General features: G+C 36.1%; 2 protein-coding genes across 4 annotated transcripts; one reads left to right on the plus strand and one right to left on the minus strand.

Moving 5' to 3' along the window:
* The first annotated feature begins 3,586 nt into the window (after positions 1–3,586).
* On the plus strand, positions 3,587–7,964 carry LOC131151935 (protein phosphatase 2C 77-like). 3 transcript variants are annotated; one of them, XM_058103441.1, is made up of 5 exons: positions 3,778–4,026; positions 4,517–5,826; positions 5,954–6,271; positions 6,371–6,476; positions 7,216–7,964. In XM_058103441.1, exons 2-5 carry the CDS (start codon positions 4,924–4,926, stop codon positions 7,551–7,553), a joined length of 1,665 nt encoding a protein of 554 aa, XP_057959424.1. In that variant the 5' UTR covers positions 3,778–4,026; positions 4,517–4,923; the 3' UTR covers positions 7,554–7,964. The 3 variants fall into 3 exon arrangements, with proteins under 3 accessions (XP_057959422.1, XP_057959424.1, XP_057959423.1); XM_058103440.1 differs by having other exon boundaries at positions 3,869–4,152; XM_058103439.1 differs by having other exon boundaries at positions 3,587–5,826.
* An 11,434-nt stretch (positions 7,965–19,398) lies between these two features.
* On the minus strand, positions 19,399–46,040 carry LOC131150704 (aminopeptidase M1). Its single transcript, XM_058101590.1, has 19 exons — positions 45,714–46,040; positions 45,475–45,620; positions 36,582–36,684; positions 35,451–35,637; positions 35,266–35,359; positions 34,950–35,103; positions 34,678–34,782; positions 34,475–34,591; positions 34,258–34,371; positions 31,948–32,130; positions 31,494–31,812; positions 31,298–31,419; positions 31,120–31,217; positions 29,870–30,047; positions 29,670–29,784; positions 29,518–29,585; positions 29,339–29,413; positions 19,893–19,970; positions 19,399–19,770 (listed from the first exon to the last, which is right to left on the minus strand). Exons 1-19 carry the CDS (start codon positions 45,927–45,929, stop codon positions 19,585–19,587), a joined length of 2,658 nt encoding a protein of 885 aa, XP_057957573.1. The 5' UTR covers positions 45,930–46,040; the 3' UTR covers positions 19,399–19,584.
* Between the last annotated feature and the right edge of the window lie 26,049 nt (positions 46,041–72,089).

Here is a 72,089-nt window from a genome sequence, read left to right on the forward strand (position 1 = left end):
ACCATTCTCACTAAATAAATTTTTAATTAATTACTTACCTTATTAATTAATCCATTACCTAACTAATTATTTTATTATTTTATTATTTTATTATTTTTCTTAATCATTATTATTATCATTGTTATTAATTTTAAACTATATTTAGTATTTATTTTATTTTATTTTATTTTTGAACAAGAATTAAATTTAAATTTTAAAAACTCATGTGGGCCCCACATGGTCTTGTGGGCCCCATGTAGTCTTGTGGGCCCCACACAATTTCGAGACCCAAATGGATCGTACGTAATTCCAATAACTCTTATACGATTTTATGCATCCTGCATAGTTTTGAGACTTGTGAAAACCTTCATACGGTTTCGGGACTCATGTGGGCCCCACACAGTCTTGTGGGCCCCGCATAGGATACCTATATTATTATTATTTTATCATATATTTCTTCAAATTATATCAGTTAAAACATTGTTTTATGTACTCATTTACGTATATAAACAGTGTCTTGTGGCTCCGGGACTCATGTGGACCCCACATAGTCTTGTGGGCCCCACATATGATACCTATATTATTATCATCTTATTATGTATTTCTACAAATTATGTCTGTCAAAACACTATTTTATGTATATATACTTATTTACGTATACAAACAGTATCTATCCTGTTTATCCTATGAAATTCCATTTTGACCAGGCCGACCTCCAGGGAGCGACTGAGCCGCAATGGTCTCTGAGCACTCGCTAAGACAAGGTCTTTCTTAGGCATCAAACATGGAATCAAGGATCCTACAGAAAAACACTTCTGTATTGATATTAACTTAATGACTATTTTTATTATTTTATTATTATTGTACTTTAATCATATATATATATATATATATATATATATATATTTTTGGGTCATCACATGAGACACCTCTTAGTAAGGAAGAACACAGGTTATATCGGTGTGTGGCATTTGAGTGTTATCATGATACACTAACATGCATGGATCAATAGTGAAAACAATCAAAACAGTTCCAGTATTTTCACAAACCAAGCAATACAATCTAGTGTCGTCACACCCTTCGGCTCGAAGCCAGACTGTTTGGTGGTATTTCACACCCTCCGATAAAAACCGGTGATCTGGTGATATTTAACACCCTTCAGCAAACGCCGATGCCCCCAGTAACCTGGCATAGCATCAGCGTTGAACCGGTGTAGATATGGTGTTCGCACACCCTTCGACTCGAAAGCCAGCCAATCTAGTGGTATTGCGCACTCTTCGACAAAAGCCGAATTTTCAAACCTGGAACTATTCAGAACCCCGTTCCTATTTCACCAAAATACAACATATACATGCTCATATTACCAAACAAACCACACCCATTTGGCAATTTAAATCATGGTTTTCCAAACAAATACAGTTTAAACAAGTCAAGGCACGGTCATCCCAATAACACAGTATAAATCAACATATACCCACAGTTTTCAACAAAACCAGGGATGCAGCCCGTCGCCCCCTTTTTCCCAAAATTGTAATAATGAAAAACCCATAGTTTTTTCTGTTATATCCCCCTAAATGAGTAGCCAAAACACACACAGGACCGTGGACCACAGTTTCACCAAGTCTGATTTCAAAAATAACCAATATAAACATAGTTCCCCTTACCTTTTCCCCGAATTACAAATCCCGAACTCCAAGGCCCCTAAACAGCGAATCGAGTTCCAAAACCTACAAACCACGGTACAAAATATGCTCACAAGACCGTTATCTACAAAGCTACCGCATCAGAATTGAAAACCGAGTCTTACCTCGATTTTCGCTGAAACCGAAAAATCTCCAAAACGAGATTCCAATCTGTAGAAGTTGTAGAGAATCCTTCCATGATCCTCGTGGTAACTTCAGATTTCCAATTCCATCAACGATCGGTGAAGAAATCTAAAGAAAGAGAGAGAGTAGGGAGAGTTTTAGAGAGAGAGAGAGATTTTCTAAGTTACTTAGTGAAGAAGTAATGAAAATTTCCCTTTATAGCCCTTTGACCCGGCCCAATTTTGTCGACGAAATGGTGCCTTCGTCGACGAATCAGTGGCCTCATCGACGAATCTGGCATCTTCAGTTTTTCCGAGACTCCTCGGCTTCTCCTCGTCAACGAGTTTCTGAATTTCGTCAACAAGAAGAACAAAGGCTTCGTTGACGAAATATGGCTTTGTTAACAAAATCTACCAAATTCTAAATTTTGCCTCTCTCTTATTTATTTAACCCATTTATCACGGTTTGGGTTCTTACATTATGAATTGCTTCTCATTAACATACAAAAATAAGTCTTGGCTAGATAAAGTGGTTTATTGAACCTAAATTAACAATCAAAAAAGGGTATACACTACACCAATTCATACCCACTAAAATCATGCTTTGCTTCATTTGAATTGCAAGGAAAGACCAAGGTCTTACACCATTGCTAAGGTGATGAAATCAAGAAGTATATATCCTTCAAATCTAGAAATTATATGTTAACAACTACATGTCTAGAAAATTATATGTAAGCTTGCTCATTACTTAGAATAATACATAATGCTATGAGCAAGCCATCTTATATCTAAGCAAGCCCCCTACACTTGGTAGAAAACCCTTTTTTTAATACTAATTTTGCACCTTGAAAGTTGAGGTTTTCAACTTTTGAACCTCTTCAAGGTTTGGAGTGGAGATGAATTGAAAGCCAAAAGGATACTTGATTGAGTTTTTGTTCAAACTTAGTGGGAATGTAAGGAACTCATTATTAATGATTGGTATAAAAATATTTAGAAGAATGAAAGTCCCTACAATATACATTAAAATTGCTTCATGTTTTATGTACTGAAGCAAAAATAATCAATATTTGCATATTTTGCTCAAACTTATATGTCAATTGATCTATCTCCTTGATAAACTAATTTTAGTAAAATTTAAAAATTTTCATAAGATGAGCCAAATAGAATCTAATTGGTTAAATTATGTTTTTTATACGATTAAATATGAAAGTACAAGTTATTGAGACTTAATTGTTGAATTTTGATAAATAACATAAGTACTTTTTCAAATAAGTTAGAACATAAATTTTGTCTCCTAAAAAAGATTCCAATAATTAAATATTTATAACTTTATGTTAAAAGCCTTGAATTCGAATATTAAGAAGGGTAAGAAAGAGTATGGAACAATAGATGTGTTATCTCCCAGTGTCTAATCCGAGCCTAGCACATGTGGACATTTAATCAATCAAAAAATATTTTTTAAAAAAATTTTATATTAGTTTTATACTTTTACAAAGATACCAACATAATTAATTGTCTAGCGCAAGCCCAGATCATCCAATCGATTAAAAAAAAGAACATAATATTTTTAATTTAATCATTTTTATTAGTTTTATACTTACCTAGCACAAATGTGATATATGTAGTTAATATGTAATTCTATTACCTAGTGTCAAAAGAGAGAGAGGTACAGATAAGGATGAATAACAAAAGTGGTGTTTTGATTATCTTATTGAAGTATATTATCATTTTTTGTGGCTTGTATAAATGAAGTGAACATCAAGTTGTATGATAAAGTAATGATTAAGCTCTGTGCAAAGCATTGACTAGCTCTTAATCTAAACTTAATTGGGGCATGGTGTGGTGTTGCCACAAATCATTCAGCTAATTAGCCTTCACATGAGCAAGTTTGGACTCTGATAATCAGACAGTTTAACTTATTTGTTTTTTTTTTGTTTTTAATTCTTGGGTAACATGCTCGGAGAATGAAAGGGATGAGGGAGCATATGGGAAATGGGTGGAGGTGTTTTAAGATGCTCTTCTAGATTTGACATTTGTTTCTCTCTCTCTCTCTCTCTCTCTGATTATGTTATTTTTGTTTTTTTGTAGAGTCGTGGAATCATTTTCTATTTTTCTTTCTCTTTCTTCTTCACTCCACCTCTTGCTCTTCCGAGCCTCGCGTTGGATGACTAGAAATATAAAAAGGGCATCAAAGAAAACAGAAGTTTACATTCATCAGGTTTCAGCTGTAGTATTTTTGAACGGTAAGCAACCCATTTCTTCTTTCGTAAAATTTTTTTCAATCCTTTTCAGCTTCCCCTGTTTTCAGATGTGGGAAGTCTTTGGAGAGAGACAGCCAGCGTAGACTCCCCAGTTGAGACAACAAAAGGGTCATTCTCTTTTCCACCTTCTTTCTTCTGTGTTTCTTGATTATTTGAGAGTTGTAGTTACTTCAGAGAGAGAGAGAGAGAGAGCTAAAAGGGGTTTCAAGAGGCTGGGATAGGTTGCCTCTGATCCACGGAAGTCAAGTGTTATGTGAAAAGAGGTTCATCTTGGAGGGGTTTCCTTGTGACTCTTGGGGCTATGACTTTCCTGGGTTTTTTCTCATGACCGCCCTTTTCTTTTCTGTTTCTCTTTCATGTGTTTGGGGATAAGGGGGTTGGCTTTCATTCTGATTTCTTTGTATTAGTTTCTTTTCTTCCTGAATTTGAAGGTTTTTATTTTTTTTAAATGGCTGTTTCTCTCGCACTGTAGTTGATAATTGATGGAAATGGGTGGAGAAGAGTCCAACCGGAGGAGAGGGAGTTGATACTTGATAGGGCCTGCTAGACGGTTCTGACTTCTGACCAATCTAGTTAGGGGTAAAAATTTTCCTCAAAACGGAAATTTGAATCCGTTGCTGTTCATCAGATCTGCCCACCCATTTCCTTTTCACTGCCTTTTAGTTTAGCTCATCTTGGTGGTGTAATTATCCGCAATTATTGGCTGGTTATTGGGGTTGTTAGGCATGGAAAATGGCCAGTGGAAACCTACCACTTGCGTTCCAAGATCATTCCTGATGATAGAAGAAGGTGATGGATGGATTAGTTGAAAAATGACAGGTTGTTTAACTTTTGAGGGGGCTGAGAGTTACTTCTCTTCCTACCCAGATAAGGATTTTGATGGAGCAGATGTCTCCGGCGGTTGCAGTGCCATTTAGCCTAGGTAATTCGAACTGTGAAAAAAACCCAACTTTAGCTAACTGTATGGATATTACTAGACTTAAGCTCATGGCGGATGCTACAGATTTGTTGTCAGACTCTGCAGCTAAGGTTTCTGCGGAGTCCATTCCCTGTGGAGATGAGGATTGTAGTTGTGGGGATTTGCATAATGAGGTTGGTATTATAGGGGTGTCAGTGCCGGAGAAAAACTGCAGGGGAGGAACTGCTTTGTTGGGTATGATAGCTGAGGACGAAAGCAGTTGGGTTGCTAGTGATACCATAATCCTGGAAAATGGGGAAGATGATTCATTGTCAGTGGAGGGTGATAAAATCCCTGATAGCCCTTGTTCTCTATCTGTTGCAAGTGAGACTAGTAGCCTATGTGCTGAGGATTTTTTGGCTTTTGAGGCTAACTCTGTGATTGAAAGACAAAGTTCTGTTGACATTGAGAATAGCATTTGCAGTGGTGAGATTGTTGCAAAAGCCACTGATCTGGGGGAGTCAAATGTTGAGCAAGAGACCCTGAATGATCCCCCTGCTGCAGCAACAATCCTTGAGGAAGTGGTTCAAGATGGGCCTGATCCAAAATCATCTGCAGTTGTGCTTCAGTTGCCTTTGGAGAAAGGGTTGAGTGGAGCTATTGGCCGCAGTGTTTTTGAGGTGGATTATGTGCCCCTTTGGGGATTTACATCTGTGTGTGGAAGGAGACCAGAAATGGAAGATGCAGTTGCTACTGTACCACAGTTGATGAAAATTCCCATTCGAATGTTAATTGGTGACCGGGTACTCGATGGCTCTAGCAAGTGTCTAAGTCACCTAACTGCTCATTTCGTTGGAGTTTATGATGGCCATGGTGGTTCTCAGGTACCATTTTCTTCCTTCTGTTTTATATAATATTTGTTTCTCCAATTTGATTTTATTTTTATGTTTTATCTATTTTTTTGTTTCTATAAGTAAACATCTGTCATTTGTTTTGGCTTTTTTCCTTAAGGTTGCAAACTATTGTCGACATCGCATGCATTCCGCGTTGGCTGAGGAGATGGAGGTTGTTAAGGAAGATCTGAGGGTTGGAGGTACAAAGGATAATTGCCACGAGCATTGGCAAAAAGCATTCACCAATTGTTTTCTTAAGGTTGACTCGGAGGTTGGGGGAATAGGCAGTCTTGAACCTGTTGCACCAGAAACTGTTGGTTCTACTGCTGTTGTTGCCATTATCTGTTCATCTCATATCATAGTGGCGAACTGTGGAGACTCAAGAGCAGTTCTTTGTCGTGGGAAAGAACCAATGGCATTGTCGGTGGATCATAAAGTAAGGGTGCTGTAGTTATATTTTACATAGTTCACAATTGATTGTGAGAAATTGACATTGTTCTTTTCTTTCTTAACTTTCAATTATAAATCATCTCAGCCTGATAGGGAAGATGAATATGCAAGGATTGAAAGAGCTGGAGGCAAAGTCATACAATGGAACGGGCATCGTGTTTTTGGTGTTCTAGCAATGTCAAGGTCTATTGGTACATGTTTCTTCACTATACTACTTTTTCCATTTCATGTTTTCAAGATCAGATGTGGTTCAATGTCAGTTAGTGGTCTCTCTAATTAGTAATTACAACGATAGAAGCTATTTTGCCCGAGTGATATTGTTAACATGAAGCAACTTTGTAGTTGATCTATTTTCATCATAAAGGATACAAGGACGCATGGACTACTTTCACTTGGGGGAAGGATTCAAAGGTGAAAAGCAGATTTTTCAGAGTCAACAAAAACAGATTATAACATTTTGGAAGGGAAATATTTTGCTCAGGAAAACATTAGGCAATTAAATCAATAGCGTTTGGATGACAATTGCCTATACTAATTTGTGGTTCAGTAAGCCTTAGTGGGTCTATAGTACATCTTTCTTATCTTTTGAAAACAAAAGGCATTTTTTTAAATCGGAAAAAAATAATGGCATTTTTAGATTTCATAAAATGGCTTCTTTTCCATTGTTTATTGGTGGATTATGCCCTGATCTTATGTTGTTTACAAAGTTGCATATGAACTTGTTCTCAAGTTCAGTTTTTGTTTTATGAGATTAGGTCAATGAGAACCAACAAACATGCCATTTTGATTATCATAGCATCTGATTTGTTGGGTCTGTGCATTCATGTCATTATAAATTGTACCAAGAAAATGATGAACGTGGACCTAGTTCCCACTAAAAAACCATGCAAGTGTTTGTACTCCTCTAACCATCCTTGCTTGTGGATGCAGGTGACAGGTATTTAAAACCTTGGATTATTCCAGACCCAGAAGTGATGTTCATTCCCAGAGCAAAAGAAGATGAATGCTTAGTTCTAGCTAGCGACGGCTTATGGGATGTCATGACAAATGAGGAGGTATGTGATTTGGCCCGAAAGCGGATACTTCTTTGGCACAAAAAGAATGGTGTCACGCTTCCCTTGGAAAGGGGTGACAGAATTGATCCTGCAGCTCAAGCGGCCGCAGAGTGCCTTTCAAACCGCGCCCTTCAAAAAGGGAGCAAGGATAACATCACTGTGATAGTGGTGGATTTGAAAGCTCAAAGGAAGTTTAAGAGTAGAACATCATGATAATTTCAACCCTGCATTCAACTTCTTGATTCAACTGTATAATATAAAACTTTACGTGGTTTGACATATAGCCTATAACCCATCTGTTTTTCACCTGGGCTTTGTGGCTTTAAGGGAGTAGCAGTATGTGTCCCATATAAAATGCACCATCCTCGTAACCTCCATTGTTCTAGGAATGTAAATCTTAGCTGCTTGTAGTAGTAGGGGTTTAGGGAGCCCCGATTCCCATATGCTTTGATCAGCAATGGGATTGGGCCAATTGTATTTGTTATGCCTCTTAGCGAAAATGCTCCATGAGGTATGTTCCTTCATATTATTTTCACCATGTGATGCCTTGAAGAAAGAAATTAGCACATTTGGGAGATAGGTAATGAATTGATGTTAATGATATTATTGATGGATGATTTTTTTTTTTAAGGTTTATTTTAGTGCTTTTATGGCAGATTGGCAATTGGGGAGGCATGATTTGGTGGTTTTTTGGGTTTGCTTGTTCTGTTTTGTTGCGTCTTTTGGGGGAAGAAGGGATTCAGCGGTGGTGGGTTGTCTGCTTGTGTATTTGAGTGCATTAAATTTTTTTCATTTAATACTAAACTATGCCTCTTTACTATATTAGGAATATGAATTATGAGTATCGGAAATGGCCGAATGGATAAGGTGGTAGATTTTGGACCGGGGATGCATTGTTTCTTCTTAAATAATCCTTTCTATTGTGAAAAAAGCAAAAACAAAATAAAACTTGGATTAAACACTCGGAGAACAATTTCCTAAAATAATCTAGGAGTGGAAAATTCATAAACGTAATTGGGTTTGCTCTCGATATTTCCCCTTTTTTACTTTTTTTTGTTTCGCAACATAAAATAAAGTTTTCTAAGCTCGATTTCTTTGAAAGCATGGTCTAGTTTATGAAACTCAACTTTTGAATTTTTGTAAAGGAATGAATGGAAAATCAAAAGTATAATTGGAGTATTATCGTATATTTGATTTTGATATATTTAAATATATTACCTACCTAGAAGAGATCAGAGCGCAACATTATGAGGATAGTTATTGCTCAAGTCAACTGCCCAATCGGAGCAATTGACGCCCACGTTATAATAAGCAAAACAATTCACGCCAATGAATTAAGAATTGGAGCGATTCATATTAACTCGTCAATAAATGACATTACACCCTTAGGTCAACTTCCGTCACTATAAGTAGGGATTTGGAGAAGAGGTTAAGGTATTTCATCCTAACACACTATACTGTTGCATAAAAACCTCTCAAACTCATCCCTTTCTTAGGCATCGGAGAGGTCCCCCAGAGTACACCCTGGGTCTTCCAAGCCACTTTTATTTGTCTATTTTCAGGTGGTCATGATCCATGATCGATTTGTGAAGATTGTTCAATTTTCAGTTGTAATAGTTGGCGCCGTATGTGAGAACTTCTTGAGAAGTTTTCTCTTTTAATCCTTGATCATTATTACATCAAATAATTGAAGGTCGATGCATTGGCTCGATTGAGATCGTCTAAAATGTTGTCGTTCGACACCTAGACGTACTCAACGCCGTCTGATCCATCACCGATCGGGACCCTACCCAGCACAATCTCTTCATTTGCGGCCTTGGATGGAACACTGCCATCAAGAACCTCCGCAATCTCTTCTCCACTACGATGACCTCAAAGAAGCCGTAGCAATCCTTGGCAAGGTCACCAGGAAAAGTAAAGGGTACGGGTTTATTACGTTCAAGCACGTCAATGGCGCTTTGCTCGCGTTGAGGAAGCCAAGTAAGAAAATTAACGAACGAATAACCGAAACCTAGCTTGCAAGATTGGGAAATTTCGGATCTAATGTGAATCCGACTATAATTGATGTTTCTATGCGCAAGATGTAGCCAACGTGCCTATTCTCAAGGTATGATTTTTTTTCTCCATCATAAAATAATAATTCTAAAAAAACAAAAAATAAATGCCACAGTTTCAACGCTTAAAGAGCTCCGCCTTAATGGCTAATAATAATTAATAGGATGTTCAAGTTATTTAATTGATTGAACAATGACCTATGCACCAAATGCATAATGGGGTCATGACAGTTGCACTGTCAGTCAAATAAACAAAGTCAAGTTTTGAAATTCTAATGGGTTGGCTGAATGCACCATGGGGTCAGCAATAATGACTCATGCACATTCATGTGCGCTGAATAGTGGTCTGAACTATGAATTTGAAATTGCAATTGGAAATTTGAATTGAAATTGCAACGCACACTAAAATTGCACAATTGTAACAACTGCAATCGGCAAAACCCCAAACAGCAAAATTGAGCTCCTTAGTGACATTCTGTCGAGCACCTGGAGCCCAATCAACTGAATAATCCACACCATAATCAAAACAAACAGTAACAAAATCATCGTCATCAATGGTAGACATCTTGCAGATCTCAATTTCAAACTTCAATCGGCCACTGCATTCACAACCCCATGTCCAAAAAATTCAACATGGGACTCACGGATCAATTGGGATACCATCGAATAATTTGAGTTTATAGACCCCACAGATGACATAGATGACACGAAAATAGTTTGCAAAATTTATAACACTGCACGCTCATCTGCAATTCCCTTTACCGCAAATGATCGAACACTTAGTGCATATCTAAACCCTTTGAAACAAATCCATCCCGAATCGATTTCGAATCCTAACTGATATTGAAAACACTAGAACTCACATCTTTAACCCCAATGAAATCAAAACTACAAGAACTTGTCGAATTGAACAACCATCCCAGCATCATAAATTACCAAAATGTTACTAAAGATATAGCCCAAAAGATGAGTAAAGCTCATTAGGTAAAGAAGAATCAGTCCAACTGATGAGCAACGCTCATGAGGTCAGAAGATTGCCCAAAAAATGAGCACGACTCATTAGGTAATGAAGAATCAACCCAACTGACGAGCAATGCTCGTGAGGCCAAAAGACTGCCCAAAAAATGAGCACAGCTCATTAGGAAAAGAAGAATCGGCCCAACTGGTGAGCAATGCTCGTAAGGCCAGAAGACTGTCCAAAAAATGAACATAATTCATTAGGCAAGGAAGAATCAGCCCAACTGACAATCAACGCTTATAAGGCCAAAAAACTGTCCAAAAGATGAGCACAACTCATTAGGCAAAGAAGAATCGGTCCAACTAATGACAAAGCTCGTGAGGTCAGAAAACTGCCCAAAAAATGAGCACAACTCATTAGACAAAGAAGAATCGGCCAAACTGACAAGCAATGCTCATGAGGCCTAGAAACGATCCAAAATATAAGCATGGCTCATTAGGGTAGAAACGGAAAAAATTAAGAGCACGATTCATTAAGCCACAAGCAACCTAAAATGCCTTAAAAAGAGTTGCTCGACGAAAAAAAAACTACAACAATAACAACTTTCGAACTTTAGAAGCCAGCTTCAAAAATTCGAACCTAAGGGGGGGCAACTGATATACCCCAAATATATCACCTACCTAGAAGAGACCAGAGCGCAGCATTATGAGGGCAGTTACCACCCAAGTCAACCGCCCGACCAGAGCAATTGACGCCCACCTTATAATAAGCAGAACGATTCACGCCAATGAAGTAAGAACCAGAGTGATTCACATCCGCACCTTAACTCGCCAATAAATGGCATTACACCCTTGGGTCAACCTCTGTCACTATAAATAAGGATTTGGAGAAGAGGCTAAGGTATCTCATCCTAATACACTTTACTGTTGCATAAAAACTTCTCAAACCCATCCCTTACTTAGGCATCGGAGAGGTCCCCCGAAATACACCCCGGATCCTCCAAGCTACTTTTATTTGTCTCTTTTTAGGTAGTCATGATCAAGGATCAATTTGTGAAGATTGTTCAATTTTCGGCTGCAACAGATTTCTTTGTTGATTTCGATTAGAGCCTATTGTAATGAAGGCTACTTCGAAAATTTTCTCAAAGGCAAAGAACTGTGTTTACAAACTTTTTTTTATACAAGCCTAGTCAAATAATGTAACGACCTACTTAATTTACTATATAATAACACACATAATACAGTCAACCCGAACCCCTTGGTAACGGGGTACACCTGACATACACAGTGGAAATCTAATCAACAGTAAATATAAATTACATCCATCAAACCATAATAAACATAATACCAGAGTCAACCTCATTCCATAATATTGTATTTATATACAATCTCCAAATCACAAAATATATACATATCTAGGAACTAACAACATAAATCTTCCTATTCCTAGATCAAAACTTACCCTTCTAATGGGGTAGTATCAAACTAACTTAACGACGGCCTCTGTGACGACTTGCTATTTAACTGGGTTTTTTTTTTTTACTACGATATCCAACATGCTCTGATACCATATGGAGGTAACCCAATCATCAACCTAAGCAGTGAGAAACAGAAAATCAATTAAACATATCCATATATAATTATATACAATACAATACCAAAGTGTTAACATGTTTCCCAAAATATACACATATCACTGTTTCCCAAAATACCCTCAACTATACTAGGATATATAAAAATCCTCCACAAACATACTCACTATCTACTGACAGGGCAGTACTGTGGCCCCTCTATCTGCGAGCCTGATCTGCTCGCCTACCTGGATCACCTGAAAAATGATTTAATACTGGGATGAGTCAACGCTCAGTAAGACGAAATATACTATTACTAGTGTGGCATATGAGTTACAATATTATGAAAATATGTTTCTACATAATCATGTATAATTGGATATGTAATTACAGTACAAGTAATAAAATCCACCACTCTTACCATGTTGCTTAACATAACAGTATTGTAGGCTACTATTCAAAATACTTCTATTATACATAAGTATGTTCTCTATTTCTGTAAATCTATATATACGTAATAGTAACTGAAAACTTTCCCTGTGGATAATTGTGTGTCATGATTTAACCCCTCATGACAGGGTTGTGCGGCCCGTAGGCGGGATCTACACTGGCTGGCCGACTAGCGTAAATCACTATACTCCATCGATCTGATCTGCCCACCTCAACCCATATCTAATGGGGAGCTTGTCCACGTCAAGGGCCTAGGTGATCGACCTACTACCACGTATTATCTAAATAGGTGGTTGCACTTATAACATAAATATCTGTAACAACGGTACCATGCTCTGTAACTATATAGTCCAACAAGGTCTAATACTATATAATATATTTCTATATACAACTATCTGATTTACCATGATTCTGAAATAACTGTAATAACCATGATACTGAATAAACTGTAACTGTAATTCATACATCATGATATTGAGAACTGTATAATCATAACACTGAAAATTGCATAATCGTAGTACTGAAATTCATATAATCATGGTACTAAGATTCGTATAATCATGGTACTAAAATTCGTATAATCATGGTACTAAAATTCGTATAATCATGATATTAAAATTCGTATAATCATGGTACTAAAAACTATAAAACATACTTCTGTACTATTTTCATATTCTCAACCCACACAAAGATTTTTAAACATATTACATATAAATGATAAACTATATAACTTCTATCATGAATAATCATCTGTTAAATACATATAGTTTATACTGAACATAGTGAAATTGCCTAACATAGCATATTTCTCTTACCTGACTACTGGAAAGCCCCTAACGTATATTGGCCTAACACCCACAGGGCCTCCTACACAACACCCTGAAAATAACATTTGTTAGAACAGAATATCAATATTTCTCTGCCTATATCATTTCCTATAACTGTCATAAGGCCAAAAACGGACTAAAAGGCCTTACCTTGAATTTGGGATGAAATTCAACTTCGTGGTGGCTTCGAATCGTCGATCTGGCGACTGGCGGGGCCAGAATCGAAGAGAGAAGGGAGAGAGACCATAGGAGAGAGAAAGGAGAGAGAGAGAGAGAGAGAGAGAGAGAGAGAGAGGCGCTGAAATGTGATAAAAAATTGAGTTTTCACTACTTATAGGGCTAGATTCATCGGCGAGACACGTCACCTCGTCAACGAGTCCTTCAGTAAATTCGTCGACGAACCTTACCCTTCGTCGACGAAATTCAGAGTAGCCCAAATCCTTCTCTCGGTATTTTCTCGTCGACGAGGTCCTGAAAACCTTCGTTGACGAATCCCTGTATTCATCGACGAAACCTGGAAATTCTTGAAATTATTATTACCTCTAAAATACAATGCCAAGCGTTCGTCGACGAAGCCTACTGTCTTCTTCTGTTTCTGTTTCCATTTCTCTCCCTCATTATTATTTAAATACTATTATTCTTCGGGTCACTACAGCCTCGCTCCGTCAGTCTTTCTGGGTTTCCTGAAAATTATTTAAGCTGGGGTAAGACACCTCTCAGTAAAGGAAAAGAAACTAAATACAATTGTGTGGCAACATGAATATTTAGTGCTATAATACATATACAGTACGTTTCGTATGCTAGAAAACATACATCATAACATACTGAATAATCATATACTTTCATAGTTTCTAATAGTTCATACTAATCATGAAATGTCTGATATAACTGATAATACTGAAATTTACCCATGATATATAACTAGTCATTGTCATGTATTACCCCTCATGACGAGTTGTGCAATCCAAAGACGGAACCCGATAATGGTTGGTCGACCACTGCCGAGTCAAAAATGTCTCTAAGTACGATGGGCCCGCCACACTCTGGTCCGGATTGCCAGATGGACATCTACAACTCTACACTAAAAGCCACATCGACTTTCTATCTCCCACCCCCTCAACTTGCAAGGGCGGTTAGCAGAAGTCTGAACATAATAATCTGATTTGTATAGCTACGGTACCGTGCTCCTGTAACTAAACTGAACTATCATTCAGGTTCTGATAACATATAATACATGATAATATATTATTTAACGTAAATAGATTGATAGCATTTTCTGTAATAACATAAATACATACGTACATACGGCCTTGCGCCGATTTCTTTCATATCTACCGTCTTGCGCCGAACATTTCATAAATACGGTCTTGCATCGAAATCATGCATAATACACGGCCTTGCGCCAGCTATCAATCATGGTCTTGCGCCTAACATTTCATACTTATCATTCTAAAGAAATAATTCATTTATCATGTATTTTAAAATCATAATGTACTGCATTATTTCGTAATTTCTGAAAATATACCTTATTCATAAAATTGTCATAACATAATAATTTTCATGTAAAATAATATTCATGTCACACAATGCTGAATAAAACCATACATTATATTCTAAAATCATATTTTCTAACATTTCATAATATATATGCATTTCAACATAATAGCAGTATTTTCCCAAATATGCATTTTTACTAATTTTCTCATATATATAATACATGCTTCCTGAAAATTAATTTGTTGCTAAACAATAATAATTTGCATGGAAAATGACTGCTTTATTTTATTCTCTTACCTGATTTCTGAAAGGAAACCCCCTAAAACTCACTGGTCTTGCACTCGTAGGGTTCCCCGCTCAATACCCTGAAAATGATAACTCTCAGAACTAAACTTTAGTATTTTTCCATGAATAACATTTCCTATAACTATGGAAAGACTAAATTCTTAATAAATAGTCTTACCTTGAATTAGTGATGAATTTCAAACTAAACCCACCGATGATCTACTCCAACAAATATGTAGAGAACTTTTCCAGGAGTATCATGGTGGCTTCAGATCGTCAAACCGGCATAAATTCGGCCCAGAAACTTAGAGAAAAGGTTGGAGAGATAAAGGGAGGAGAGAGAGAGAGAGAGAGAGAGAGAGAGGGGGGTTTGTGCGTCAATTTCAGCCTAAAAATGAAGTTTGAGTTATTTATACACTGGTTTTCGTCGACAAGCCACGTCACCTCGTCGACGAGATCAATTCTGTAGTGATTATATTAGACTTTGCTACTATTTATAATATATTTTGAGTAAAATCATAAGTTAGTCCCCGTATTATTAAATAAAATCTATTTTAGTCCATATACTTTTAATTATTACAATTAAGGACTTTTACTTAGGGATTTCATGCAATTTATTTTGTCATCCTAATTAAATCTAAAAATTACAAGATTCAATTTCAATGAATCTTTATAAAATTACTTGCATATAGTGTCAAATTGATATTATGTATCGTTCATCACTATTATTTATAATAAGTTTATCAATAAAATAATCTTATAAAAAAAATTTGTCATGAAGTAATTATAACTTTTAATTATATAATTCAAAAATAATATATATTTTTTATCATAACGAATAGTATTTGGGCTATAAATATAAGTCGATTTATCTCCACAAATGAAAGGGCGTTCTATTAATTTTTATTGTCAAATGCATAACTATTAAATTAATTATCAACTTTAATGAATAAAATTAATAAATATATGTATTTAATTGTACAAATTTAAACTTTAGGAACTAAAAAATAATTTAATTAAGTACAAGAATTAACTTATTGTTTTATTTTAATTTTTAATATTTTATTAAACTAGTTGAATGACATTTATTTCATGTGACAAATATAGTCATAAATATCAAATAGTCATATATATAAGAACTTTATACTATTTACTCTAACCTAGTATTGTGCTTTTGCCCACGAATCCACGTTGAATTCACATAACACATCAATAAGAATGGAATTATAGGGTCCCCACGGGTATGGCTCGGTGGAAAGGCATCAGCACGTAAGAAGGAGCATCAGGTGTTCAATTCCAAGTAGATACATTCACGAAGCTTGCGGTACCTGTGGATGGTGAGAGTTTACTCTGTGAGCCAGCGGGGACTGTGGATGGTGAGAGTTCGCTCTGTGAGCCAGCGGGGGACCGTGGATGGTGAGAGTTATCTGTGAGCCAGCGGGGACCATAGATGGTAATGGAGATATGTCATAGGGGTCGGGTTGGCCGAACGTCCAACTAATACACGGAAGCCGTGTCCGCATTCCGGACTTTACCCTGATCAGCGAGACTTGGGGGCGGAGGACGCTGATCCGTAGGTTTGATGCCGTACCAAGGGGTCCGAAGGGCTCGTTGGTAGTTAGAGTTCCTATGTAATCAAAAACAAAAAGAATGGAATTATAGGATTCTGTAAAAGCAAAACTTTATCAAACAAGGAAATATGTGTGCACATTACAAACAAGATGCCAATGTAAACAGAGTTGACGTCAAGAGAGGATTCAATCGTAACACATCCTCGTGCCTAAATGCACATGATAATAAAAAAGAGACACGTTTATAGTTTAATAGTTACATAAAGAAAGTCTTCTCTCAAATGTCTCAATGTTTGACCTAAGTTATGTAATATTATTACTTTTTTTTTAAGGGTAAAAAAGACTGGACCTCTCCTGAGTTTGACAAAGAGACATTAACCTCCTTAAGGTCCTTGCCTCTCCTAAGATTTACCAAAAAGACACAAATCTCCTTTTGTATTTTGTTTTAAAAAAAATAATAAAGGAGAGATATGTTTCTTTTTTTACCAAACCTCATGGGAGATCTTATGACATTTTTAAAATCTCAGATGAGGTCAATGAAATTTTTGAAATCTCAGAAAATGTACCTATCCTTTTACCAAAGTTCAGGAAAGGTGGGTGTCTTTTGCCCCTCATTATACACGTATCAACAATGTATAAAATAATCATGCAACTCAGGCAACTTTAATGAATGAGTAATTTTCTACATGAAGTCTATTGGAGAGTGAAGATACAGTGGGTTATAAATGAATATCATGCCCATTACTAATGGTACTACTCCCTATTAAACATGTTTCCATACACATACATCCACTCATCCTTCTACATCTTCTCCTTATTCTTCTTCTTTTGTGACTAATAGAATTTAACAACAAACAAGCAAAGTAAAACGAGTAAGAAAAATTAGTCGCATAGATGACGAAACCCTACTGTATGAGCTAAAAAAATATCTTTTAAAAAACTCGAACTAGAATCCATATCGTCATTTGTACTCGTTGAGAAGCTTCAAATTCACTAAAGCATCAGCTAGCCACTTGATTTGTTTCCCTGAACATATGCTGGAGTTTTCATTCCCAATCTCTTTGGACAAATGCAGATTATATACTCAACCAGGACCACGTACGGGTGATTAAGTCATTCTTCCCTTGAATGCATTGAATTGCTTCAACTAAAGTTTGACTCATAATTTTCTCAAAGCTTTTCTCCCAAGCCAACAACAATTCTTGTTTTAGGCCCCATAACTCAGTTGTCATGTTTGTAGTAACACCAATGTGACTTAAAAAATCACATAACCAATGTCCAAACAAACCCTTTCAAGAGACCTCCTCCTCCTGTTCCTGCTTTGCTAGGATTACCCAAGGAACTCTCATCAACATTCAACTTCACTCAACCCTCCAATTGGGTTTTGGAGAAGCTAACAGATCCCTACAGGGTCTTCTATGGACTAAATGTAAATTCTGCGAATGGTTTAAGTTTGTGATGAACTGATTTGTAGATGCAATCTAATTTTTTGTCAGCTTTAAACGATTATCTATCACTTCCTTTTTTATCTATTGCACCAAATCACTCTAACCACAAACAAAAAAGTTTTGCCCCGACCTTTAACTCAACAAATGATGGACATCCAGTATTGCCAGTTCATGTTGAAGAGTAAGCCAAATCAAGTCTACTTTATCATGTTTGCATTTGCTTGTAACTATTGACCATCAATGCACAAGTTACTCCCAAGATTGTATAGTCAATCTATGAGGCTCATCAATTAACATACTCATTCTTGCATACATTGCTGGAACTAGGAAAATATTAAGGAAAGAAAATAGAAAAAAAAAAAAAAAAACACTTTTTCATATTTATTATTAAGAAAAATGAGAAAGAAAATAAAATATATATCAAATTAATGAACAAAATTTTAATTTTATACATTCTTAATATTAAATTTTTTTTAATTTTTAATCATATTATTATAATTTTTCATTTTTAGTGTTATTTGATATAGAGAGAAAATATAGTAAAAAATAAATTTCCTTCTTATATTTCTTTCCTTTCCTTCATCCAAATTAGCCCTCAAAATTTTGGTGTCTAAGATTTTACTGTTAATTAATGTGCGAATTTCCAAGTTTTGAATTTTAAAGACAGATGTTTGAATTTAACCTGCTATAGAGATTACGAGTTAATTCAATTTGGGCATTAGTAGCTCATCGTTCTGATCTTTAAGCTGTTCAATATGCATTGGTTGCTCAACTATGATCATATGTATTATGTAAATTGAGGCTCTTATTGGTTTAAATATTTATTCCTACTAATAAAACAATAAATAAGATGAAAATATAATAAAAATTACATAAGAATATAATAATTAAAATATTCAATGAATAAAAATATATCTTGCTTCATCCGATATAAAGATCAGTAAACATTCCATAAATTTAGGAATAGTTTATACTTGCATATCCTATACTATAGATTCATCAAAAAAAAAAAAAAAAAAAACATTACATGCTTGGTGATGACAACATTTCTAATGAAAACTAAAAAATATATATATATTGACCATTTCATTCACAAAAAATAAACATTCTGCCAACATTCTTAACAATATAAATTGGTGCATCAGGCAGGGAAAAAAATTAGGTGAATAGAATGGAGCTTGTGACTTAATTTTTCTATGTTTTACATTGAAATATTTATTCATTTCCCTCCCCACCATTCCATTCCGCAACCCAAACATTGCATAGAATCATGCTCTGAGCTAACAAAAGGTGAGATCATGGCATACACTACATTAAATTTCAAATATCAAATTTAACGGTAAATTTAAATGAAAATGTAAATTCGTGTGGCATTCTGAGATTGCAAAGGCAAGTGTATAAGTAAAAATGCATCAATTACCAGCATGGTACTCAGAATAGAACACTTTGTTATAAAAAAAGAAGCCACTCCAATATCACCAAAATGCACATGATAAGAACATGATGGCTGCAAATGTTGCACGTTTATTAAGTTCCTGTTTTGGTCGGTTTGATATTTTTGGGTATTTAACACCAAAACTTTCCCTAGAATTTCTTGTGCACCAACTCTTTTACCACATCTGCGAGGTTAGCCTCCTTCTGAATGCTCTGAATCCAGTTAGCATTGATGTTAACACGCTCAATGCTTTGCTTCAAGGTCCTGGCAATGGCAGTTTTGTCCCGGTTCACAAAGAACTCCTCTACCTCGTTTGCTTTCTCTTGAGAAGAAAACTGGCGAAAAAGACATTTGCAACATTAGCATAGATTCCTAGATGCCAACTTAGGCACATACTCTGTTTTTGGGAAGGAACATCAGTGCATGTGGAAGGTAGAGAGAGAGAGAGAGGTCATACTGGTGAGACAATTGCGCCAACAAAGCGGGTAAGTAGAAACCCTGACCCATACATTTTTGCAATACGATCCCAGTTATCCTGTTTCCCAGTCATTAAATAAAATAATTACAGAACAATTAAAAGCATATATTGTCACTCACTTATATTCTTTCCATTCAAAGAAAAACTTGTCTGTAAATAGAAACCATGATGGTTATACAACACCATGGAAGAGTTCCCTAACAGAGAGCAAGTGCAATATATGTTATCAAAGAATTCCATCCTATAGTATGTCATAGGAATAATAGGATAGACATACTAGAAGAATGAATATAAATAAATACACACCAAAAGCCGCAAAAACTATGCACTATTGTTAAGTTTTCAGAACACACGTTGGGGAACACCTATTCTCTGTTTTGACCTCCTAATTACACCAACACTATTTAGCCTAGTGAAGAGCAACAATGATTAAAATAGTAAGCGGCATCTTGAGTTCTCATTTTGCAATTCCAACAAATTCAGTTTCTTTATTTATTTTTTTTTATTTTTTCCCAGGCAATAAATTTAGCATTAAAATATGCTTGTGTAAATTGCTGAATATATTTCAAGATAAGAAATGAAATTAACTCTCAAAGCAAGGAGTTCTACGAATTCATCTGTGATAGGAAGTAACAAGAGTTCATGGTAAATTAACATCCTTTCTTTCCCTTTTTTGCTTTTCCTCAACTTTGAGAAGCCATTATTTCCATGGTTCTAAATTGAGCTCCCCCCAATTTTTTCCCATTATTATTTTGAATTTACCTAAATATCTTTTATCCTCTCCACTAATTTTTATTTCCTATATTTCCATTCCTTTTAATTTTCTCCTCTGTTTTTCAACTTCTGAATGCATCATTTCCATTTAACAATAAATCTAATTTGCTCCATCGAATACACTGCATGCGGTTGTGGAGGGTCTCCACCAACTGTAAATTAAGGACAAAAACCTCTCCGTCAAACTCTCCCTCCTCTCCACATTCCACTGGCAACTGAAGCCCCACGACACAACTCAGGATGTTTCTCACAAATAACATGAAATTTGCAAGACCATATGCACCCCTCACCAAAAATGTTTTGAAACTCGTGGATAACATCTTTGCACCGGCAAGATGAGCTTTCAAGCTTTTTCTTTAGGTTTTTGGATTAGCTTTATATATGATCCAAGAAAGATGATCTTTCTTAATGTTAGAATTGAATTTCTTTATGTTCTTTGAATATTCTGCTCTTAATGAGTTCGACTTTAAATTTTTTATATTTTTTACTTTAATACCGCACATAGTTGAGTTTATAAATCAATCTATACATCCTTATTCAAGATTCAGCCTGAGTCTAAAATCCATAGAATTTTTTTAATGTTATTAATAAATCCAGACCGAACTCCTGCCTTGCACCAGAGCGTGCCAGTTACAGCGAGCTTGTTATCCAACAAAAATTACCTTAGCTCAACTTGCTAATTTTGTTTAGTAATGATACTAAATTTTTCATTGATTTTAAACTACCATTGACGACAACAAAACCAAGCCTTAAGTTCCACTAGGTGGGGTTGGCTACATGAATCCTTTTCCGCCAATTTATACGATCATGAACAATTTCTTTTGACAAATTCAGGACTATTAAATCCTATCTCATTCTAAGTTATTTTAGGTCTACCCCTATCCCTCATACTACCCTTCACAACAACTAACTCACTCTTCCTCACTGGCACGCTATGTGGCCTATGTTGCAAGTGTCCAAATCATTTAAGTCGTCCCTCTCTTATCTTATCTTTTACAGGAGTTACTAGGGGTGAGCATAATTCGGTGAATACCGAATTAACCGACCGAAATTAGTCGGTTCGGTTCGGGTAAAAAACTTGGTTCGGTCGGTTCGATTGGGATTTTACAAAAATTCGGTTAATCGGTTTCAGTTCGGTTAACAAAAAAAAATAATTCGGTTAACCGATTAACCGAATTATTAATTAATTAAATTTTAAGTATAAATTATGAATATTATTGTTTTTTATTATGAACATGGATAAACCTTGTGGAAATTAATGTTGTCGTCGAAGGTGAAGGGGATGACGACGCCGACAATAAATTTTTTCAGCGAAAATTTTTTCATCTTTTTTATTTTCAACGTTTCAATAATAACAAAAACATCGCCTTCTTTTTTATTTCCACTTTATTTGAGAAGACCTAGAATAAATAAATAAATAAAAATTATTGCACCTCAAAATAAATAAGCCTATGTGATAGAGTAAATGCATTGACACAATTATTAAAATAAATTAGTTCTGAAATTTTTATTTAATGTATAATTGAATAAATTCGGTTAAAATTGGTTAAAATCGGTTAACATTATTTAACCAAATTTTTCAATTAATTCGGTTAATTACCCAAATTTGGCGCCGAACCGACCATTTGCTCACCCCTAGGAGCTACGCCTTACTTACTGCATGTTCATCTTTTAATTATCTTTCAATGTTATACCATTCATTCATCTAAGCATTCTCACGGCAGCTTTCACTTTTTGGATTTAAACTGCTATTGACTTGACAGAAAATTCATATTTTTTTCACTTTTTTAATCATATGTTTGATTATTCAATTAATGAAACAAAATACATTACAGTCCATTAGTCTATTAATTAGGCACATAAGACATACAAATAATACAATAAATTAAACAAGTTCAATTATTTTATGAGTGATAAAAATCTACTAAATTTAGAGCAACTTATATAGTATATAAGCTTTAAAATCATGATATAACCATTAAATTTTTTAACAAAATAGTATTCATATCAAACTGTTAATTTATGCATCTTTTGTGAATATTAGAAAAATTAAGTTAACTTTTGTATCATTATCATCCTCATTATAACCTTCCCCCCCCCCCCCCAAAAAACTTCACATAACTTATCGAGAATGACTTTTGAAATGGAAAATGAGAAAAATGATAAGAAAAAGTAATAAAAAAATAAAAAATATTTGTTTTGCTGTAACAATCCTATAGTGGTTATGTAGTAGCAGTTATGTAATGATAGTAGTCTATAACAGCTCCTATAACAGTGTTTTTTTATTTCCACCAATTTAGCAGTGTAGTGGTATCGAGAACCCAAAACCGTCACAATTGCAATTTTGCGTACTCGTGTGGAGGAGATAAGCAGGAAGGACTTAGAAGCTCAACAAATATTGGATAAGATGAGTTCATTTGGATGTGAATTTAAAAATTAAATTTTTTAAAAGAAGGTTAGGAATTAGCAAACAAATTCGGTGAATTATTTCAAAGAGAGGCTTTCTTAACTAATTTTTTTTAATAATTGTCCATTATTTTTCTTCTGTTATTGAGGATTTCTTGTCCTCTTGGTTGTAATCCCTTCCCCTTAATACAATTTTTTATTATTATTGAAAGAAGTAAACAATGACAAAAACTAAAAGCCAACAAGAACTACTAGGTGGGGTTGGCAAATGAATCCTTTTCCACCAATTTATAGGATTGTGAACAATTTCTTCCCACAATTTGAGAGTTAATAAATCCTTACCATCTCATTCCAAGTTATTTTAGGTATATCCTTACACTCCTCCTGCCATCTAACTCCTCCTCACTGGTACAATATTTGGCGTATGTTGCAAATACACAAACAAACCGCCCGACCCTTATCTTCTACAACAACTATGCCTAATCCCTAATATATCTTTTAATGTTATATCACTTATCCACTTTAGCATTCTCATTTCAACAACATTTACTTTTTGGATATGTTGCCTCTAAGTTGCCCAACATTCTGATCCATATTCCTTCTTATAGCTTCCCTATAAAACTTTCCTTTTAATTTTAAGGATATTATGTGGTCACACAACACACCAGAAGCACTTGTATGTTGTACCTAACTTCAATTCTATGTATTACATCTTTTTTTATTATAAATTAAGAAAAAATAAATAAAAATTAGAAATGAATAATTTTTTTAGACAACAAAACTTAATTAATGCAAAGAAGAGAAAAAAAAAATTATAGCAAAAAATAGGACAAGACATCCTCCTCTGCTAAAACAAAAGGAAAAAGGAATTAAAGAATTTACATCAATGCTGCCTTCTAATCCCTCTAGATATTAGACAGTGAATGCTCTTAAAAACCCCAAAAGAGTGAGCCCAACAGGAAGCCAATAATGTAGCTTTCTCCCAAATCAAATGTGTGGGAATCATCTGGTCTCTAAATATCCTGGCATTCCTTTCAAGCCAAAGAGTCCACAAAATAACAAAAACAACACAAATCCAAAACCTTTTCTTTTTCCCCTACCTTCCAAAGCCCCAGAACTGTTTTTTTTTTAATAAGTAAAGGAAACTTTATTGAAGAGGCATCAAGGGGATGCCAGCCGATGGTACACTAAATCAAGCACCCTAAAGGGTGTCACACAAATCAAAGATGACATCATTATGATTAATGACAGTCCTACTATGTCAGCTATTTATTGCAGTAAACCAGTGTTCTTTGATGCTTCGGATTGTTGAGGTTGAATTTTTGAACACTCACTTATTCCTCTCTTTCCAGATGCACCAGAAAATTCCTAGGGAATGAGAAGCATAGCCTCTCTTATCCTTTGTTGTCTGAATCCCTTTCCAGGCCCAGAGTTCCCCTCCCACAGAGTTAGTGATTACCCAACTTTGTCCGATTAGAGCCAGCACCATATTCCAGAGATTCTTGTCCAAGTGCAATGGAGGAGGATTTGCTCAACTGATTCTGCATCACATGCAAACGGGACATCTGCTGGCAACTTACAGACCCCTTCTTTGCAAATTATCCATAGTTAAAATCTTACCATGGTTGCCTCCCATGCAAGGAAGGCAACTTGTGTGGGGGCCACTGTCTTCCAAATCTGAGTCCAAGGGAAATAAAGTTGTTTGACTCCAAAGGGAATAGCTTCTTCTATAAGGATCTAACAGTAGGCCCCCTTCACATCTAAGGTCCAAATAGGAAAATCAGTGTTATTATGGTGTTGGAAGCTGTAAAGAAGACGTACCCAATCATCCACATTTCTAAGGGGGCAGATGTTCCAAAAGAGCCCCTGATCTGAGGGTTGAAGGTGTTGACCGACACGGGCATTTTTATCACATGCCAAGTTATAGATGGCTGGAAATAAGACACTAAGAACTTCTTGATTGCACAAGTCATGCCAAAAATAAATGTTGTCCCCACTCCCCACTTGAAACCTGATACAAGAAGCAAAATCATCCAGCCTTTTCTGATGAAATTCCACGCCCCTACACCATATGGTCCTCTATTAGCTTGGGAGATCCATTTGTTATGTTCGAGCCCGAATTTCACAGCAATGATTCCCCACTAAAGGTGGTCTTTCTCAATCACGAATCTCCATAACCATTTCCCTAACAGGGCTTTACTGAAAATATGGAGGGACTTCAAACCAAAGCCTCCTAAATGAAAGGGTTGTTACACCATGCCCCATTTGACAAGGTGAAATTTAAATTCATCCCCAAAGCTCCCCCAAAGAAAACTTCTTTGAATCCCTTCAAGTCTCTTGGCAACTGAAGTCAAAAAGGAGAGACATGAAGTAACAAGGAGATTTGTCAAGGTGCTTTTGATGAGAGTGAGTCTACCACCTTTCGATATGATATCATAAACAACCCTCGAAGCCACCCAATCCTTACCACAGTGGGAAAACAAATTATTCCACAACACTCTCACCACCTCACAGTGCAAAAATAAATGAGAATTAGTCTTCCTCTCCCTCCCACACATCAGACCAACATCAGGACTGAGAGCTTTATAAGGCCTCCTAATATGAAGCAAGTTATTTGTATTAACCCTGTTAAGGGCCAAAGTCCATATAAAAGCTCAAATCTTAAACAGAAGAACCCACCCAAATATCTTCCCAAAAATGAACCCATCCCCAACACTAATAGAAAAACGAGTGAGGAAAGAAATAACCAAAAACCTGTGAAACAAATTTTCAAGGGCATGCATGAGAACCAAAGCCACTCCCTTAATATCCCTCCCATTCCTCTTTATTATTTTGTGCCACAAAGAATCAGACTCTAAAGGGAATATCCATAACCATTTGCCTATCAAGGAGATACTTTAGAAACCAAACTACCGATGCCCAACCCTCCCTCTGATTTTTGTTCTCTTAACCACCACCCAACTAACTAGATGATCCTTCTTATCTTTCCTAATACCTAACACAAAAAATCTCTCATAAGCTTCTCTAAACTCCCGGCTACTTACGTAGGAATTTTAAAAGAGAAAGATGGTAAACAGGAATATTTGAGAGACAAGCAATGATAAGAGTAACCCTACCACCCAAGGACATCTAAGCCTTCTTCCACCCTTTCAAGTATCTTTCCTACCCTCTCAAGCACCAGAACCTAGAAAGTGGTAGACAAAGGATTACCCCCAAGAGGAGGCCAATATATAATATGAGCCAAGACAACAAATCGCAACCTGCAAAAGTCTAAAGCCCTCCAACTCCCTACTGCTCAAATTAATTCCAGCCAAATCACTTTTAAACAAACTAATTTCAATCTTGAAAAAGAAATCTTCTCAAAAAAATTGAGCAGCATGGGCATCTTACATAATTTGTTACAATGCAAAACAAAGCTTTTGAAAATGCTTTGGTATGAAAAATCAAATAATATCATTTTTATTTTTAGAGGAAAATAATGATTTAAAAATATCTCAAACTTCTTCTATCTAGAACATGATGAGAAAAAAATAATAAGCTTACTTAAATTTAAATGACTGTTGAACAATCATTTACCAACACATGCTTGCTAAATCAAAAAAAAATACATAAATAAAGCAAAATTTAGACTTAAATTTTATGGACCTACATAATTCAAGGCTAGTTGAAAAGGAAACTAATTATAGACTAATTGAATTTAAATAAAGTCTTCTAACCTCCAACATAAATTCAACCATGCTAATGTTAGTTGATGAGTTTTTTAAAGATTAAATGATTTTTAATTGCATGATTTGGAGATTCATATTATTCTAATTTTTTTTTGGTTTTTATGGGTATGTTTTTAATCAACATTACCTGAATGTGGAACAGGCCAATTTGTTAGAATGGGATCCTACGACAACACATGCTCCAATCCCTAGAATGGAATCAAATTTCAAGAATAGAATCGCATTCTTGCATTTGGTTTGCATAATCAAGAGCAGAATCATATTCTGGCCGTAATACAATTCTTGCAAATGAGGAATTGTGATTCCAGTCCAAATGGGCTGGGATCAATCTTCATTCCTTGGAATCAAACTCATTTTATAATAAAAAACTCCAAAAACAAGAACAAATACTAAAACTACTAATTATTATTACTACTATATTAAAAACAATAACTAATAATACTTGCAATAACAATAATTATTATTATTATAAAAATAATAATAGCAGGAAGAACATTATTAATAATAATAAATGCCAAATTTAAAATTATTATTATTTTAAGGATAATAACTATTACAAAAATAATAAAAATAATAACTAACAATATTTACAATAAAAATAATATTTATTATAGCAAAATAATAATAACAAAAAGAACAATAATAACAAAAAAAATCAAAAATAATAAATATTATTTTGAGGATAATAATTATTATAAAAATAATTAAAAATAGTAATAACAACAACAAAAAATAATAATTGCACTAATAATAATCACCGTTATGAAAATAATAAAAAATAATAATCAAACAAAAACAATAACAAATAATATTATTATAAAAACAAAAACTAGTAATATATACAATAACAATAATAACAACTAAAAATATATTTATTACAATTAAAATAATAATACAAGAATGCAAAAATAATAATTATCATTTTAAGGACAATAATTATTATAAAAATAGTAAAATAATAATAACTAATAATAATTACAATGACAATAATATTTATTATTAAAAGAATAAGAATAATATAAAATAAAAATAATGATTATTAATTTAGGATAACTATTATAAAATAATAAAATTAACAACTAAAAATAATTACAATGGCAATAATATTTATTACTTTAAAAATAGTAATAACAAAAAGAACAATAATAATAAGAATAAAAAATAATTATCATTATTATTTAAGATGATAATTAGTATAAAAAACAAAAAAAAAATAATAACAACAATAATAGACAAGAATAACACAAATGAAAATCACTATTATAAAATAAAAATAATAACACAATTAAATAATTATGTATTAGGAGTTTTTATTTAAAAAAAATGGTTTATTTTCCATTTCATTATAGGAGTTATTGAAGAATATCAAATGTTTGAAAGAATTTGAAATTGGATTCCTATAGTCATTCCATGTTACTAACCAAACAAAGTAATTGCATTTCAAAAGCAATTTTATTCCTCCCTTGATTCTTTTTCTGCTTCAATTTCATTCCGCAGGGGTAAAAGGTATGCTTATGTGTATATATATATATATATATATATATATGCGTGGAATAAAGGCACTTATATGTTATGAGAGGACATATAGATTTTTTTTAAATTCTTCGATGAAGCAGAGTAAGAATTGACTAAAAAGATGATTATTATGAATAATGATCTGCTTTTACTAATAAAAATATTTTTCCTACATTAAAATTTCACACACACTATTTAAAGCATTCCTCAACAAAAATGTTTCATTTAGAATGTTCATACCAATTCAATAAAGGCATGAAAAATCAATTAGGACTACAATATGGAGTTACAGTGTAGTACACTTCAAATTTTATGTAATTAAATTCAATAAAATTTAACACAATTATTAAAATTGTATTTTTATTGTTTTAAACTTTATATTTATTTGATACATGTGCTAGTTATCCCCATACATAGCACAGAGTCCTTGGGTAGTTATAGTTAATGTGAATTATGAGACGACCAATACACCAACTTTAACTTCCCTACCTCAGCTAAATCCATATATCCTCCTCACAAAGGCGAAATGCCCCAAGCCCCTCCTCTATAATCAAAAGCTCCCTGCTCCCACCCCCTAAAAAAAAGAAAGACAACCAACCCACAAAAATCTTATTCTCAGTAATCTGCTACTAGCAGGATGGTACAAACTTTCACCAGCCTAGCTGAGAACCCCAACCCCTTTTTTCTCCTCTCTGCACTTCCTCAGCAACTCTTATCTACTTAGATTTATCCATAACCCATGTACTCTACTTGTGTTGCTGTCCTTCATCCAAAATTCTAACCTCTCAAGCAAATATACCACTACATCCTCTTCTTTTCTTCCATTGAACCCCCACCCCACCTCAACCCCTACTCCCCCAAAAAATAAAAAAATTTCTCCTTCCATCCATGCTCCATTATAGACACTATTTTTCTAGCCATTCGAGGATGATCAGGAAATTGACAACATATGCATGCAAAAAAAATCGGCATTTTCATCCATAGTATCTGGTTGAAGAATACCTTCAGCCATGTCCAAGCTATCTCTCGTCCTTCCATACTAACAGCAAGTCCAATAACTGCATCTTGACTTCGAACCTAAATGAGTAAGAAATGAAATCAGCATATTCAAGCATTAAGAGATTATGGCTCATCAAGTCAAATGAAAAATTTTAACCCTAACGAGTGAAGACTTAAGATACCTCAGAGGACAACAAAAAGTTGAGAACTTCAAGGATAATGTCAGGATCCCGACAAGATGCTAAGGAACCTAAAAAAATGTCAGAAGATAACCAATGTCAAAAAATAGAATTGAATATTTTGCATTATTTTTCTTGAAATAAACTGCTCTTACTTAGAATGCGAGTTTTTTCCTGGCTCAGATCAGTCTCTCTATAAACCCTCAGAAGAGCCTCATAGCCAGTTCTGTTTGATGTGCTAACATTCCGCATTACAGCTACATATGCTGCCTGCAGTAATAGTACAGGAGGCAATTTAATTGGGTTGTAGCAGAAAGTAAAAAAGAATTAAGTTTACCCTTTCCATTTCATCAACCTTTCTCAAATCTGGAGGGAGCAAGGGTGCATTTCTGTCTTCTAAAAATGCATAAAAACGCCTACTTGCTTCATCTTGTGTTGCACCATGGCCAAACATAATGAGGGCAGTCAAAAGCTCTCCTCTCAACATGGCATCTAAGTGACCCTCACCTTGTACAGGATCCCAACCAAGTTTCCTGTTTAAAGAAAAATAAAGTTAACACCTAAAAATACAACTTCAAGAATTATATAATATATTAGAATTTTAAAAATAAGACTTCCAAAATTATATAATATGTTAGAATTTTAAAAACAAATTGGCAGGAACTAATCTTGCTTTTGGACATCTGAGAGCAACTACCCCTTTGAGTAAACTTTCTGATGGATATACCCCTACAGTTCACATCCAGTAGAAGTCCAACATCATTTTTAAAAAAAATCATTACCTTTGTGTTGAAGACTTACCCTTTCATACTATACTAACTAGGATCATAGTTCATTCACCAAATATGTATCTGTAGAAAAATTTCATAATATGTAAAGCTTGCAGCTGTACATCCATCAATAATATTTCGTGAAACATATGTTTCAACTTTCAACTAGCCCACTAATGGAACACATAACCTTACTAGTGCCCTTCATTCAAGCCATATCAAGTTAATATGTATTCATAGCCACATCCAATCCATATATTTATGTTTGTAGTCAAAAGAACAAAGCAAAACTCTAATTTGGAAAGCTATGTGATACAACTCTAGATCTCCAAATAACCCAATATTTTGCAAGCTTGATTGTAATGGGAGGAAGGGGTAATCCAAAAGTAAGCTTTACTTACAAGGGGCCATCTAAAAAGTCCAGGAGGATCTAAAAAGCTGGTGAAGGTCCTTTAAAAACCATTTTTTGACAAGGTGTGATTAAGCTGTCCTATGAACACCACAAAGTTTGTTTTACCAATACCATTATACCACCCTTACATTGTTTAACTGGGATGTGTAAAGATTTCCTAAAACTCAACAAAAAGGAATAATGTTAGAAGTGTGAAAACTCCATGCTTTGACTTCTAATAGTAAGCCAACATTACAAGGCGGACAAAAAAGGGAGAGGCCACCCTTTGAGAGAATGAGATAAGCAAGAATAACAGGCCCCAAAAGAACACCAGACAGCACTTCTCCTTAATGCTTTAAGGCTCAAGGCTTTAAGGTCAGTTTAACACTGCCATAAAGGCTGAGATTAATGTAATCCATCAATTTACATGCAAAAGATTCTTACTCTGCAGGATATTGGAAAAGGCTCATAAAGAACTGTTTAATATAATCCAATAAATCAGGAGTAGCATCTGCTGCAATCCTTGCAACTTTATTACTTACCTGTGGAAATAAAGACAGGAATTACAAACCTAAGGCACATGTGGAGTCAAATATATGAAGACTATAGAGATGAATATTACACTAATCAAGTTCGAAAGCACTGTATAATCAAGTTCCTCCCTGTAAGCACCCATCAATTTAAGCAAAGAGGTCAAAGGCAGTTGACGAGCCATACACAGGGCAAATGAATCGTCCAAAATTCCTGTAGAAAACAAAAACTTGACATTGAGCACCGTTTCTAAATAAAAGTGACTACAAATAAAGACATCCAATTACCAAATCTGTCAGTTGCAGACAAGTACATGCTCTCTATCACATATCTAAGCCTAGCTGCAAGATCGTCATCATATTTCACCCTGTAGAAACCTGTTTGGTCGACATTAAGTTTAATCCAAGCACATAGTGCACCAGTTTTAATAGTTTTCCCTCCATCTCTTGTCTCTGTAATTGAACAACCTAGCAATTCCTTTATATCAACAGTTTCTGACTTAGTTTGTAACAAGAAATTCTGGCGAGCATCATAAGAGCCACAACTTAAAGTTATTGGTACAATCCACTGTCCATCTCCAGCAGAACCATTTGATAAGAATTGCGACTGCCATTGATAACATATTTGTTAGAACCTACTCCTAAATTCATGAAAATGAAAACTCACACAGAACAGCTGACTAGTTACTCAGGTTACGCAATGTAACTATTTTAAATTTAATTGATCAACAAAAAGCAAAACCTGCTCAAACTTCAATTTTTGATCCTCGATCTTGACAGACACAACTGGGTAGCCTTTCTGCTTCGTCCATGAATTCATTAGCTTGTTCACAGGTTCACCAGATTCCTCCTCAAGGACAGCCCATAAGTCTTCTGTCTTTGCATTCGAGCAAGCATATCTTTTTATGTATGAAGCAAGGGCCCTCTAATTCATGCACAATGCACAGGTAACAAATCAGGTTTGCTTTCAATTAAACACATTTAATTAAGACAAAATGAAATTTGAGAAAAGGAAAGAAACAAAATTAAGAGATTAAATAATATTGTCTGTGCATCTGCAACACCCAGTGCACTGGGCTCACACACCATTGGGGATCTGGGGCATGATGTACATTTTGAACCTATGACATTCAGGTTTGAATGTAACACTCTTGCCAATACAGTCAAGGCTCATCCTCAAACTAAGTAATCTCAGAAACAAAAATTAAATGAATTGCCTAAAAAGAATACTTCCCATTCTCTCCAAGTCGTTTAGCTGATATCCTACGGTCCTACCTTCACTATCATAATTCTATATCAAACTAACTGTCTAGACACACAAAATTACCATTATTACTATTGGCAAAGTTATCCTCAGGCCAAAAGATTATGTGATCATAACCTCTTCTAACAAGGTTATTCTTGAATAAGAGAACTATGCATTTTGTGGTGAATGAACCATAGTAATGATAGTTTTCTTCATCTTCCCATCTCAAAGGAAAAGACAACATGGATTAAACAAATACTTTATGAAATTCGTAGTATTAAATTACAGTCAAATGACTCAAATATTTTTGGATTTCAGAAGGGTTTGAAACGAAAACAACATTCTATTTCTTTTCTTGCAAAATTTTGGCTAAATTTTGGAAATTTTTAAATTTTAAGAGAAACAAGCAAAACTTGAGGGTTTTTATTTTGTTTCTAAATTATTCACAGTAATCTATTTTAATATTTGGCAAAGTTTCATTCATAGTTTCCACAATTTACTATATAATCCTAGTGTTTCTCCAAATCAAAATCAAAATCTTAATCAAAATTTCTGTAAATTGAGATCCTCAAAATTTCCATTAAAATCAAAATTTTAATCCTTGATGAAAGCCATGCTAGCAAAAATATTGACATCTCGGCACTTAAGTCATACCACAATGCACCATGATGCAAGATGAATTAAATGTAAGTTACTTTCACCACCACTGCCCTCTCCAACCCATCCAAAAAAAAAATTTCAATACCCAATACTATGGTGCAATGCTTTACATGCTATAGAGTATAGACGTCTTTGGTTCTAATTGGGGAATCACTGGCCATATGATGGACGGAATAGGCAAATTTTGAAAGCAAAAAGGTCATTATGTGAAATTCCACATTAATGTATACACCCTATTTTGACCTTAAACTTTCTTTTCCCCTAAAAAATGGACAACTTGAAATGATGATAATTCCAGAAAGGAGGGACAAAATCATCAAATTTTATGTTTTGAGGAGACTGAATCACTGAAGAGGGAAACAATCAAATGAAATCATATAAGGTGCCTGAAAGTGAGATGGGAGAAGCATTGACAGTGTCTAAGTCAAAGTGTGTACTTCTCATTTCATTTCTATTGACTTGTAGAAGTATTGTTTTGGTACATGGCTTTTATTTTCTTTTCCAAAGAAATTGACAAAATTTTTAGAATGTGAAATCTTTTTTGGGGATGCGGTAGCAACTCCTCCAAACACTCCTTACTATTATTCTCTTTTTCTTGTCATCAGGCTTGGATCATGTGCCCGAATTGGCATAATTGACAAAAGTTTTACACAAATTCAGTATCAAAATTTTCATCATTTCAACAAACATAACATAATTGATACAAAAGAAAAAGCCCTGGCAATTTCTGATCATCTCAGATGAGAATACTTGGAAATTTCATATTTTTCTCATCTCAGATAAATGGAAAATTCACGCCAATCAAGCAGAATCCAGTCCAAAGACCAAGTCAAATTTCATTCCATTTTAACTGGCGAATGTCAAAAAAAATAGCAACGTAAACCATGAATTAGGTTTTTCAGTTTGCATCATCATATCATTTCATTCATCCCATTAGTAATTAAGGGGTGGACAGGGATCTGTTTCTAATGTTAAAAGTAAGCCAAAACAGCAAAAATTCACAACACTGTGATTCTTCTAGTATGATGCAAACACAAAGAAAGCAATTCTGGGCAATACATTTAGATTCAATAATTAAGACCCAAACCATTCATTAATCAATAATCATTCAAGGAGCAACGACAAAAAACCAACCAAATGACGTACCTGAAAACTTTCAGGACCAAGATAGCTTTGTAGCATCCGGATAACAGATGCACCTTTTCTATAACTTATTGAATCAAATATTTCATCAACCTCAGCAGCGTGGTTTATTTCCACCTGGAAAGAAAATGTGCTTAAATGAAGTCTGCAGACAAGCAACAATACTAAACCGCTGAGATAGCAACAAAAAATTTAATAAATTTTGAGCACAACTATTTACCTCAATGGGATGTGATTCTGAAAGCCCATCCAGCCGAAGGCCCTCAGTACTTTCATCAAGAAATTGAGTCCAAATTTTCCATTCTGGAAACAAGCTGTCAGTTGCCAAATAGCTAACCTGATTGCACAAATAAATTACACATGGTTAATCATTTTAGATTGCATTATGGTCCCACAAACAGATGGATAATTGCAGTGAGATACCCATGTTGCAAATCCCTCATTCAGCCATAAATGTGTCCACCATTCCATTGTTACAAGATTGCCAAACCACTGATGAGCCAATTCATGGGCTACAACATTTGTAACCTTAACAAAAGCAAATTAACACGATTAGACATCTTATGGACATGCAAAAAAGAGAGGGAAAAGGAAGAATTAAAAAACAACAGAACAGAACAAAGCAAAACAAAAAACATAAGCCATTATAAGAACTTAACAGAATTCTGAGAGTAAGATCATTTTTTGCACATTACCCTCTGCTTATTAGCAGCTGCAGAATGCTGCTCATCATAGAGCAAAGCTGTTTCACGGTATGTTACTAAACCATAATTCTCCATGGCCCCAGCAGCAAAATCAGGGATTGCTATCATATCCAACTTCGGTAGTGCATATGGCACAGCAAAATATCTGAAGAACATCAAAATGACGAAATGCTTACCATGGTAAAATCATTGAAATAGGAAAAATACTGACCACATAACCAGTAAGCATAAATATAGGTTTGGTTTTTGACAAAGATTGTCATCAATAATCAGTCACTCAAAGTCAAATCGAGATCATAAAACATACTTTTTGTACAGGTCTAGTGTCTTGACAGCAACTTGCAAAGCAAACTTCCCTTGATTTGCTTTACCAACTTGACAATATACCCGAACTTTAATTCCTGAGGCGGATGAGAAAGTAGATCTTGAAATAACAAGGATTATGATACCATTAAAAAAAAGAAAAAAATTGAAGGTGCTGAATGATTGTACCATCAGATGTATGATCTTCCACATAATCAAACAAACCGATGACAACTGCCACCAAATACGTAGACATGATTGGTGTTTCTTGGAAGAAAACCGTCTTGAGTTGACCATCCAGTTTTTCTTCAATTATTGGCATGTTTGAAAGAGCTATGAGTTCAGATGGCACGTCCACTGTGATCTTGAATGTAGCCTAAAAACCAAGTGATAGTTCATAAAAGCTCAAACAAAAGCATTAATTTGCCATCAATTGAACACAAACTTTCAGACTTATGTGACAAACCAATAGCAAACAATATATTAACTTCACATGTGATAGTTAATGGATAGAATTTCCTCAACCTGAAATAAATAGCACTTCTTGATGCATCTTTTCTTTAAATTGATACTGTAAGAAAGGATAAATAAAGAAGAAAAAAGAGGTTTTATGATGTTTCTTTCTTCAAGAATGTTGTTTCATTAATAAAGTGAAAATTATATATTGCAGGTTGGCTTATAACCCTTGCTTACTTGCAAGCTTTTAAGTTTCAATTTATATAATTAAAGACATCTTTTTTACCAGAGATTTCAAGACCAAAAAAAAAAGAGGTTTTATGATGTTTCTTTCTTCAAGAAAGTTTTTTAATTAATTTCCCGAACCCTGCATACGCGGGAGCAAAATTGCAACGGGCTGGAAAAAAAATTTTTTTTTCAGGTTGGCTTAAACCCTTGCTTACTCCCAAGCTTTTAAGTTTTAAAATATAGTTGGACGCCTTTTTTTTTTCATCCAAAGATTTCAAGACAATAATAAAAAAGAGAAGAAAGAAAAGCTGTATGATATCTCTTTCTTAAAGAATGTTGTGTCAATAATGATGTGAAAATTAGTGACAACCATATATCTTGCCAATTGGCTTGTAACCCTTGCTTACTCACAAGCTTTCAATTTTAGAAGTTTACAAAAAAAAAAAATTCAGAGATTTTTATAACCACAAAAAATAATTTATTCATTATTTCTCCACAAGTGCATTGCATAATGTTTTAAGAAGCAAAGGTTTAGCTTCAGGCAAACAGCCTAACAAGGAAGATGCAAGATTCTAATATGGAAAACAAAAGGAAAGGTGGGGAAAAGGAGGGGAAAGGTGGAGGGTGGCATAAAACCTTAACAGCTGGCTCATCCCAGCATGGAAAGCACCGCCTGGCATCAACTGGTTCAAACTGTGTTACTGCCATGTTCTTCTTCTCCCCATTAAGCTCATAGGTACTGAACAAAATAATCCCAACTTAAACGAAGTTTCCCAAAAATTTAAACAAGTCAGGAATTATAGGCTTGCATCAAAATAACTAAAACAGCTATATTATACATCCATAAAACATTCCACAATATTAAGTACTTATGTTCTTGCATCTCCAAGAATTGAAAAGAAGAATATTATTGGAAAAACAAAAACACCCAACTGTTCTATATTTTACAAGCACCCAATCAGTGCATCACACAAAAGACAAAAAAGCAACTCAATATTCAATTACATAGAAAAATTTAGGTGGAAGAGGAATGAGAGTAAAAATAACAGTAAGTGTCATAATTCATGCTGCTAAAATACACCTCAGCTAAGCCACGCCTCTGCATTAGTTCAGTTGCAGGAATGTTTAGATTTTGGGAGTCTCAAGTAACAAAAAGCTTACAGTTGGATACTTTAAATTATTTACTTTTTTCCACAAGTACCAGTGACACAAGCTAAGCTTGTTGAAAGCCTTATGCTTGCCTATGGGCACTTGTGGAAATTTGGTGGGTAGTCATCATGTGAATAGTAGTGTACGATTAGGATCATTTGGAACCACTTATGCAGAAGTGATTTTCAGAAAAAATGCTGAATTTAACAAGTGTTGATAATAAGTGTTGAATTGAAAAAGTGCTGAAAGTCATAAGTGGTATATGGTTGCATTTAAAAATAAGTGCTGATTTTTAAGTGGCATTTGGATAACCACTTATATTTTTAAGTGCAATATATATCTATATTATTAATATTATTGTAAGTTCTTAGTATAATGCATACATTAATAACACATAATAAATAATACATAATTTTTGGTTTATGTTAATGATAATAATATTAATTAAATTAATATTTTAAATTAGTATTTTCCTAATTAACATAATTCATCATTTTTATTTTTTGATTAACAATAATATATTATTAGTAATTTATATTTAAAATATTATTCGTTTCATATTTTTTTAATAATGAAAAATTCATGCTTTAAGAAAAGAGGGGCTTTCTCAAATGTCCTTCCATGGTGAAATCTTTTCCCTCTTCGATAAATCTAAAAATCAAAAAGATCTCTTCCAGCAAATATGAAAATAAAGAGAACTTCCCCACTCCCCCAATCTCTAATATGGAAATCAAAAGAAATGCCCTCCCCCCTCTATGCAAATGAAACCCCCTCCCAGAGCAAATCCCTGAACTTTCCTCCATGTTCAGCCACTTGTGACAAAACTTACAAATCAAACCTTGCGGACAACCATTTGGATCTATTTTTGGGCTTCAAGCCAACGATAGAGCTATTGGTGCAACAATGGAGTAGCAATGCTGTCGCAGAGAGAGCATGAGAGGGAAAGCGACGAGTGATCAAGAGAGACGGGGAGAAAGAAAAGAATAAATTACCATCTTACCCATAAATTGTCATAATTTACAGCCAAGCCACCGCCTCTCTACAGTGCCCACTTATTAGTGGGGGGGGGGGAAAAGCAATTTGAGATAGCTTCCCCAAAATTCACTTAAAAACCACTTTAAAAAGTGATTGTACAATACCCGCTTTTGTAATAAGCACTTATTAGAATTCAAACCAAACACCACTTTTTTATTCAAGTGCTTATTTAAAGTGATAAGTGCTATAAGCATTTTTTTAAAGTGCTCCCAAAAAGGGGCTTACTTTTTAAGTTGAGTAGTGCCTTAGGCATGATTCCTTAAGTAATACTGATGTTTCCTTCTGCCAAAGTGAGATTTTTACATAAAAAGCTCTATTAAGAGTTATTGGTTCAGTGATCATCGAAAAACTCACTAACTATTGTAAACATGCTTAGCCTACTTGCTTCTCTTGCTAAACACATGCTGCATGTGAAGGTGTAATAAGATTAATATCGCTACATTGCTCCATTGTTTACCATATGACATTCATGTTTACTTGATCCTTAGTGCTTATTGCATACTTTTGTGTTCGATGCCTATGAATAGGTTCATGTGGTGAATTTTTGGTTAACTTAACCGACCAATTAAAGCTTGTGTGACACAACTAGTGTCATACGGTCCTTCACAGAGCGTGAAGTGTTTATCTTGTGACAGTATGAGAGCTTAGTTAATTGATTTGTAGCTCGATTGTCTTTGAATTGTGTGATTATGTCAAGCATCCATATCATGCACTAATACAAAGTGACTCAATGCACTAGAGTCTTCAGTTGAGAATGTCAACAATGTGGCCATAAAGGTGGCTCAACTTATACAATGTGTTGGCGTACTAGAGTGTTCACTAAAGCAATAGAAGGTTCCATTAATGAATTGTTGAAAGATTTCCATGATACAGAGGAAGCTTTACAACATAAGATGGCAAAGCTTACCGACAAGGCCCTCTCATTACCAATTCTAGGAGGGTATCAAAATGAGTGGTGGTTCCCGTGATGTAGTAGTTGGAGAACGGGAGCTCGTATGAGAGTTGGTTTGACTGCCATAACTATGGCAGAATATTTTCGAGATGTTAATGAACAAGAAGTACTTCTATTTATCAAAAATATCTTCCGTTTCATCCAAGTAGGATCTGAGATATCCGCCTTATTGGGTAGAAGCCTTCCGCTGTGGGTTATCAACCCACCCTTAGTACCAAAATGGGTTCTTTACAAGAAAGAATAATTTCTACCAAGGACGGATCTTCATTGTTTCTACCTGGAACAATACTTTAATTTAATTTGTGCCGGCAGGGAGGAAGCGAAAGCACCCAAGGCGTCCCCTCAGGTCACAAGGCTCCCTACTTTGCAAGGGTAGGAGGAGGGTTATCACAGTGCCACAGCCTTACCCCTTCTTTTATGTAGAGGGGTTTTTTCCTTGGACACAAAACCCATGATCAACCCATAAGACCTTAAGCACACCACAACAATGGATATCAGCTACATGTCTGAGATAGATAAGTTATTCTACTTCATTGATGTGGCATTTGGTTTATTGCATCCAAGATGGCCCCCAGCTTTGTGATTCCTACCTAGGAATCTTGATACTTGAAATACAAGGTTCTCAGGATTACAAGATTCCCAAGAATATAAGAATCCCACATTTGATTTAGAAGCATATTAGTGATAGATTCTTGGGCTGGTTTATTCCTGGGAATAATAATAAAACAATTGAATAAGTGATACTTCCCCAAAAAAAAATTCCTTGTACATAGTATTTTTTAGCACAAAATTGATAAAAATAAAATAATAAAAAATTTACCTAATTCATTGAAAACACAATATCAAAAAGCAATAATTAAAATGACACTATAAATTACAACATAACTCAAAGGATAATTTCCAATAGTGCAACTATTTTTTTTAAATAATAATAATGATAAAAATAACAACAACAATAACAACAACAGCAACAATAATAAATATGTTGTTGATGCATATGTGTGTCAAGCTATGTTATTTAACAATTTGCAGGTCATTTTATCAATATGGAATTTCATGATTTTAAAATATAACTAGGTATTTTTGGATTTTAAAATATAATTAGAATCTTTTTTGTCACTTCAAAAGTTTAGGAGATTACCTAGGTTGGGAATCCAGCCACCTTTTACAAATGGGAGCAGGAATGCTTGAGGCCAAAAATATGAACCCTGATCTCCAGTCTCCACATCCACAAACCATAGCAACCATTTGCAACCAAGAAAGAAAAAAACTTGAGGGACCCCAAATGGCCTCAAAAGGCCTTCTTCAACACTCAAGTCAGAGTCTGAGTTGAGTATATTCAATTGTAGATAGAGATGAGTGTATTAGACACTCCCAAAGAATCCTAGAGAGTCCCCTTCACCTCAACCTTGGCTTGGCCTACCCTTTATATAGGTGATATTCCCTTAGTATAAATGCTCTCCATTTTTAATTGGGGATTATGAGGGGTTACACCTCTCCATGACCCACTTTACTTCCCTTGAAATTATATTTCCCCCTTTATTTGGGGTGACCTTTGGTCTTCGTACGACCCCCGCCCCCCCAACTTTCGCTCTTGGCTTCGCATGGTGCATTTTTACCCCTAAGATGTCCTCCACTCCTGACCCTCCAAAGGCACTTGCTGGCGTGAGGGTATTTACTTATGACTTAACTCATGAGATTTTCCCTCTTCCTATACTTGTTAAGACATTAGTCCGAGAGCTCTTTCTTTCTCTTTTTTTTCTTTTCATAGTATTTTTATTTTTGGTTTCTCGAATGCTAGGACTGTGGTGGCCTTTGAGTTTAAGGTATTTCTAAGGTAAAGACCTGCCGATCAAGGGCATTTCCCAAGATTACCATGTTGCATGTCACTTGCATCTTTAGACCGAGGTGGCCTACGTTTTCATGGGCATTTCCCAAGGTTGCCATCTTCTACCTTAACAACAGACCTGATCATCAAAGCCTTATGCCAAGGTTGCCACCTCTAACTAAGGCACCCTTCTCTTTCATGGCAATTTCCTACAGTTTCACCTCGGGAGGTTGCCTGCTCTCCGAGGCAATTTGCGAAGGTTGATTTTGGCTTCTAGATCATTTAACCAAATAAGTCCATCTAACCAATTGTACTTGGCATTTCTGCCAAGTGGGCCTATTTGGGATTTGGTACTTGGCCATTTTCCAATTGGGCTTGTTTTGGCCTTTTCTCCAAGAGTGCCTATTTGGCTTGTTGAACTTGGTCTTCTTGCAAAGTTTCTGTGGGCTTATTTGACCTTTATACCTGGCTGCTACACAGGTGGGCCAGCCTTTTGTAACTAACCATTCTGCCTTCGTGTGGCTTATTCAACCTTTTGTTCCTGGCATTCTGCCAATATTTTTTCACATGGGCTTATTTAGCATTTTGTACCTGACCATTATACCAACTTTCATCAGGTGCGCCTATTTGGACTTTTGGGCTTTTTCCGACACTTGGGCTAAGAGAAAATCAAAACAATATCTCTTGGAAGGTAGTTCTTTTGTAATTTATACTCGTATTGTTTTTTCTTTGGTGCATTTTTGCTTCTCTATACTCTAGATCTCTTGGGAGAATTCTTTGTCCTCTAAATCATGTATTATGTTTCTCATTTTTTTAACAATAGTTTCTTTTTTATGCCAAAAATAAAAATTAATACACAACCCAACTTCACATTTCTTTATTTTCATTCTTAAAAAAAAAAACAAAACAAAACAAAGCTGCTCTCCATCTATTCACCTTTGTTTTTTCTATTCTGTTTTTTCCTCTCTTCTTTTACAAGGAGGTGCTCTCCACCTCTTTACATTTCACTTTGTTTTTTTTTTTTCTCAGCCAAGGTGCTCTCCACCCTGTTTTTCTTCTTTTAAAAGAAATAAATAAAATCAAAGTGCTATCCACTTCTTCACCTTCCACGGTGCTCTTTCATCTCTTCACATTTCTTTTTTCATTTTTTTTAAGCCACGGTGCTTTTTTTTTTAAGAACTGATTGGCTACCTAAGAGACAAAGTTCCAGCAACATGCATGAGAAGTACTGTTCCTGTTCCTCGTCCCCCACCTATTCCGTTTGATACTATACTTACTCTTTATCACATGCCTAAGGGATTCAATTTCCAAAGGGGACCCTCCAAAGCCACTTACCTATAAGAGAGATGCTCTTAGATGCCATATTCCCAATACCCAAGCCACCATCCAACTTAGGTTTGCAAACCAAATCCCAGCTAACAAGACGTTTGCGCCTACCCTCCCTGGGGAACAACCAAAGGAAATTACGAATCAACCTCTCTAAGGACTTGGCAAATCTCGAGGGAACTCTAAATGAAGAGATATAATAAATCGATTATCCAAGAGAGAAGCACTGATGAGAGTGGCACAACCCCAAGGGAAAAAAAGCCCTATTCCAACCCTCCAATCTCCTAGCCACCTTTTCCAGGATCAGAGAATGCTTCTAAGTTTGGATTATCTCCAAGAGGGACGCCAAGATAAGTAAGAGACCATTGAAAAGATTCATAACTTGAACTCAATTTGAAAGTCTAAATAGTCCTCTAGCCATGTTAATGCTAGCTAAATCACTCTTGGACAAGTTCATCTTAAGACCTACGATCTTTCCAAAGATTTTGAGCAACAAAATAGCTTTCTTGAACTTCACTAAACTGTCCTCAAGGAGAAGCATAGTGTCATCAACAAACTAAAGATCCGAAATCTCCATTTCCTCCCTCCTCACACAAAAGCCTCGAATCACACCCAAACCTACTAAAGGAATCAACAGATAGGGTGAACAAGAAAAGGGATAAAGGATCCCCTTGTCTAAGAGCTCTAGAAGCCTCGAAACAATCTCTCGCTTGACCATTGACGATAATAGACAAATAGGGCAAAGCGAAACAACCCTTAATCCACTTTCTTCATAGATCCCCAAAGCCTTTTTTGCTCATCACCTTATTTTAAAAACCCCAAATGATCCTACCATAGGCTTCCTCAAAGTCTATTTTAAAAACAATCCCTTTCTGCCTCTCCTCTTCGCATCCTCTACCACCTCTTTGGCCACCAAAATTGCATCTAAGATGTCTGTCATGGATAAAAGTGGATTGAGCCAAGTTGATAATTTCCCCTAAGACAATTTTGAATCTACTATCAAGGACATTAGATAGAATTTCGTAAAGGCTAGTGATAAGGCTAATCTTTCTAAAGTCTACAACTTTTCAAGCTCCCTCCTTCTTAGGGATAAGGATGATAAAAGTAAAATTGGTGCTAGGATTCACCCTGAAGATGAAACTCTTCAAACAAAATTGAGGACATCTACTTCTAACACACCCTAACTTTCTTGAAAGAAAGCCATTAAAAAACCATCCGAGCTGAGGGCCTTGTCTCCACTCATTTCAAATGTTTTTTTTTTTTTTTAAATTTCCTCAACCTCAAAAGGCCTTTCCAACCACTGAGCAAAGTTCTCCTTAATGGGACACCAATCAAGGCTTTCCACCATCAGTCTATCTAGGATTTCCTCCAAGAAAAGGGATTTATAGAAATTAGTGATCTCTACTCCTATCTAGTCTTTACCCCTCACCACCTGACCGGAATCCAAAATCAACACATTGATGTAACTTTTCCTCCTCCTTCCATTTGCAACCCTATGTAAATAACCTAAATTGCAATCCCCCCCCCCCCTAACCCATTTCACCCTAGATTTTTTAAACCAACTCATGTCTTCTCTCAAAAGGAGGATGTCTAACTCATTTCTAAGATTGACCGTCCTAAACCTACCCTCTTCCTCAAGAAGACCACACTCTAAAGGCTACTAGAAAAGTACTTGCACCATTTCAGCAATGCCAACCAAAAGAATTTGGTGCAGTTACTCAACCTAGTGCAGTTTTGTTTCAATGCCCAAAACGGCTCAACCACCAACAAGTCCCTTCGATCTTGTTATAGAATAGTCATTGTTACCTCCCATAGTCAATGAACTTTATAGAAGAACTCCAAAACCATATGTCTTCACGACAAAATGGAGACTGAATATAGAGATTGCCCAAGCCTACATGTAAAAAGCTAATAAGTAAATTAATAAGTGGGCAAACCAAGACTATTGCCCTTCGATGTAAGAGACAATGCTTGTTACGCTCCATCCAATCGAAAACTGGTTGTTTCAATGTCAAGATACAAGACTACTTCACAAATATGGAAAACCAATCCCCATCTTGGCTAATGTTGGTTTGGAAAAGCCACTAAGCATGGGAAAATATTCAAAAGAAGCCATGGCGAGAAAAATCAGGTTTAGGATTAGGTCCTTGAGTGTTTTTATTTTTGTAGTTTCACACCTAGCCCCTTTGGTTTTTACACTTTTAACATCTAAATATTTTTTTAAAATAAAAATAAAGCTGACAGGGCTGGCTCAGCACCGAATTCCAAGTTTCTTGCTTTACCCATTATAGATAGATGGCCACTTTGGGTTGAATTGTGTTGGACTGGCAAGTCTGGTTAAGTTCTCAAAAGCATGTTAGAATGTTGGCCCTCCAACTTAAATGAAAGTGAGCCCGGTATTTTTCATGTTGGCTGCCTCAAGCCACTCTACACTTCACAAGTAGTCAACAAGAGCACAGCTGAAGACTAAGTAAGCCGACAGAAAAGAAACTAAAGAGAACTTTGCAAATAGAGACTTAACATCACCAAGAAGATAGCAAAAGTTAGGAGTTCTTAGTAAAGTGAAAGGGGTTTAAAGATGTAGTAAAAAGCATGTGGACGACGCTCAAGAAGTTTACAAGGAGTCTAGCACATAAGTGAGGGAGAATGTCTCCAACGCCTTGGACTTCTTGTTTTGTGTCAATCTGATGAGTGATCCCCTTGCAAATAGTAGGTAATATTTATCTTTCTAGTTAAGTAGTGCCTAGAGTAAAAAAGGAGTATGCCTGCTTGATCATAAGGATATCTCCTCATATATAGCAGGGTAAGTGCTCATCAACCAATGTAAAACTTACTAACTAGTAACCCACTAACAATTATAAATATGTTTAACCTATTTGTCTCCTTCAATAAATATATGTTGCCTACGAAGGTGTAATAAGATCAATTATGTTATTCCATTATTTACCGAATGACTCTCATGTTTACTTTACGATTATTTACCCTTGTTGTGTACTTTGTTTTCGATATTTGTAACTGTGCTCAATTGATGTATCCTTAGTTAACTTGGCTCACTAGTTAATGCTAGTGTGTGTCCACTGGTGCCGCACAATGTGAAGTGCTCAGCCGCAACATCAAACAGTCGAACAAAGTTCAACTAAAGAAAATGAAGATGTCAACAAAAATCAAATCAGGGTACACTGGAAGGAGAAAGCTTGAGGGCAAGAAGGTGATTTAGATGCAGAGTAGAAAGTGATAACCTCCTATAAAATCCCTTCATTCTGTCATTTAGGGTTCCTTCATAGCCAACCTTCAAAACTCCCATCCCTCTCGGAAGAGCCTCAGCAAACTCCGCCACCAAAATCTCATCTTCTACGAACATCTGCACCGCCAAAGGCTCGAACACCTGATCACCAGCAAAGAGCCAACAATACCTCAATTCCGATCTGCAGCTAGAAAAAAATACATATCGGGAATTATTACTCAAATCAGGCAGTACCTGAGATGAGACCCGTGATTGAAAAGAGAGAGAAGATCGAGAAACGGAAAGCTCGGCGGCATTCAGGACAAGGAAGGTGGTGGTTTCGACAATTTCGACGTCGACGGCGACAATGCCGGAAAATCTGCAAGCGGTGAGATCCGGTTTCAGCTTGATGTCGTAGCGTTTGGGGACTGCGAATTTGGGTAGACGCGACTGCCCTTTGAACTGCTCCATCGCCGTCTATGGGCTACTCTGTTGCTCACGGAGTCCTTTCGGTGAAGGAGTGGAGTGAGGGAAAATGAAATTTATAAGAGAGAAATGAAACAAACTAGCCAAAAAAGAAAACTATTATAAAATAAAAGAGGAATTAATAATAAACAAACGGAAAAAGTAGAAAGTGACAAGACTAAGTAGAAAAATAAATAAGAAGTGAGATCGGATTTACGAATCGTGATTCGATTTATAAAATATTTTACCTTCTTACCTTACAAAATATCTTACTTTTTCTTTTTTCTCTTACTTTCTTTTTTCTTTATTTTCTGTGTGTTCTTTTCTTTCTGCGTTCTATGCTCAGTATTTTGTACTCTGTATTTTGCACTCTACACTCTTAGTTTCTCCCTTTCTTATCTTAATTAGGAGCAAGTAATATATTTAATTATTCTTTTATAATTGAAAGGGCAAGTAGGTTTGTCCGATGAATTTACATGGGAAACATGAGGGAGATTGGAGATGGGGCAAGTGTGTTTAAGACATTTATAGGGATAGTGACATCCACCATTCATTTCACAACAAAAACAATAATAAATTAATTTCTTTGCACATTCTTTTATTTAATTAAGAGAAATAAAATAAAATAATATATATGTATTTTTATCATTTTGTTTTGAGAATAAGAGTATGAGAAAAAAAAAATACAAAATAAAAAACTACAAAAGTCATATATAATTTATAATAATGAACAATATTAAGGTCAAAATGAAATTATTAAAAGGATCAAAACAGACAAAAAAGGTTTAAGATTGTCCATTAATCTTATTATCAAATAAAATTACAAGTTTCCATCATTGTACAACTGAATAAATCAGAATGACAAACTTCGTTTGCAATCACAGAGTATTATACCAAGCTCTTCTTCTTCTTTTTCTTCAAATCCATATAAAAAATAAAAGAACAAAGTTAATGTGTCATTATTCATTAATGAAAAAACACCAAAGGTTGGTGCCAAATGTCTTCCATTGCAAGGAGGTAAACATAAGATCAATCAAAACTCTTTAGAAATTACTTATTTGAGTTTATCGAGGGACATAATGTAACTTTCTTATTTTGAAGAAAACATGGGCAGTGCAATTGGGTTGCGCTTAATGATAGCACTGTAATATCTAAATAAGTCTTATGCGGTGCCTTGATCTTGTTGCTTGGTATTTTTAAATTTTTTTTTCTTCATTACTCCATGCTTTTAAAATGACAAAACAACTAATTTTACTTTTTTTCTTTCTAGACATATCTTCTCTTTTATATGAATCAAAGAAAGAGAGTAGAGAGAAACTTATTTGTTGTTGTTCTCTTGTATTCAAATTTCTCCATCCAAATTAAGTGAGGAGTGGAGGTGGAGATTAAGAAATTTATATATATTGCCACATGCCTTAAAAAGCACATATGTTTGTGTAGATGATTAATAACTTGAAGCATCTTTTTTTTTTGGAAATTATATTTTTAAATTTGTTTAATTAATAAAATATTATTGACATTATATGATTGTAAATGTTGTAGGGTTAAATTTGTTGGGATGCTCCTTCGACTTCCGTTGACCTGAAAAGGGAAGAAAAGAAAGGCTTGGAGGATCCGGGGTGTACTCCGGGGGATCACTCCGATGCCTAAGTAAGAGGGACGCTTTTAGAGAGGCTGAATGCAACAGTAGAATGGTGTTCAGTCACTTACCTTGGCCTCATCTCCAGATCCCTTCTTATAGGGGCTCAAGTTGACCCTAGGTTGATTCGTATTTATTGCGCAGGAGCGTGAATCGCTCCCCAGTCATAAAGTATTGCCCCTATTACTCGACTATTTAAACCGCTGGCGTGAATCTCTCCTCCTCTTTATTAAGTTGGAGCTGATCACTCATCAAAATGTCTGACCCGGAGAAGGCGCGAGACAAGTGTTGACCTGCCCTCATTGGTTAGATTATTTTGGGCTTATCAGTTGTCCCCCCCTCAGTTTCAAATTTCTGGACGAAATTTTGAATAATTGCTTTGTTTGCATCTTTCCCTTTAGAAGGTTTAATGCTCCATCCTTTTTTTTTTTCTTTTTTTTTTTTTGGGCTTGTTCTACCGAGCTGTTTTGTCGATCTGTCCGAACTGTTTTGCTGAGCTATTCGAACTATTTTGCCGAGCTATCCAAGCTGCTCCACTGGGGGAAATTGGCCGAGCTGTCTGAGCTGCTTCATGCAGGAAGGTTGTTCGACCTGCTCCATGAAGGGAATTTGGCCGACCTGTCCGAGCTGCTGCATGCAGGGAGGTTGACCGACCTGTCCGACATGTTCCATGGAGGGAAATTGGCCAAGTTGTCTGACTTGCTCCGTGAAGGGAAGTTGACCAACCTGTCCGACCTACTCCATGAAGGGAATTTGGTCGACCTGTTCGAGTTGCTGCATGCAGGGAGGTTGGTCGACCTGTCCGAGCTGTTCCATGCAGGGAGGTTGACCGACCTGTCCGACTTGTTCCATGGAGGAAAATTGGCCGAGCTGTCTGACCTACTCCATAAAAGAAAGTTGGTCGACCTATCCGACCTGCTCCATGAAGGGAATTTGGCCGACCTGTCCGAGCTGCTGCATGCAGGGAGGTTGGCCGACCTATCCGACCTGTTCCGTGGAAGAAAATTGGCCGAGCCGTCTGACTTGCTCCATGAAGGGAAGTTGGCCGACCTATCCAACCTGTTCCATGAAGGGAATTTGATTGACCTGTCCGAACTACTGCATGCATGGAGGTTGGCCAACCTATCCGAGCTGCAGCATTTAGGGAGGTTGGCCGACCTATCCGATATGTTCCATGGAAGGAAATTGGCCGAGTTGTACCTGCTCCATGAAGGAAATTTGGCCGACCTATTCCATAGAGGGAAATTGGTCGAGTTGTCTTACCTGCTCCATGAAGGGAAGTTGGCCGACCTGTCCGACCTGCTCCATGAAGAAAATTTGGCCGACCTGTCCGACCTGTTTCATTGAGAGAAATTAGCCGAGCTGCTCCATGAAGGGAAGTTGGCTGACCTGTTCGACCTGCTCCATGTAGGAAAATTGTCCGAGCTGTCTGACCTGCTCCGTTTAGGAAAATTGACCGACCTGTTCACGGAAAGAAATTGGCTAACCTGCTCCATGAAAAAAATTTGGCCGACCTATTCGACCTGTTCCATGCAGGGAGGTTGGCCGACCTGTCCTTACAGAGCGATTATACCGATCAGTTCATGCCTAGCTGCTTCATAGAGCGAACTTTGTCGAACTAATCTTACCGAGCAACTTCATGGCCTTCTACATCTACTGAGTCGCACTTCTTTGTTGGGCTGTTTCTGGCATTCCGCTTCGTGTTCGTCCGTCTAGCCTTTTTGTAAATAAGTTGTGCTCATCTGCTGGGCTGTATTGGCCTTATGAGTCGTGCTCGTCAGTTTGGCCTCTCTGCCTAATGAGTCGTGCTCATTGCTAGGCTGTTTTGGTCTTACGAGTCATGCTCGTCATTTGGGCCTTTGATGCTAAGTGAGTCGTGCTCATCTGCTGGGTTGTTGCCTTCCGAGTCGTGCTCGGCAGTATGGCCTCTGCCCTAGGTGAGTCATACTTAGTGAGTCGTGCTCATTTATTAGGTGTTTCATCTACTCATTTTTCCAAGGCATCGTCACATCCTTCTTATCCTGCTAAAGATTAATAAATGCATGTTTTAAATGCGTCATACCTTGGGAAGTAGGTTGGATGAAACATTCTCATTTATGGTCATCGATCTGATGTTATGTCCAAGGCGATATGGTCTTTCTGAGGCACCGTTTGTCCTTGGGAAGCCGCGGCTGTGCATATGTCAGAGATCTTCTGTGGGTTCATTGATTCTCTGTGTCCTTTTTCTCCCTCAAGACGTGATCCTTTTTTGCAGATGAAAATTTTTAAGATTCCCGCCTCAGGGATTCGTGTCGTCCTCTCTTTATAAAGGCCAGAAGACTCCTTCATACTACACTCATCTTCAGTCCAGAGGACTCCTTCATTCTCTTCTCTTCTTCAATCCACGAGGTCCCCCATTTGTCGTTAGGTACGCTCTCCCTCTCTACTGCATTTTTGTTTTGTTGTTCTTCACTGTTCTTGCGTTCACTTTGTAGTTTGATCTTTTCTTGTAAGACAACCTTGTTGTTTGTGTGTGGAATTTTTCTGTTTTGATCTGCTTTGGCATCTTTTCCTCTTTGTTTTTGCTGGGTGCTTGCCTGTTTGATCCGTTGGTAAAGGTATTGTTTCGTTCGCGCTTTGTTTTCCTAATGGAGTCTTCTTCACAGCCTTTGAGGGTTCCTACTACAGTGAGGAACGCTCGTTGTGACCTCACCCCCTCTGATTTGCAGAATGTTCATTATTTTTTTGCTATACCACAAAGTATTACTATTAGGTTACCCTCTGTTTCCGAGTCAGCTCTTGATCCAGGCTCCGAGGAGCTTTGCCTCTATACAGATTACTTAGATTTGGGTCTCAGGCTCCCTTTTCCCCCCTTTGTCTCTGATGTATTACATTTTTACTGGATAACACCTTCCCAACTTGTTTCGAACTCCTATCTCTCGCTCACTTGTTTTGCCATCCTTTTGCTCCGCCTGGGCCACCAGCCTACAGTTCCTCTGTTTAGGAGTTGTTTCCAGATGCGAACGCATTCTGTAGAGAAGGAGCTATACTATTTCAACTCTCTACCATGTTATAAACTTTTTTTGTCGGGCAGTTCTTCCATACATAACTAGAAGTCTTGGTACTTCTTTGCCTCGGGGGAGTTAAACTACACGGGCTCTTTGGTCTGGTCTTCTCCTCTTGATGGTAACATTGTCTATCCCTTATCCACCTTCTTTTGCAGGGCTACCAGTAGGTTATTCGCTAACTCACCTTTTTTCTTTTCATCCCTTTTCCTTTGTAGTTCAGATGTGCCACCTTCTTCCAAGGCTTTCCCCCGAAGAGCAGGCCATCCTGAAAGAGCTTCAAGCCCTTGGAGAGCAGGGTATTATCCCTCATGAGGAGTTGCTCCAAGAGCGTGTCCTCGTGCAGTGGGGGATCAGCCTCATTTCCTCAAGTCTTTTCTCGCCTCTGATTTTTATATATGTGTTCGGATATTATCTCTATTGTTGGTGTTTTTACTTATTTTCTCTCTGTCATTGCAGATATGGACTTTTCCAGATATGAATCTCTCATGGGGGAAGCTAGGAAGCAAAGGGTGAGTAGGAGTAGGAAGAAGAGAAGGGAGATTGAAGGGGAATCCTCCCAAAGGAATGCACCCGCTATAGGTGATTCTGGTGCCCTTCCTGACGAGATCAATGATGCTCCTCCTCCGATCCCCCAATCTCATACTGAAGCAATTTTTCACGAGCTGACCAGTTCTGCCTCTGCTCTCCGTCGGGCGGTACACGCTGAAGATTTTGTGCAGGCCCAGTGTACTCTTCCTGACGCTCTTTCAGCGAAGATCCGTCACACCTCATATCAGGTATATATTCTTCAACTGGCTTTATTCTTCTCCCTTTATACATAGCTTTGTTAATTGTTCTGTATTTTGTATTCTTCCTCAGCTGGCGATGATTGCTTTAGCCCAGGAGGAGAAGGTTGCCGAGATGTATTGGCAGACCTTGGATGCCAGGGAGGGTACGTTGTTGCTCAAAACGAACTGTGTGAGGCCGAGGTCCGTGACCGGGCTCTGCAAGCTGAGGTTGAGCGCCTTCGTAGGGAGGAGTTACCTGCTATAGAAGCTACCGCCGCTGCTACTACCTCCTGAACTGTAGTAAAGGAGTACAAGGACTCCAACCAGTTCGTCATTGATACCTCCAAAGCTTACCGGGTGGGATTCAGGAGGTTCCGGGACCAAGTCAAAACTAAACACCCTGAGCTTTTGTTGGACGGTGTGAGCTCACATGATTATGGCAATGAGAGTCTTGAATCTGTGGAAGATTTGGATGAGGATGAGGAAGGGGAGGAGAAGGAAGCTGGAGAGGGGAGTAAAACAAACTAGTCTGTAAGAACTGAACTTGTAATATAAATTTTTCAAACTTTATTGACGTAGTACAACTATTGTAATTGGTACTTTTATTACTGCACTGTAAGAAGCACTTTTTAAGGATAGTATTTTTTTTAACATATCTGAGTTCCATGTGTTCTTAATCTCTTTCCCCCCTACATCTTCCAACTTGTATGTCCCTGGCTTTATCTCGGTTGTGACTCTGTATGGACCCTCCTAGTTTGGCTTTAACTTGTGCAACCCTGACTCCGATGGGTTGTTCTGCGTCTTCCTTAGGACTAAGTCTCCCGGTTGGAAATTTTGTACTTTGATGCGATTGTTGTAGTACTTAGCTACTTTCTGTTGGTACGCCGCAACTTTTAGACTCGCCTGATCTTGTCTCTCTTCCAGTAGGTCTATTTCTGATCTGAGCTCTTTGTTGTTGGTCTGCTCGCTAAAGTATTACCTTCTCCAGGAGGGTATCCCTACCTCTGCTGGGATGACTGCTTCTGCGCCAAAGACAAGTATAAAAAGGGTTTCGCCTATTGCCGCTCTCTTGGTGGTGTGGTATGCCTATATGAGTGAAGGGAGTTCCTCTGCCCATCTACCTTGCATAGATTCGAGTCGCGTCCTCAATCCGTGTAGTATCATCCGGTTTATGTTCTCTACCTGTCCATTGCTCTGGGGGTGCACCACTGGTGTGAAGATGAGCATAATAGATAGGTCCGAACAAAACTTTTTGAAGCGTTCGTTGTCAAACTGCCTCCCATGGTCTGTAACTATTGCCCAAGGGATTCCGAAATGGCAAACCACTAATGTCCACACAAAGCGCGTAATGTTCCGCTCTGTTATGGTGGCTAGAGGTTCGACCTCTACCCACTTAGTGAAATAATCTATTGCTACTAACAAAAACTTTTTTTAACCAGTCACCTATGGTAAATATCCCAGGATGTCTATGCCCCACTGTGCAAAGGGGCAGGGACTGGTTAGAGGGGAGAGTAGACTAGAGGGTACGTGTGGTACTGCTGCACATCTTTAACATTTGTCACATCGTTTGACGAGCTCGACCGCGTCTTTCTTCATTGTGGGCCAGTAAAATCCCTATCGCATGGCCTTGTGGGCTAGGGCCCTACTGGAAAGGTGGTTTCCGCACACTCCTTCGTGGATTTCCCTTAGTATGTATTTCCCTTCCTCATTATTTAGACAACGAAGGTAGGGCAGTGTTAGGGATCGCCTGTACAGCTCCTGGCCCATCAATGTATATCTTGCTGCTTTCCTTCTCACTTTCAGAGCTTCCTTGTTGTCCTTTGGTAGGGATCCGTCCTGAAGGTATAGGAATAGAGGCGCTCTCCAATCGTCTTTGCTGATTTCGGACTCCACTAAGTTAATTATGTCCTCCTCGTATAAGGGTTTCCCTATCCACTCTAGATAAATAGCGTCTTTCCATTCCGAACCGATTACTGAGGCCAATTTCGAGAGTGTGCCGGCCTTTTTGTTCTCTGCCCTTGGTACGTGTTCTATATCGAACTGAATGAATGCTTTCGCGTATTCTTGGGCCTTAACGAGATATTTCTTCATTCTTTGATCCCTAACCTTAAATTCTCCTTTTAGTTGCTCTACCACTAGCTGGGAATCACTCAATACATTGATCTATGCCACCCCTAATGCTTCTGCCAAGCATAGGCCTGCTAACAAAGCTTCATACTCCGCATCGTTGTTGGTTGCTTGTGAACTCCAGCTTTAGTGTGAAAAGAGTTTCACTGCCGTCCGGGGCTGAAAGGATGAATCCAGCTCCCCCTCCAGCAGCGTTAGACGACCCATCAACGTATAGTGTCAATACATCTGACTTAGTGGATGACTCGGGGAGCCTTTCTGCTGTAAAATTAGCGAGTACCTGGGCCTTGACAGCGAGCCTTGGTTGATACTATATGTCGAACTCACTTAATTCGATTGACCATTTCGTCATCCTTCCTGAACTCTCTGGCCGCTGTAGAATTTTTCTCATTTGTAGGTTTGTTAACACAATTACCTTATGGGCTTGAAAGTAGGGCCTCAATTTTCATGCTGCACAGATGATGGAGAAGGCAACTTTTTCCGCCGTGCAATAGTTCTTTTCGGCTCCACTCAGTACCTTGCTAGTGTAATATATGGGCTGATGCTTCCTGCCTTCTTCCCGAACCAGGACCGAGCTGATGGCATTTTCCGTGGATGCTATATATAGGTAGAGGTCTTCCCCATTCTTTGCCTTCGTCAAAAGGGGAGGGGATTCGAGGTATTGCTTGAGCTGTTGAAAGGCTTTGCCTTGCTCCTTCCTCCATTCGAATCCTCCCTTCTTCCGTAATGCTCTGAAGAAAGGTAAGCCTTTGTCCCCTAAGCAGGAGACAAACCTGCTAAGGGAGGCTATCCTCCCAGTCAAAACTTGGATCTCCTTTTTTGTCCGTGGAGCTTCTATTTCCAGCAGCGCTCTTATTTTATCCGGATTTGCTTCTATACCTCTATGAGTCACCATAAAGCCCAAGAACTTTCCTGAAGAAACACCGAATACACACTTCAATGGGTTCAGTTTCATGTGGTACCGGCGAAGGAGTTCGAACGTTTCCCTCAAGTCTTTACAATGTTGCCCTGCTTCCAAGCTTTTTACCAACATATCGTCCACGTATGCCTCCATTATTTTTCCGAGCTGATCTTTAAAGATCCTATTCACCAATCTATGATATGTGGCTCCTGCATTTTTTAGCCCGAAGGGCATTACCCTGTAACAATACAAGCCCTTTTCGGTGATAAAAGAAGTTTTTTCTTCGTCAGCTCGACTCATAGGGATTTGGTTGTATCCCGAGTAGGCATCCATGAAACTGAGGAGCTCGTGCCCGGAGGTCGAGTCCACTAGCTGGTCGATTCAAGGAAGAGGGAAGCTGTCCTTTGGGCACGCCTTATTCAGGTCAATGAAGTCTATGCAAGTGCGCCATTTTCCGTTCGGCTTCCTTACTAGAACCACGTTGCTCAGCCACTCCGGGTAGTCTACCTCCCTGATGAAGTTGGCTTGTATCAGCTTCATCATTTCTTTATCGATTATTTTGATCCGCTCCATCGCGAAGCTCCTTTTTTTCTGTTTCACAGGTCGGTGGTTTTTTAGACCTGTAGCCTGTGCTCTATGACTGCAGGGTCGATGCCGGGCATGTCTGCGGCCGACCAGGCGAAAAAATCAGCGAATTCGTCCAATAGTTCGCTCAGCTCCGCTTTCAAGGTGTCGGGCAGGTGACTTCCGATTTGTATACTTCTCTCCTGGTGGCCGTTTAGGGGTATATGCCTGATGTCTTCATCTACTGTACTGATTTGGGGATATTCTCCCCTTACTTCTAAATCTTCCACCGTTAGAGTTTCTCTAGCCTCTATCTTCCCTTTCAGGGCCATTACATAGCAGCTCCGAGCAGCGGCTTGATCTCCTTTGGCAAATCCTATCCCTTGTGGTGTAGGAAATTTGATTTTAAGGTGGTATGTTGACGTTACAGCCCGAACTGCGTTAAGGAAAGGGCGACCCAAGATGACATTGTACACCGAAGGTCGGTCGACCACAAGGAACTCTGTCAGCGTCGTAACTTGCTGCGGGGTTGTCCCTATTGTCACCAGTAATGTGATTGTACCCAAGGGGTGAACAATGTCTCCCCCAAATCCTACCAGGGGGGTCGAGATCAACTTGAGTTGTTCCTTGCCGATCTTTATTCCGACTAAGACCGACCAGAACATGATGTTAGTCGAGCTCCCATTGTCTATCAATATGCGTCTAACCATGTAATTGGCCACAAGTAGGGAGAGCACCAGTGCGTCATCATGTGGCTGCTGCACCCCTTCTTCGTCTCCGCATTCAAAGGTTATGATGTCATCTTTTTTGTTTTGTTTGCTACTGGTTTTCCCCTTCTCCATCGATAGCACCTGTTTAGCATATCTTTTGTGGGCACTCCGGCTATCTCCTCCACTAGCGGATCCTTCGAAGATCACCGCGATCTCCCCTATGATCTGCTCTTCTTTTTCTTTTGCGCCATGCCTCCTCTACTCGAGAGGTTTCCTTGTTGGATCTTCTTTCTTTATAAACTTTGACAGGTGTCCTCTTCTTATTAGGACTTCGATTTCTTTCTTCAACTGAATGCATTCTTCTGTGTCATGGCCGTGATCTTTATGGAATGCACAGAACTTAGACATGTCCCACTTGTGAAGAGGCATTCGCATGGGTTCAGGCCACGATATGTAATCCTTCTTTCTTATTTGCATCAGTAATTCCGAGCGCGGTATGTTCAGGGGTGTGTAGGTGGAGAACTTGTTGTGCTGTCCTCTCATCTTTGAACCCTCGTGCAGCGCACTAGTCTCATGTCTTTTCGCGGATCTATAGGATTCTCCTGTTTCCCTGCTACTGTTTTTCCTTTTCTGCTCTATGCGACTTCCTCTCGTATCCATCATCTCATCCAGATTGATGTATTTCTGTGCTCGGGCCATCAGCTCCCCCATATCTACCGGTGGCTTTTTCCTTAGGGAGTATAAGAAGCTTCCGGGCTGGAGAGCCGTTGTCAAGGCTGCCAAGGCCACCCCCATGCTTTAGGATTTCTAGGATTGCTGTGTTGAAGCAATGCATGAAATTTTTTAGAGTCTCCTGCTCTCCTTGCGTCATACTCATGAGATGGTCCATTGTTTTAGAAATTCTACGGCTACTAAGGAAGTGGCAGGTGAATAGTTGTTCCATCTCTGAGAAGGAACCAATGGATCCGGGTCGTAGTGTTCGGTACCAATATCTGGAAGTACCCTTAAGGGTAGTTACAAAAGCTCGACACATGATGGCGTCTGGAGCCCCTTGCAACTACATCAACATTTTAAAATTATCAAGGTGATCAATTGGGTCAGACAAATCTTCGTACCTTTCAAAGGTGGGCATCTTGAATCTACTTGGCAATGGAGCCTCCATGATTTCTTTATTGAATGGCGGCTCTGAAGACCTCAGGGATGCTTCCCCGTAGTAGGGTTTGGTTCTGCCCTCTTTCATCATCTTCTCTATATGATCTATCTTTTTGATTCTTTCTTCGAGCTCCGTGGATCTTTGCTGGTTGACGTCCACGTTGTGTGCATCTTCTACCTTCTTGTTGAGGTAGGTTTTCTCCTTGTTCTCCACTAGTTTGTTAGCGTGCTTGTTTGCGCTGGGGTTCTCTTACGATTGGTGGAGGACGTACCCTTCTTGACTCTTTTGTTGTAAGAGTCGGTTGAGCATGTCCTTCATTTCCTTTTGAAAAGTGAGGAACTCCTCCCTACTGACACCCGATGACTCTGCAGGCATGGAATGAATGGACTGGGACGATTCTTTTGCAGCAGGGATAGAGGTAGAACTGTGTGAGGTCGGCATTGCTAGAATGTCAAAAGTTGAGAGTAAGATATGATCGCCTCTTAAAAGCAGGTTCCCACAAACGACGCCAACTGTTGCAGGGTAAAATTTGCTGGGATGCTCCTTTAACTTTTGTTAACCTGAAAGGGGAAGAAAAGAAAGGCTTGGAGGACCCGGGGTGTACTCCGGGGGATCACTCCGATGCCTAAGTAAGAGGGACGCTTTTAGAGAGGTTGAATGCAACAGTAGAATGATGTTCAGTCACTTACCTTGGCCTCATCTTCAGATCCCTTCTTATAAGGGCTCGAGTTGACTATAGGTTGGTTCGTATTTATTGCGCAGAGGCGTGAATCGCTCCCCAATCATAAAGTGCTTGCGCCTATTACTCGACTATTTAAGCCGCTGGCATGGATCTCTCCTCCTCTTTATTAAGTTGGAGCTGATCACTCATCAGAATGTCTGACCCGGAGAAGGCGCAAGACAGGTGTTGACCAGCCCTCATTGGTTAGATTATTTTGGGCGTATCAGTAAACATTATTGAGGAGCTAACTTCTCAACACTTCTTAAAATAGGAATTTTGAAGATTTCGGTCAAATGAAACTTGCTTACCATGCCTTGTGAAAATGGAATTATATGGCTACTTCAAATGCAAAGAATTATCACTCATAATACATTCAATAGATAATTAGATTTGACTTGTACTATCATAGGTTTTTTTGGTACATAAAAAAGAATTGAAAGATAAATGCACAAAAAAAAAAATGGAAACCAATGTGGGAGAGTAAAAAATGATGAAATTAACACTAAAAATGTGAAAAATTACTTTGGATAAAAAAAAATTAAAAATGGGTAGCAAGCATAAATAAATTTTCTTATATATTATAATATTAATCAAATATACTTTACAATGTTTGCTAAAATAATAATGGTTGTTTTAAAAAAAAAATGATACGTTTGTGGTGTAACCTTGAGATAAAATCAACATATCCATTCACGAGTACAAGTTGTTTAGATTAAATAATAGTAGAATTTGCAAGTTGACCCTTTTGTTGTGAAATAGTTGGTAAAATTAAAAGACAACATAAGAACAACAAAATATTCAATTAAGAATAATGGAAGGGAAAAGAGTTCGATCTTCACTAACTGTAAGCCCTAGATTGAAGAGTTTAATTGGTTGCAACATTTACACGCATTGTCAATCTTATGAAAATTATAAATTAAAATTAGAGTAATGAAATTTAAAAGAACATGAGAAAAAAAATAAAATTTAAATAATAACTTTTTTTAAGAAGTCAAAGTTCAAGAACAAACTACATAGGTTAACTACTTAACACGGACTGGATTGTGTTTGGTTAAAACAAGAGTAGCAAAGAGATAAACAAAAAAAGTAAAAAAAAAGAAAAGAATTATTGACATTAGAGATTTGCACATAATCAACTTGCGATATGCAAGAGTTAATATGATATAAGTAAATTAGTCTAAGAACCTTTTGGTTATGACAATTTCAATTAGTTTATGGGAGCCTAGCCTCTAGTACTGGATTCAATTGGGTCACAAAAGGTCATCAGCTTTATTAGATCGGATTGATTAATAAAATATTTTAGGTATGATTAATTTAACTAATTCATAATAGCATCTAGGTCATGATAGATTCAAATATTCTATCAAGGCATGTGAGATTTCGCGCCATGATATCATAGTCAAGCTTATTAGTGATTTTATATGTGCATGTGACGTATTTTCTTGTGCACATTCGATGACTAACCTATTGTCCCAAATGACAATTCAATAGAGGGTGAATTGGGTATAATAAAAATCAAGTGTTTGATTACCAATTTTAGAACACAAGAAAAAACCACACAAATATGAAAGTAAAAATGGTATAAAAGAGAGAAATATTTTTTATAATGGTTCAACTATTTGAAGCCGATGTCACTACTCCATTCTATCAAGGTTTCAAATCTTTGAGGTTTCACTAATCAATCAATAAGCTATATTCATTTTGTTTTACGTAAAGGTAAGGATGCCAATATACCTTTTGATTTGACAAAGACAAAACGTCACGAGATTTGAGCATCAAACTAAAGAAACTCATCACAAGAAAATATTTTGAACTCAAAAATCAAATGCAAATACAAAAACCTCTTTTAAGGCAAATATCAAGTAATAGTTTAGATTTTTTTCTCTATTTGAAGAAGAAAAGTAAATGTGAGAGATAAAAAGATCAAGAATGACAGAATAAACAATTTCAATTGCGTTTCTTTTGTGTATATATATATATATATATATATATATAGAGAGAGAGAGAGAGAGAGAGAGAGAGAGAGAGAGAGAGAGAGTTTGAAGTCAAACTATTTGTTTTATAGAAACTATAATGTGTCAAGTAGCATAAACTATTGAGTTATTCCTTGGGCCAATTAATCTATCACTAGTCATTACATAGTTGTTAACACGTTTTGCCCATACCAATCGGTCTATCACTTGGACCAATTGACCATTTAACTTTTTAGATGAACTAGTCAACCTATCCTTTGGATTGATCAATCTATCCCTCAACGTAATGCACTGGAGTACTCGATCTTACGTCATTTTGAATTTCTTTTAAGCTAAATACTTTTCCACTAAAGGTTTGAAACAAGATTTCCTTGTCTTACAAGATGACAAAAAAGCATGGAATTTTTTTTTAATTTTTTTTTGTTAAAAGAGGGTGGCACCTCCAATTATTTATTAATAAACCCTCACTTTTGGTGGAGGAATACCGTGGTTACAAGTTAAAACCAACCAACCAAACTAGGACAAACAAAATTAAACATAACTAACAAAGGAGATAAAAACATAAAAACAACAAAAAACAAAACAAAATACACCAAACGAAACTCTAGAAATGAACTAAAGGCGAACGGAAACAAGACCCCATCTATCCATCCGAAGGATATCTTTCAAATAACGTGGTAGAAGATGTTATTCTTCGTAGATTACATTTTTTCCCATTTCTCCTTCTTTAGTAAGAAAATCAGCCGCACCATTGCCTTCCCTATACTGATGCATCACCATGACATTCACTCCTTCTAACTCTGCCACGAGCTCCTCCCAAAATTCCCAAAGATATCACAAAGTACATCTACCTTTTCTGAAGCCAATCAACTACAATTCGCGAGTCACTTTCAATAATCACATTAACATAATGCAAACATTTATACAAACAAATTCCTTCCCTGATTGCTTTTAATTCCGCACTATTATTTGTACCATTGCCAAAATAATTTGAAAAAGCCGCTTTTACCATGTCATGGCAATCCCAAATAATTCCTCCACCTCCTGAAGTACATGGATTACCTCTATAACTCCCATCACAATTAAGTTTTATCCACCTTATTGGAGGTTTAACCCATGAAATAATTTTTCCAAGCCTATCGCAAACTCACTGATGCTTGATTTGAAACTCATTTAAAATTTTAATGTTCGACTTCTTCAATTTTTGAAAAGAAATGGTGCTCTCAGCAATAAAACTAACCCAGAATCGAACACTTTTCCACATCTGATCTGCACTTTGATAAACTCCTACCATTCTCGCTTTACATCTTCGATTTCAGAGGCATCACGTAATCAAACATGGAATTAGCCTGATTAAAATACCTTTAATAGACGATTTTTTTACATAGTGGAACCAATTTGCCATTTTATTTTTCCAAGGAAGAGATTGTTGGAAAGGAATCCCCAATGCCACACTAGCTCGACGCCAAACCTCTGAAGCCACCTCTCCTAAAGAAATAATATAACCAATGTTTTCTTGGCTTCTCTGAACACAGCAATCACAAGCCGAAGCCATCGATATTCCTTTGGTCTGAATTTTATTATCTACAGCCAAGCATCTAAACCATGTTCTCCATAAACACATTGAGATTCTTCTGGGTAATAAATAATGCCAAAACTAGTCATTTCACAAAAAATTATCACTTCTACTCCTCACTGCCTCTCAAGCCATTTTTGTAGAAAAATTACCATCCGGAACAGGCTTCCAAACAAAAATATCCTGCCCACTTTTACCCGCCGGCACCTGTTAAAAAATTTCCCTTGTTTTATCAGCAGCAATCAATTCTAGTACTAAATCAGAGTTTTAATTATTATTTAGCCAGCAATCCTTAATACACAGTTTTTTGTTCAAAATATCCTCAATGCTCACAGATAACAGGCTTGATGACAGCCACCTATCGAATAAAAAAGAAGAGTTCCCACCTCTCACCAAAATTTTAACATTATCCATAACTTATGGAATGGTGGCCATACTTGATTTTCAAAACCGAGAGTCATTTGGTCTCCCCTTCCTTATTAATAAATGATCATTTAAAAAGCATGGAATTTAAGCGCATACAATTGCATTTAAGAAAGGATTAAAAAAAATACAAAACAACAAATAAAAAGAAAAGCTTTATAACTCTCAAGTTGTAATTCTAATGACTTAAATTTGTTGAATCATAATTTAAAAACATATTTTCATTAGACCAAAATAATTAATTATCATAAAGTCAAAGTAAATAGAACTCGAGCTAACAATCTCACCATTTTTATGATGACAAACTATCAAAAGAATAAAAAATAATTAAAAAAATCATTTTAAAATATATATATATAGGAATCGAATGATATAATGAAAACCCCTTTATTCCAATCAAACTTAGAATTGATTCAATAACAAGTAAATATTCTCATGTGATATTGATAAAAAATGCCAACAAAGGAAGATGTGGGAGAGGCCTTGATTAAGAAGCAAGTTTGTTTGATTTAAATATTCCAAATGAAATATATATGATTTTATGAATATAATTGTGGGCATTGAGCTTGTTGTGATCCTGAAACTCAAATTTTAAATTAAAAATAATTTATTAGCAAAAAACCGTACTTCCTACATCTTCCTTTTGACAATGACAGTAATAAAGAAATTTGAAAACTTTTGATAAACGTGAGAATTATGAAATCGAGAAGATGTAGTTTTTTAAATGATTTAAAAGTATTTTGGAAGTATTTCGGCCTTGCCAATTCTTAGATAAACAAGGTTTCTATTAGTCATACTACTCTTCTTTTGACATCATCAAAACCAAACTATGACAAATGGAGTCAACAACTAAAATTAAAAGCCAATTAAGTGCAATCTAAATAATATATTTGGAGTAAAAAATTTCAATTTAATTTTTCAAATAATATTTTATTTCATTGACAAAATGTTAATTGTAATTGACATAGATATGTCAATAATTAATATCATAACATGAGCATCATAATCAAAATTATCTAAGAATTGGCAAGGCCGAAATACTTCTAAAATACTTTTAAATCATTTAAAAAATTACATCTTCTCAATTTCATAATTCTCACGTTTATCAAAAGTTTTCAAATTTCTCTATTACTGTCATTATCAAAAGAAGATGTAGGAAGTACGGTTTTTTGCTAATAAATTATTTTTAATTTAAAATTCGAGTTTCAGGATCACAACACGCTCAATGCCCACAATTATATTCATAAAATCATACATATTTCATTTGGAATATTTAAATCAAACAAACTTGCTTCTTAATCAAGGCCTCTCCCACATCTTCCTTTGTTGGCATTTTTTATCAATATCACATGAGAATATTTACTTGTTATTGAATCAATTCTAAGTTTGATTGGAATAAAGGGGTTTTCATTATATCATTCGATTCTTATATATATTTATTCCTTTTTTTTTTTATTGCTTTAGTTTGGATACCTTATGCAAAGCATGTACTCATTTTGTGTTTATAGATCACATGTCATTCAAATTTCATGAAAATACCTTCAATTCCCACATAACTCGCCACACATCAAATAGGCACACCCAACAAAGTAATGAATACATTTCAACCCAATCATGAATCAACTTGTTAAATTTTAAATAAAGTTTGCTAGATTGAACTAAAGTTAGCCCATTTATATAAATTATGAATTGAAAAAATCCAAGCATAAAATCTTCATTTTTTCCCCAAAAAAAAAAAAAAAAAAAACGGGTAATGTGTTAGACACTAGTGGTTATTCAAACAAATTTTTTTTTTTAATCTAATAAAGGATCTATCAATGAATACAAAATTTACATTTAAAAACAGATATCTTATTCGAGCCCAGCCAAATGCATTTATATGATAATAAAACAAAATAAATGTGTGGCGCCCTGAATTCGGTGGGGTCTAGGGTGCGACTTTCCTTAAATAATTTAATGTAAGCAGCGGAAATAATTTAAAACCTCAAATATTATAAACTAGAGTACTAAACAGTCATATTTACATGGGTTTTTTCAAATAACAATATTTACATCATGTGGAAAATAAAAACATGTTTAACTAGTATTACACGAACGTTCATTTTAAACTACATTCTTTAATCCCGTCAAGATGCTCGCTATGCCTGATTTTCAGTACGTCTTGAAATATGAAATAATTATTGAGGTGAGACGACGCTCAATAAGTGTAGACTAAATTATTACCAATGTATAGCTAAGATGAGCTTTATAATTTAACTGTTAAAAACTGCATTTGAATAATTGCAAATCATTTTTATCCAAATAAATGTATTAATATAATTATATATATTTCCCTTTATACCTTTATTTCACATCATCATTTAGTCCTACTAACTAGGGTTCTGTTCACAAATACGTATACACTTTCTTTTACTAAAAATCATCATTTGGCCCTTTAAATATGGCCATGTATAACTATACACACACACACACACACACATATGCATACTTTTCTTTCAAATTATTATTTGGGCCTCATAATTGGTCATGATCACATGAATATATAAATATGTATAAAAAAAAATTTGTTTGGCCAATGGGTGTCATGTTTACTCTCATGATCGGGTTTTGCGGTCCGAAAATTAAATTTAACTTGAATGATCGACCAAAGTAAATTAAACTGTAACATGTCTTTAAGTGTGATTTTCCTATCACATCCTGGTCCAAAAGCATGTGTGCACTCAGGACAAATCTATCATCCACTACCAATACTTTTACAACAATGTGGTTGCACTCATATTCATATGTAGTTATGGTACCGAGCATCCATCACATTCAAGTTATCAGGGTTTTTAAAGCATACAATTATAATTTATATAATAAAAATAGTATCATAAAAATCTCATCATTTCTTAATATAACACTTGTAATAAATTCTTATCATTATTCGCAATAAATTACGTAATAAATATAACACCATAAAAATCTCATACTTATTTATGCAATAAAATAAACTCACGTCACACGATTTGTGTGCTAATTATAATTTTATAAATTACTTGAGAAAATCTATAATAATATACTTAGGTATATTTAAATAAAAATGTGGGTATGATCAATTGCACATATTTTAATTTAACTGAGATATATTTAATTAAAAACGGATATGATCAAATTTGTGTAATTTAATTTAACTCAGGTATATATTTAAATAAAATAGTTATAATTGAATTCACGTACTTAGTTTAAATCAGGTATATTTTAAAATAAAATCTGACATAATCTAGCCCACTTACCTTTAATCTGTTCCTCTAACTCGATAAAATAATGAATTTCCAAAATGAGTTTGGAAATAGTGGACGAGTAAGAATTTTAGGTATACAAAAAATCTCTATCCGCCACTGAATCTTTTTCTTCACATTTTCCTTCAATTCTTTTTTAAAATTTCTTATGTAAATAAACTCAAAATCCACTCCTATTTATAAGGAATTTGGGGTAAGTTTTTTAATTGTGATTATTTGCATGCAATCAAGTACATGCATGCAGGTGGGAGAGTAGGGGTATACATGTGCATGCTCCGAGAGTTGCATGCATGAATTGAATAAGAGTGACTTTAAGATGTGTAAACAAACAAAATGGTAGAGGTGACTTACATAGGGAACGAGAGCTTGCATTTAATGCAATATAGGATTTGAAGAAAGCAAACACACTTTACGTGAGAGGGGAAAGGAAGACCAAAGAAAAAGAAAAGAAAGATATTAATGGGATGTCTTGGATATGGGAAAAGAGAATATATATATATATATATATATATATATATATATATATATATATATATATAGTATATAGTCTTGATTAAGGATGAAGATATTAAAGAAAGATGGTGAAATTACTTTAATAAGTTGTTTAACGAAAATCAAATAGAAGACTTAAACTTAAAATTGTCAAATGAGAAAAAGATTAAAAATATATGATTTATTCACAAAATTAGAGTTAACGAAACTATGTTTGCACTAAAAAAGATGAAAAATGGGAAAACTATAAGACCGGATAACATCCAAATTGAAGTTTGGAAATGCTTGGGTGATAACGGAATTATATGGTTAACTAATTTATTTAATACAATTGTAAAAATTAAGAAAATATCAGATGAATGGAGGAAAAACATTTTAATACTTATATACAAAAATAAAGGAGATATTCAAAATTATAATAATTATTGTGGAATTAAACTTATGAGTCATACGATGAAACTATGAGAAATAGTAGTTAAATAAAGATTAAGGTTAGAAACGAAGATCTCATAAAAATCAATTTGGTTTTATGCTAGTGAGATCTACCACAGAAGTTATTTATCTTTTAAGAAAATTAATGAAAAAGTTTAGGGAAAAGAAGAGGGACTTGCATATGATATTTATTGACCTTGAGAAAACATATGATAGGATACTTAAAAAAGTTCTATGATGGGTTTTAGAATAAAAAGGTGTATGTTGTAGGTATACCGTTATCATTAAGGATATGTACGATGGAGTAATGACTCATGTAAAGACTATAGATAGAGAAACTAGAGAATTTCCAATTATCATAGATGTCCATCAAGGATCTACTTTGAGTTCTTATCTTTTTGCTTTAGTGATGGACCAATTGACTAAAAGTATTCAAAAGGAGGTTCCATGGTGTATGTTGTTTGCAGATGATATTGTATTAATTGACGAAACTAGGAATGAAATAGAAGTTAAGTTAAAATTATGGAGAGAAGCTTTGGAATCTAAAGGCTTTAGGATAAGTAGAAATAAAACATAATATATGAAATGTAATTTTAGTAATGATAGGAGGAATATTAGAGACAAAAAAGTTAAACTTGATGATGAAGAAATAAATAGCACTGGTAGATTTCGATACCTTGGATTTATTATGCAAGCTGAAGGAAAAATTGAAGATGATGTAATGCATAAAGTTAAAGCAAGTTGGGTAAAATGGAGAAATGCTTCAAGTGTGCTATGTGATCGTAGAATACCTTTAAAATTGAAAGGGAAGTTTTATAGGACAGCTATAAGGCCAGTTATGCTATATGGATTGGAATGTTGGACGATGAAGAAACATAATATCAAAAAAGTAAAAGTTGCTGAGATGAGAATGCTTAGATGGATGAGTAGTATAACATTAAAAGATAAATTAAAGAATGAACATATTTGTGGTAAGTTAGGTGTAGCTCCTATAGAAGATAAGGGAGGGACGACTTAAATGGTATGGTTGCAACATAGGTCTTATAATACACCTGTGAGAAAGAGTGACTTAGTTACTGTGGGGGGGCAGTAGAAGGGTAGAGGTAGACCTAAAATAACTTAGGAGGAGATAGTGAGTAAGAATTTAATATCCTTAAATCTATCAAAAGAAATGATATATGATCGCATAAATTGGCGGAAAATGATTCATATAACTGATCCCACTTAGTGGGACTAAGATTTGGTTTTGTTGTTGTATATGTAAATATATACTTATTATTTTATTTAATTAATTAATTAATAATATTTTTTTTTCAAATTATTACAAAAATGTATAAAATGTAATCTAGAGTTAGGGTTGAATTGGATTTAAATTAGACTCATCAATCATCATTTTAGTATCGATTCAATCAAAATATAAATATAAATTCATTTTATTTATTTTTATCAAGTTTAACTTAATATGAACTTGTATAAAGTTTTAGAATTTTGAGTTCAACACATTATGCTTAACTAGTTCTCAAAATTTATGATTTGAATCGTTTAATAAACATATTTGTATTATCATGGTAAAAATAAAAAAATAAAATGATAAAAAACATTTCAAAAGATTGATTACTCCCAAACTCTTATTCTATAATTTTGAGAATATAAATATATTATAAACTTCAAATATAAATTCACATGAATTTAGAAAAAAATCAAATACCAAATACAAACCCAAATCATAGGAGTTTTTTCCCGTTTTATTATTAAATATAAATAAAATAAAATAACACTCTGATTGGGAAAAATTTTCCCAAAGTAATGCTCACGTAATCTCGCAGCTTCATGCTGCTAGATTTAAACTGATGGGCCACTCTGCCTTCGACGCGTGACAACGAAAGAAACAGCGGGAAGGTGACGCGTGGCGAGGCTGGAGCAAATCTAGTAGCTTGGAGTTGCGAGATTTCAAGAGAGCAGCCAGCAGGAAGGTGATGCGTGGCGCAAATCTCGCAGGACCAAGCTGCGAGATTTGCCCCTGAAATCCATTCGCGTTGTGACATGTGGTAAATCTCGCCGGACCAAACTGTGAGATTTGCCCCTGAAATCCACTCTCGTTGTGACACATGGTAAATCTCGCAGGATTATCTTGCGAGATTTGCTTCGTCTGCTCAAAACCTTACCGAGCTCTCTGAAGACTATCGCAGAGGAGAAAGAGCTTGCAGAGAGGACCGTTGGAGCTTGCAGGTTACCGTTCGAGCTGGCAGGTGATCGTTCGGGCGAAGACGAGGCTATTTAAGGGAGAAGATGGGGTAGGTTTTTTTTTATTTAGCAAAAATGTGAATTTATTATTTTACTTACTGAGAAATTTTCTGTTTTGAGTTGGATTATTTGGATTATTTGGGTTCGTTGCTGCATCTAGAGGAAGGTTAGTTTTAATTGATTTAAAATTTTATAATTTTATTTTCATGTTTTGCTTGCCTGTTAAATTTAGCTGACATACATAACACTAAGAAAAAATTTAAGAACGATTGTTTTGAATAATGTATTAATTTGTTCCTATAATGAAATTTCTTGTTTCTTTATTATTAATATCTTTATATTTACTTGTCGAATTTAATTGTTTAATTTTGATGTTGCAGTAAATTACATTGTCTCACATTTGAAAACTTGGATTGCAGATTGTATGTTTTGCCTTAAATTTTATTCAAATTTATACAAATTTAAATTAAAAACCTCAAATAGCTTAAACACTAAACACAACCTTAATTCGTGCACATTTTGTTTTAATATTTTTAGGCATAATTTCAAAGTTAGGGATTTTTGCTAAGTGATTTATGAATATTCTTTTGAAAAATACTGTCTTGCTAATAATTATTCCACTTGAATGCATCCATTATAAGATCTACTCCTAAAAATTAGAATCTCATGGTTTCAAATCAATTAATCTTTGGATATTATATATTATATCTAGTAAGCAAATTGGAGTTTCGAAAATCATTTTGCAAAATTTTAGGATATGAAATAATGATCTATTGGTTTGATGGGGATGATGATGCCTCTAGCTAACCTAAAATCGTTGCTTGCTGCAAACGAATTTGGTAAAAAGAAAATTGAAAATTTTCATAAACAATAAAAAATACAAGAATGCAAAACGCAAAAAAAATAGAATATATTTAAAAATAGGGAGTGGAAAATTTTGTGTCTAATTCAAAATTTCGATTAACATCAAATGACATTAGAGTAATGAGAAATAATAAAAATGATGTAGAGTTTAATGATGATGAAACCATGGAACTTGTAAGAAGTTTTAAAAATTTTGATGCCCAAAAGTGGGTGTAATTACTTTTTATTAAACTATGATTACACTCAATTATTTAGAATTTGATATGTATGCAATTGCTTATAGTCAAAATGTAATAATTTGATATCTAAAATTTATTAACTACTCTTATGCTTAAGTTTATTGTTATTTGACCAAACTCATAATCAACTAATCCATATTGTTTTAGATCTTATCATTTTATGTTTATTGTTATTTTACCAAACTCATAATTAACTAATCCATTAATGTAGAAAAATATGTTGTAAAAGAAATATTATCGTTGTGTTACTTCAAAATGTTAGCTAGGGTTCGTAAAAAAAAAAAGTAGTGTTTCAATTTTTGTGGTTCATATTTTCAAAGACATGATTTTTTTTTTCATCATCACTACTTTGTCAAACATTTTCTCATACAAGTAGTATTAGGAGACTCACTTTTATTATAAGTATAAAAAATACGTTGTTATCAAGTGATTAAGTCTTTTTTTTTTCTAAACGCGAATTTAAATGCCTCCTGCATGACTGATGCAGTGATGTGAATTGCATGTTGGTAGGTATCATAGGTTATCGCATGCTTAAACTATATTATTATATTGTCTGCAAACGTTTCAGGGTCATTGTAAAAATGGGTAAATGTTCAAATTACACCCGGCATGCTACCGAAATTTCGGTACGACTTTTCGTAGAAAAGTCAGAATTGCATGCAAGAATATTTTCAAAGTGACAAGTGAAACATTTAGAGAATATTACATGCACATGAACGTAGTGAAAATAATTGTTGTTTACTATTCACTTAGCATATCACTTATACATAAAATTTTTATTTTACGTAGGTCTTTTATATTTCTCGAGCATCGATCTAGATGGCAGGAAGTTCAAGCAGTATTTCGGTTCCAGTATTGTTGTACATGGGGGGTAACATTATAACCGGACAAACCGGTGTTAGTTATAGTATTCCGCCAGTTCGACCTATTCGAATTGGCCATAGGTGTAAATTAACTAAATTGTATACGAAAATATACAAGTACTTACATATTGATCCAAATCAATATGCATTGCGGGTAACCGCAAGATACCCGATTATGGGGCATCATCATACAATCTTCTATGAGGTTGTTCCTGCAACTGATGATTACGGTTTGCGCATGGTGTTGGATGCACACTGCGTAGGGACGACATATTTGACTGTGCAACTGTATGTCGAAAACATTCCTCACATGGGTGTTGCCGCAGATGGGCAGCCGGGAAAGTTTATTGAGCACGTGGTTGAAGCGGAGGAAGAAGATCCAGCTGTTGGTGAGATGCCTGTTGTCGATATGAATGAATGTCCAGATCGTCGTTCGAGCCGCAGACGCACGAAGGACCTACTATTTACACGAATTATCATGGTGTTTGCGAAGAAGTTTTAGTAGAACAACCAGAATCGTTGTTCGCAATAGCGAACAACGGGCTAGACGAGGGGATGAACATCACGAACGATGTTCATTTATGAGATGACACGTACGAGGAGGAAATTGGTGAAGGGACGAATGAGTTCCCCGATGATGTTGACCCACCCCCCCATGAATCGAACGATGCGACGTATACGACTGATTTCATGGACGAACCTCCTATGTATGGTGTAATTGACATAGATGTTGCAGATTTGTCCCATGGTGACGAGCTTCCTATACGGGTAACTCGTTGGGATGAATCATCAGAACTGAGTACAGGGATGCTATTCGGTTCGAAAGATCAATTGATAGCTGCTGTGCAAATATACCACGCTCAAACGCATCAGGACTTCCACGTCCTGCAGTCGACCCCACTATTATGGGTTGTTAGGTGTAAGAATTCTGAATGCAGTTGGAGACTGCGTGCGATGTATCGTCAGAAACACCAATTTTTTGAAATAACTCAATATGGTGGTCCTCACACATGCTTGAATAAACTCCTCTCGCAAGACTATAGCCAAATCACGTCATCCCTTATTGCTAGGGAGATTGTGAATATGATAAGGGGTGATGCGTCGACCTCAATCGTCACATTGAAAGAATTCATAGATCGTCGTTTCGGCTATTCCATCTCATATAAGAAGATTTGGTTGGGCAAACAGAAGGCAATTGCCCAAGTGTTCAGCGATTGGGAGAAGTCTTATCAGACTTTGCCTAGGTGGATGGAAGTAGTGTGCTCTTATAATCCTGGTACTGTCGTCAAGTGAAGGTGGAACCCTATACCAGGCAGCGATCAAATCGTAACATTTGTATCAGTCTTTTGGGTGTTCGCAACATCTATTCAGGGTTTTCCCCACTGTCCTCCTGTGATATGTATAGATGGGACACACTTGTACGGTAAATACAAGGGAAAACTCCTTATTGCGACGTGCCCGGATGCGAATAAACAAATATTTCCCCTTGCATTCGTTATTGTGCAAGATCAAAGTTTGGACACATGGAATTGGTTTCCGTGTTGTCTTCGTTCCATTACCGACAGGGACGACATTTGCCTTATATCAGATAGGCATCCAGAGATCCTCGCTGCAGTGTCTCACAATCCCGATTGGCAGCCACCATGTGCGCACCACCGATTCTGCCTTCGACACGTGGTAAGCAACTTCAGCACGAAAGTGCACAGTGTCAATCTTAAGGGAATGACTAAGCGAGTGGGAAGGGAGCATCTGGTCATAAAGTTTAACATGTGGATGGAGAGGATCTTCGATGAGGGTGGGGAACCCGCGAAGACGTTCTTTGATCAGATCCCTCCTCATATGTGGACTCAGTGCCACGACGGTGGCAGAAGGTATGGGAACATGACGACAAACCTCGTCGAATGTTTCAACGTCGTCCTTAAGGGCGCTCGTAGCCTCTCAATCACTGCCCTTGTGCAACTAACATTTTATCGCGTTGCACATTATTTCAACAGCCGACGGGAGGCTGCTCGTAACGCAATATCAGAAGGAAACGCATTAACTCCTCATATATTGCTTACGATGGAAAGAAGGAAGTTGAAGGCGACCGGACATCGCGTGACGACGTTCAACCGGTCTAGAGGTACTTTTAGCATCACGACTGCATAGTT

The sequence above is a fragment of the Malania oleifera genome, chromosome 3, assembly GCF_029873635.1.
Source record: "Malania oleifera isolate guangnan ecotype guangnan chromosome 3, ASM2987363v1, whole genome shotgun sequence".
Lineage (NCBI taxonomy): Eukaryota > Viridiplantae > Streptophyta > Magnoliopsida > Santalales > Ximeniaceae > Malania > Malania oleifera.

What these genes read in the sequence shown, in the direction of transcription:
- LOC131151935 (XM_058103439.1), top strand. Translation starts at nt 4,924, where the DNA reads ATGGAGCAGATGTCTCCGGCGGTTGCAGTGCCATTTAGCCTAGGTAAT. An exon ending in ATGGCCATGGTGGTTCTCAG is followed by an intron (nt 5,827 to 5,953) that starts GTACCATTTTCT and finishes TTTTTCCTTAAG; the next exon opens with GTTGCAAACTATTGTCGACA. An exon ending in AGCAATGTCAAGGTCTATTG is followed by an intron (nt 6,477 to 7,215) that starts GTACATGTTTCT and finishes TTGTGGATGCAG; the next exon opens with GTGACAGGTATTTAAAACCT.
- LOC131150704 (XM_058101590.1), bottom strand. Translation starts at nt 45,929, where the DNA reads ATGGAGCAGTTCAAAGGGCAGTCGCGTCTACCCAAATTCGCAGTCCCC. An exon ending in GGAAGATCATACATCTGATG is followed by an intron (nt 35,360 to 35,450) that starts GTACAATCATTC and finishes CATCCGCCTCAG; the next exon opens with GAATTAAAGTTCGGGTATAT. An exon ending in CTTTTCCAATATCCTGCAGA is followed by an intron (nt 30,048 to 31,119) that starts GTAAGAATCTTT and finishes TTCTTTAAACAG; the next exon opens with GAAACTTGGTTGGGATCCTG.